The sequence below is a fragment of the Pelophylax lessonae genome (genome assembly GCF_965119305.1).
Source record: "Pelophylax lessonae genome assembly, chromosome: 4".
Lineage (NCBI taxonomy): Eukaryota > Metazoa > Chordata > Amphibia > Anura > Ranidae > Pelophylax > Pelophylax lessonae.
This window is the reverse complement of record NC_138771.1, coordinates 650,790,026-650,862,114: the sequence shown is the minus strand read 5'-3', so window position 1 is coordinate 650,862,114 and position 72,089 is coordinate 650,790,026. Positions and strand designations below refer to the sequence as shown.

The 72,089-nt window shown below is 46.1% G+C and overlaps 1 protein-coding gene across 1 annotated transcript; it reads left to right on the top strand.

The window, feature by feature from the left end:
* Positions 1-23,167: 23,167 nt before the first annotated feature.
* Positions 23,168-68,946, top strand: LOC309553902 (procollagen C-endopeptidase enhancer 2-like). Its single transcript, XM_082255395.1, has 9 exons — positions 23,168-23,320; positions 55,331-55,439; positions 58,565-58,823; positions 58,954-59,078; positions 59,553-59,689; positions 61,749-62,110; positions 63,419-63,493; positions 66,839-67,012; positions 68,285-68,946. Exons 1-9 carry the CDS (start codon positions 23,232-23,234, stop codon positions 68,416-68,418), a joined length of 1,464 nt encoding a protein of 487 aa, XP_082111521.1. The 5' UTR covers positions 23,168-23,231; the 3' UTR covers positions 68,419-68,946.
* The last annotated feature ends 3,143 nt before the right edge of the window (positions 68,947-72,089 follow it).

Sequence of the window (72,089 nt, the reverse complement as noted above, 5' to 3'; positions counted from 1 at the left end):
GATTTCCTGAATGGAAACAAGATGGATCCATTATCTTAAATCTTACTTCCCATTTGGACTGAATGTCCAGTGGGATGTAAATTGTTTTATCAATAATAATATACACCAAGATCTGGCACAGATTTGCAATCAATCTGGCTGAGCAAGACCTGGCTCCAACACCCCCCCCCCCCCCCCATCAGCAGTATTGGATTTTCTTCAGTCTGGCTTAGACATGGGCCTTAGACATGGGCCTTGCACCATACAGAATGGTCCTTGCATCCCAAGGTCTTCTCTCAGTTAGTCCACAGGGGGTCTACCTCAAATTGACCTCTTTACATCCCATGCCAACCGTAAGCTTCAGGAGGTTCCTGTCCTGGTTTCCACATCCCCAGGCAGAGGAGACAGATGCGCTAGTTGCACCCTGGAATTGCAGCCTAGCTTACGCTTTTCCCCAAACGTCTCTAATAATGAGATTTCCCCCTGAGACTGTTGAAAGAGCAAGTCAGTCAAAGCCATTCTCCTATTCTGATCATGAAGACCTTGGTTCCCCTTGGCGATCCAACTCAGAAAACAACATCCAATCCCCCTACCAGTGTTTCCGCACCCCTTTGTGCAGGGCAAATTCCTGCATCCGAATATTCGCAGGCTGGAGCTGTAAGCTTGGCTATTGAAAGGGGGTAGCTGGAGAACTTAGGCTGCCCCTCTAAAGTGATTTCCACCTTGCTGAGAGCCAGAAAACACTCTACTAATAAAATTTACACCAAGATCTGGCACAGATTTGCAATCATGCTGGCTGAGCAAGACCTGGATCCTACGGCCCCCTCCCTATCAGCAGTATTGAATTTTCTTCAGTCTGGCTTAGACATGGGTGTTAGCCTCATGACATAAAAGGTGCAAATATCTGCACTCTAAGCAATAACAAAAGTCAGGTAGGCTGAGGATAAACTGGTCAGGCAATTCTTAAAAGCAGTCAACAAGACTCGCTCACCGAACAGCAGAGTCTTTCCCCAATGGGATCTGACAGTATTACTGATTTTACATTTTGTTTTTAATCACGTTTTTTTGTCTTATATAAGATCACTCTGGATGGTCTGTAATTGTTTCTTTTTCTCGTATGCATGGATTCAACTTTTTTATTATTTTTCTAATTAGTTCTCCCCTTTTATTTCCTAATACTAATTTGCCACTAGATGGCACCAGGATACCATCTTATGGATCGTGTCCATTTTTTGTATAGTCAAGACTTTTTTTTCGCTTTTTGTCTCTGTGATTTTAGTTTTGACCAATTGGTTATTTACATCAGGGCGTCACACACCTGTGTACATTTTTGAAGAGGGAACCACTAGTGTTACCACCCACTTGCTGTGTCTGTATGTACTGTAGCAGAACAGCCGCTTTTTGTGATGCCTCTTGGATCTTGGTGGGGGAAAAATTATCTGGAGGAGGTGCGTTGAGGAACTCCCAGGAATGGCCCTGGATGACTGTGGTTTTTACCCAAGAGTCTGTACAATTTTTTTGCCCAGATGTCCACAAAGTGTGCCAACCTGGCTCCTACTGGGAGCATCTGGGACTGTGCACCGTCAAAAAGACTTGTTGGGTTCCTGGGGAACATTCTATATTTTCTGCTTGTGTGCTCTGAGGAAGGTTGCCTGTGTCCCCCTCCAACCGCTGCCTGAGGCTCTGATGTGAGTGAATCTAGAATCTCTGTACCTGGAGGAATGGAACCTGAATGAAAAAGGCTTTGACCTCCTTTGTTTCTTGTCCCGCGGGAGCATTCCAGATTTGCCGTGTGGCGCCACTGCTTAGCCAGCATTTCCCACCAGCAGCACACACAGCAGTACCAGCCAGAGCCAGCAGTACCAGCCAGAACCAGCCGTACCAGCCAGAGCCAGCAGCACACACAGCAGTACCAGCCAGAGCCAGCCATACCAGCCAGAGCCAGCAGTACTCACAGCAGTACCAGCCAGAGCCAGCAGTACTCACAGCAGTACCAGCCAGAGCCAGCAGTATTCAACCGTACCAGCCAGAACCAACATTACCAGCCAGAGCCAGCAGTACTCACAGCAGTACCAGCCAGAGCCAGCAGTACTCACAGCAGTACCAGCCAGAGCCAGCAGTACTCACAGCAGTACCAGCCAGAGCCAGCAGTACTCAACCGTACCAGCCAGAACCAACAATACCAGCCAGAGCCAGCAGTACTCACACCAGTACCAGCCAGAGCCAGCAGTACCAGCCAGAGCCAGCAGTACCAGCCAGAGTCATCAGTACCCACAACAGTACCAGCCAGCAGTACCTATAGCACAGTACCAGCCAGCAGTACCAGCCTAAGCCAGCCAGCAGTACCGGCCTGAGCCAGCAGTATCCACAGCAGTACCAGCCAGCAGTACTAGCCAGTAGTACCAGCCTGAGCCAGCAGTATCAGCCAACAGTACCAGCCTGAGCCAGCAGTGCCCACAGCAGTACCAGCCTGAGCCAGCAGTACCAGCCAGCTATACCCACCAGCAGTTATTTTCAAAACTTACCACCACAAAGAGTCGACTGCGCTCCAGACTGACCGACGCAAACCTGGAAAACCAGTTGTGAGTAGCAACATCATCAATACCAGCTAACATCACATACCTCACCAAAGAGAAGCAGTTGCAGCCATCACATTAGGGGTGAGTTAATTAAATGTTTGACCAAATATAACAGGCACATTTTAAGTTGATAATTTTGTACGGCCCCCAAATGATTTTCTAAATACCCAAATGGCCCTTGGCAGAAAAAAGGTTCCCCACCCCTGCTCTAGCTGAACACTTGACCGTGTGTACTGCTGCCTCCCTACTAAAATCTGACGACACTTTTAGCTCATCTAGGACACGAAAAATGTCCGCCTTTGGCACCCCTTCCTTAACCGCTGTAAGATCCAGATCTATTCTTCTGTCCATGATATCCTTAAAAGAGGCTCCCCCACAGGGAGTGTCACGTTCTTTGCTAGGCGTACCACCGCTGCATCAACCGTTGGTGGCGAGTCAAGCAAGGCATGCAGTTGAAAGAGAACCTCTTCTCAGTTTTCTGCCATTCCTGTTTTATGAGGTCCTTGATCTCGTCCGTCAATGGAAAACAGGCCTGTCGTTTCTGAAGAAATGGGGAAATAGGATTTGCTGATGTCCCTGGCTGATCCTCCGGCGGGGCCTCTTGGGTGACACAAGCAGGTGACTGAGCTGCAGGGATAATAGAGGTGAATTTGGATATGGAATCTCGTACCACCTTCTTTACCAACAAGTCCTGAGCAGTCTCTTGTTCTCTGTCTGCTGCAAATTCCTCCAGACAGTTTTTGCACACCAATTTGTTGGTAAAAGGCACTGTGCCATAAGCCCAGCAGAATTACTTACTGGGACGTCTGTATTGCTCTGGAAAAGAGGAGGGGTGACGTCTTTTTTTGGACTTCTTCCTGGAGCGGGAGTGCCGCCTGGAGCTACGCTTCCTTGAAGACCGCCTGTCCTTTCTGGCTCTTGAACTCTGAGAGCGTGAGAGTGCGGGGTTAAAATACATCAAAGAAAATTGCATAAGAAAGCACTCTTTTAGGTCTCCTGAGAACTTACCATTTTGGTGGTCCCCTACCTTAGGAATTGAGGGTCTTGCATAAGTGGTGACTGACTCATGGTGTTAGAGAAAAGGGACAGCCAGCAGAAAGCCAGAATAACTGGAAGAAAGAAAAAGGATTACAAAGAGTGATCTCTAGGGGTAACAAAGACACCCCCCCCCCATCCCTTTTATCTTTTTACTCCCCACCTTTTTTTTTTTTTTTTAAACTAAGTAAAAGGTAAAAGGAGACTTTTTTTTTTTTTTTTTTTACCTAAATACTTACTAAGTACCTGCAGAGGGTGCCACGGAAAGCCTGCTGAATATAGGTCAGCCAGGAGCCACCCTCAAGGAGGCTGTGTATAGCCCAAGTGGTGACGGTAGGCTGCCCCATTTAAATGTTCTCAGGGAAGGAAGGAACCTCCCCCAGAACCCTATTTTCCATCCGTCTGGCGGATCGGATGAGAACGGATTCTCATCTGATTCCCCCATAGAGGACAGCGGGGATCTGACAGCTCCGTCTCCGCACACAGAGCGTAAACGGAGCTGTCATCCGCCTGCTCATCGGGGATCGGCAGATCCATCCCCCGCTGAGCAGAACGGAGTCCATCAGCGGAACGGACAGGTGTGAAAGGACCCTTAGGGAAACTGGCAATGAAGCCTTTCAGCTTCACAGACAGTTCCCTACTGCGCATTCTCATAGGCCCGGCGGCGGGGGAAGGAGAAAGGGGACGGAACTTCCGGTGGACGGGGCCGTGGCTCTGTCTCCCGGAAGTGGGGAAGGGTACCTGTCAAAAACAGGTACCCGTTCCCCCTTCCCCCCTGAAAGGTGCCAAATGTGGCACTAGAGGGGGGGGAGGAAGCAAATGAGCAGAAGTTCAACTTTTGGGTGGAACTCCGCTTTAAGTGGTTAAAAAGGGTTGAGAAGCGCTGGTCTACTTGTCCAGTATAGATACTCTTTAACCACATAACGACCGCTCACATTGCTGCTACTGCAGCAATGTGGCTCGTTATCGTCCAACGACGTAGACCTACGTCGCTGGACTCCTCCCCTTGTGGGCGGCGTTCGCGCGCTGCCGGAGGCTCGCTCCCACTGTATTCAGTCACAGCGGGAGTCAGGCCAGGGGAGGAGCAGCGGCCTTCGCCGCCGCTCTTCCCCGATCGTCGGGGAATCGAGTTTGGAGATCCGCCCGCTTGTGTAAACAAAGTGGGCGGATCTCCTAAGTGACAGACAGTGGCAGATTGCAGGGTTCAGCATAGCTGAACCTGCGATCTGTCCCTGTGTCACTCAGTCACCTCCCCCCACACACGTCAGTAAGCACCAGGCATACATTAACCCCTCCCTCTCCAATAAAAATTAACCCCTTCCCTGCCAGTGTCTTTATTACAGTAACAGTGCATATTTATAGCACTGATTACTGTAGTAATGTCACTGGTACCCCCAAAAGTGTCAAAAATGTCAGTCAAGGGTCCGATCTGTCCGCCGCAATGTCGAAGTCCCGCAAAAAAATTTGCAGATCGCTGACATTACTCGTTAAAAAAAAAAAAACACCAAAAATGACAGAAATCTTTCCCTTAGTTAGTAAACGCAATAACTTTTGCGCAAACCAATCAAAATACGGTTATTGTGATTTTTTTTACCAAAAATATGTAGCAGAAAACAAATTGGCCAAAAATGATAAAAAATTTTGATTTTTACATCTTTTGGGGGGAATTTCATATAAAAAAATTTGAAAAATATTGTTATTTTTTCAAAATTTTCGCTCTTTTTTTGTTTATAGCGCAAAAAGTAAAAATCGCACAGGTGATCAAATACCACCAAAAGTAAGCTCTCGTTTGGGTACGGCGTTGCATGACCGTGCAATTGTCAGTTAAAGTCGCACCGTGACGAATCGCAAAAAGTGGCCTGGACATAAGACAGCAAAATCCTCCGGTGGTAAAGTGGTTAATATATACATTGTAGTACTACTTGTTTACCACTAGATGGCAGCAACACACAAATAAAATAATAAAAGCACATCAAGTTTCTTTGCTGGGGATTTAGGATGGCAAAGATCACCTACAACAACCAGTACAAGTAAAACCAGACGTCAGCATTATAGCATTATAATGGCGGTAAATTCTATAGAAGTGTTTATTCACCGTACCTACAGATAAAACGTATAAAATAATAAAAATGAAAATAGAGCTTTACAACTACTTTAAGAGCACCTGTATACCTGCGTCCTGCACCGAATGACTATCAGTTGTCAGTAGACATCATCGATGTGATGAGCGGAGGTCAATACACGCTTGCGTCACAGGTCTGCACGTTTGTGGGCAACACATTTAAAGTGCCATATGAGTTTCCAGGATTGTTACATTGTTTCCTAATGGAGGAAGTAATTAAAGTGTACATCCAGCCAAAACAGTTTCATTTTATTTTAGGCAGAGTGACCAAAGATTAGCACCCTTGTTGGGTTTTTACCACTATCTGGGTCTCCTTTAGATAGATTTGCCCTCACCTAGGAAGGCTGGAACCCCTCTCAGATTTATACTGCTGTCTATGACCATCTTAACCACTTAAGCCCCGGAAGACTTTACCCCCTTCCTGGCCAGGCCCTATTTTGCGATTCGGCACTGCAGGAATTTAACAGACAATTGCGCGGTCATGCAACGCCGTACCCAAATGAAATTGACGTCCTTTTTTTCCCACAAACAGGGCTTTCTTTTGGCGGTATTTGATCACCTGTGCGATTTTTACTTTTTGCGCTATAAACAAAAAAAAAGCGTAGATTTTGAAAAAATAACAATATTTTTCATTTTTTTATATGAAATTCCCCAAAATAAATTGTAAAAATCAAAATTTTTTAACATTTTTGGCCAATTTGTTTTCTGTTACATATGTTTCGCAATAAGCGTATTTTGATTGGTCTGCACAAAATTTATTTCGTTTACTAACAAAGGGAAAGATTTTTGTCATTTTTGTTGTTTTTTTTTTAACGAGTAATGGCGGCGATCTGCGATTTTTTTTGCGGGACTGCGACATTGGGGTGGACAGATCGGACCCTTGACTGACATTTTTGACACTTTTGGGGTTACCAGTGACATTTCTACAGTAATCAGTGCTATACATATGCACTGTTACTGTTTGTAAAAATTACACTAGCGGGGAAGGGGTTAACTTTATTGGTGATGCAGGGGTTAAGTGTGTCCCTAGGGGCGTGCTTCTAACTGTAAAGGGGTGCGGCTAGTGATGTAACCACAGAGACATACGATGCTACATAGCAGGATTGTATGATTTCTGCAGTTACACCAGGGAGAATGACAGGCGGCTGTGTTTACATCAGCCGCCTGCCTTTCTACCTCTCCAAGGGGAGATTGCGAGTGACCGGCGGACATCGGAGCCGCTGGTCACATGCGCGGACTTCTTAGGGAACAAGCGGGGGCGGGAGTGCGCCTCCGGCGGCGCGCGCGCGCCCCCTACAGGCTCACAGGCTAGCGACGTAGCCCTACGTCACTTAGCCTGTACGGGGCTGACCGCCGCCGTAAATAGTCGTGCGGCGGTTGGCAAGCGGTTAAAGATTTTCTCTCACTTCCTATCTGATGAAAGTGTAGTCACCAGGACAGGAAGTGAGGGGAAATGTCTATAATGGAGCACCGGAAAACCCAGCAGAGCTTCTATTTATTCCCCGCTTATGCCAAAAGCAGAAAAAAAGAATGTTTTGTCAGGACGTACACTTTGGTCAACCAATGACGTTGGATCGTTGGAATGTCGGTGAATGACGCATAATGTCCCGGGATGCTGTAATGGGTGAATCATTCATCCCGGGGGCAGAGATAGTAAATATCTGTGTATTCAGATAGCTTGTAGATCTATAATAAAGAGCACATTTCTGTGCTGTGTTATAAGTAATAATAAAGGCAGCTAAAACAGAAGGCAGTATAAAACCTCAAAAACATATCACTCAAAAAAGTGTAGTGCCCAGATTGTTATGCAAACCACGACAGCAATATTTTTATTATTATTATTATTATTATTATTATACAGGATTTATATAGCACCAACAGTTTGTGCAGCACTTTACAATGTGAGGGAAGACAATACAGTTACAATACAATTCAATACAGGAGGAATTAGAGGGCCCTGCTCGTTAGAGCTTACAATCTAGAATGGAGGGTCAAGTGAAACAGAAGACAATAACCGTGGGGGATGGGCTGATGGAGAAAATGGAGGTAGAGTTGTTAGGTGTGGGTAGGATAGGCTTCTCTGAAGGGGAGTGTTTTCAGAGATCGCCTAAAAGCTAATAGAGTAGGAGATAATCGGACAGATTGGGGTAAGGAGTTCCATAGGATGGGAGAGGCTCTGGAAAAGTCCTGGAGGCGAGCATGGGAGGAGGTGACGAGGGAGCTAGAGAGCAGGAGGTTTTGAGAGGAACGAAGAGAGCCATTAGGTTGGTATTTTGAGGCTAGTTAAGTAATGTAGCTGGGGGCTAAGTTGTGGATGGCTTTGTAAGTTGGTATTAGTACTTTGAATTTAATTTGTTGGGTGAGCGGAAGCCAGTGGAGGGATTGACAGAGAGGGGTAGCTGACATGGAGCGATTGGTAAGGTGGATGAATCTGGCAGCAGCATTCATAATGGATTGAAGGGGGGAGGAGCCTATGTAGAGGTAAGCCAATGAGAAGGGAATTGCCGTAGTCGAGGCGCGAGATGACCAGGGAGTGAACTAGGAGCTTTGTTGCGTCATTGGTTAGAAAGGGACGTAGCTGGAGATGTTGCGGAGGTTGAGGCGGCAAGATTTGGATAAAGCTTGGATGTGGGACTTGAAGGAGAGTTCAGAGTCCAGGACTACACCTAGGACCTTGGCATGCGGGGATGGGCTGATAGTTGTCTATGTATGTATGTATATATGTATAAATATAAATCTGCTGAAGATAAATGTATATAACAAGGAATTAACACAATCAGTGCATTAGCTATATAAAATAGTCTCAATATAGGTACAGATAGTACCATAGCATAGTCTGGGTGAGTAAGTAGGTGGGGAATATGTATGTATAGCCACCACTCCAGTGAAGAAAGGGGGTCAAACACTGTCCACGTGATAGAGCCTCCACCATCAACTGAATGCCTACTCACCTGAGCGAATGGCTGCAGAAAGTACGCCTCAATGCATTGATGAACATCCCTCTAGTGATAGCACAGCCTGCAACTCCCACTAACAGCTCTCGCTGGAGTTCAACTAAGAACAGAAAGCTCACCAGGAGCCCGGATGGATATTCATGGTGTAGTAATTTATTGTTCCTTCTGTAAAATAACATAAAACAAAAGGTAAAAACCACTTCACTTCGAGAAACCTCTGGTGATCCGGAATTGCACAGCGGTAAGATGTCAGTGCCCAAAGTAGCCTATCCAACGCGTTTCATCCAATAGGACATTGTCAAGGGGTTTTATATATATGAATATAAATATATACACAGTGTCTCACAAAAGTGAGTACACCCCCTCACATTTTTGTAAGTATTTTATTCTATCTTTTCATGTGACAACACTGAAGAAATGACACTTTGCTACAATGTAAAGTAGTGAGTGTACAGCTTGTATAACAGTGTACATTTGCTGTCCCCTCAAAATAACTCAACATACAGCCATTAATGTCTAAACCGCTGGTAACAAAAGTGAGTACACCCCAAAAGAGAAAATGTCCAAATTGGACCCAACTAGCCATTTTCCCTCCTCGGTGTCATGTGACTCTTTAGTGTTACAAGGGCTCAGGTGTGAATGGGGAGCAGGTGTGTTAAATTTGGTGTTATCGCTCTCACTGACATACTGGTCACTGGAAGTTCAACATGGCACCTCATGGCAAAGAACTCTCTGAGGATCTGAAAAAAAGAAATGTTGCTCTATATAAAGATGGCCTAGGCTATAAGAAGATTGCCAAGACCCTGTAACTGAGCTGCAGCACGGTGGTTAAGACCATACAGCGGTTTAACAGGACAGGTTCCACTCAGAACAGGCCTCGCCTTGGTCGACCAAAGAAGTTGAGTGCACATGCTCAGCGTCATATCCAGAGGTTGTCTTTGGGAAATAGACGTATGAGTGCTGCCAGCATTGCTGCAGAGGTTGAAGGGGTGGGGGGTCAGCCTGTCAGTGCTCAGACCATACGCTGCACACTGCATCAAATTGGTCTGCATGGCTGTCGTCCCAGAAGGAAGCCTCTTCTAAAGATGATGCACAAGAAAGCCTGCAAACCGTTTGCTGAAGACAAGCAGATTAAGGACATGGATTACTGGAACCATCTCCTGTGGTCTGATGAGACCAAGATAAACTTATTTGGTTCAGATGGTGTCAAGTGTGTGTGGCGGCAACCAGGTGAGGACTACAAAGACAAGTGTGTCTTGCCTACAGTCAAGCATGGTGGTGGGAGTGTCATGGTCTGGGGCTGCATGAGTGCTGCCGGCACTGGGGAGCTACAGTTCATTGAGGGGACCATGAATGCCAACATGTACTGTGACATACTGAAGCAGAGCATGATCCCCTCCCTTCGGAAACTGTGCCACAGGCCAGTATTCCAACATGATAATGACCCCAAACACACCTCCAAGATGACCACTGCCTTGCTAAAGAAGCTGAGGGTAAAGGTGATGGACTGACCAAACATGTCTCCAGACCTAAACCTTACTTTACTAATATTTATAGGTTAAATTCGTCCTCTGTAACGATCCTCCCATCATTGTTAATTATGTGTGCAACATGCTCTGACCTCGTTTTGTTGCTGTTGATATATTGAAAGAATTTCTTAGGGTTCTTTTTACTGTCCTCTGCAATTTGTCTCTCGAAGTTGATTTTAGCGATTTTGATTTCGTATTTACATTTCTTATTTGATTCTTTCACTAATACGTTTTTTTACATCACGGTTTAGCCAGCCAGGTTTGGCTTTGGCTCTTATAAATTTATTTCCCATAGGAATGCACTGTGAGATACTTTTGTTTAATATGTTCCTAAAGTATTCCCATTTTTCCTCTGTGGTCAGTGTTCATAGGGTTTGGTCCCAGTTTATTTTCTCTATCATTGAGCATGGTTTGGGAAAGTCTGTCCTTCTGAAGTTTAGGGTTCTTATGTTCCCCTCTTGCCTTGCTATATTGTTATTTACGCTAAATGTGATCATCCTGTGATTGCTAGAGCCCAAGTTGTCCTGGAATCCTACATCTGAGATTAGGTCTGGGTCATTAGTAATTAATAGATCCAGCACTGCATTCATTCTAGTAGGAGAATCCACCAACTGAGACATGTAGTTGTCCTGTAAGGTTTCCATGAAGAGATGGGCTTCTGTGAGTGTGTAGTCCCCTCTTCCCAGTCAATGTCGGGATAGTTGAAGTCCCCTAATATAATGACTGATCCCAGCTTTGCCGCATTACCCAACAGTGATATAAATTCCAGCTCTACCTCCTCCCTTTGGTTAGGTGGCCTATAACAAACCCCCACAATTACTTTTCCCTTTACTTTTCCCTATGGAGTTCTACCCATATGGATTCTAACTCCATACTCACCCCTTCCATAATATCACTCCTCTCTATTACCTTTACACTATTCTTGACTTAGAGACATACCCCTCCCCCTCTTTTTCCTTCCCTGTCCTTCCGATACACTGAATACCCTTCGATATTGGCCAGTCAGTCGTGTGAGGGGTCAAATCAAGTTTCTGTTATTCCCACAAGGTCTATGTCCTCCTCATGTACTAACAGTTCCAGCTCATCCATTTTATTAGCTAGGCTCCTGGCATTTGCACACCCCTCTTAGTTTTGTGGAAGTTGACAGTGAATAGTGCTTAATTTTATTCCTGTTTGGTCTGAGTTTTTTTCCGCACAGACCCCCCAATGGTTGAGGTTATGGATCTACTGTTGCTGCTGACCTCAATAATACCTTCTGTCCTTTGCTCCCTCCTGACTGACCGTACCTCTGAGCCCTCCCCCCATCTCCTAGTTTAAAAGCCCCTCCAACTTTGTGGCCATCTTTCTCCCCAATAGAGCTGTGCCGTCCCCATTAAGGTGCAGCCCGCCCTTACTAAAGAGCCGGTAGCCGACTGAGAAGTCAGCCCAGTTCTCCAGGAACCCAAACCCCTCCTTCCTACACCAATTCCTCAGCCACTTGTTCAGTTCCCTAATCTCTTTCTGCCTCTCCTGTGTGGCTCGAGGTACAGGCAGTATTTCAGAGAAAACCACCTTGGAGGTCCTATTCCTCAATCTATTCCCTAAGTCCCTGAAATCATTCTTTAGGATCCTCTACCTTTCTCTTACTTGGTCATTGGTGCCCACATGCACCATGACCGCTGGGTCCTCCCCAGCCCCACCCAATAATCTGTCTACCCGATCCGCGATGTGCCAAACTCGAGCGCCCGGTAAACAATTTACTGTTCGGCTACCACAATCGTTTTGACAGATTGCCTTCTCTGTCCTCTTGATAATTGAGTCACCCACTACTACAGCCTGTCTAACCTTTCCTAAGTGTCGCCCCCCGTCCCTCCGTCCTGGAGCTGCCACTCCCCTGGCAGCTGGGGGAGGGCACCTGCTCCAGCACTGCCACCCCTGAGCTGATATCCCCATCATCATGCAACTTGGCATATTAGTTGGGGTGTTCCAACTCAGGACTGGCCTCCCTAGCATTCTTCTTTCTTCCCCTCCTTCTAACTGTCACCCAACTGCCTATCTCTGTTGCCTGCGTCTCGACTTCTCCTCCCTCCTCTATGCCGGCCCCTGCCAGCACCTGCTGGGTAATGTCCAAGCTCCTTTCCAGGTTGTTGATGCTCCGCAGTGTTACCACTTTGTTTTCTAGATCCAGGATCTGAGCTTCCAGAGAAACAAGTCCCTCACATGTTGCACAGCAGTATTCGCCCTCGATTGGTTCATCAAGGAACACTTACCATATCTACCATACCATACCATATTTTACCATACCATATCTTACCATACCATACCGTATTTTACCATACCATATCTTACCGTACCATACCATACCATGCCATACCATACAATACCATACCATATCTTACCATACCATATCTTACTATACCAAACCACACCTTATCATATCATATCTGACCATACCTTACTATACCATACCATACCTTACCATATCATACTTTACCATAGTATATGATACTATACCATATTATACCTTACCATATCTTACTATACCATACCTTACCATACTATACCATACCATACTATTCCATACCATACCTTACTAAAGTTTAATACCCACATAAATATCAAAGTGAGGTATGGTATCACCTACTCTACCTCTCTTCTCTGTCTCCCTTCCCCCATCTTCCCTCCATCTCTTTACCTCCCATCCCTCTTTTAGTTTAGTCAATTTGATGAGACCAGAGAAAGACAGGGGCAATTGTTTGGTTTCCAGTGTCACTGCCATTGCCATCATGGGCTGCTGTAGATTGTGAACCAATGATGATAACTAATAACTGACTCCTCCTCAGTTCATCCAGCTTGATTGGTTGGTAGCTGTGTCTCTGCTCTGGATTGGCTTCCTTTAAAAACTCACAGCACCGCCACAAACCTCCGAATCCTGTTCTGTGAAACACCAATGAATAATGTTTTCTGACCTCCTTCGACCGCATGGCACCTCTACAGAGGAGGAGGCAGCAGCCCCCTCCCTCCGGGACTCCGCTCTCCAACGAAAGACCCCGAGCACATGTGTTCCTGGCTTTTATACAGCATCCCAGCATGCTTAGAGGCGACCTACCCTCTGCCAATCATCAGGACTGTATCAAAAGCCTATGCACCCATTTGTCAGGTTTCCTCCCACTGTTCAACATGCCTCCCTATTGGACCAGCGTGAAACACTCTGTAGACTGAATGAATCGCATACCAAGCACAATGAGCAGACCTCACTAACAGATCCTGCTCTCTGGTAGGCAGAGAACAATATAGATTCACCTGCAGCCCCTCTCGTAAGCAGACTGAGCTCAAAACTATACTCTCTCACTAGCACCTACCTAGGAGGGTGCTACACTCACCCCCTGCCAAAATGAGCCGTGTCCGCCATGTCCTCACTGGCTCTGGGCAGCCGCCCCTACAAAAATTCTTTGTACAAAAATTTTACGGAGTATCCCACAAACTTGGAAAAGGGAGAAAATGGAAATAACATATGTACCTGGCTATGGGGCATACCCCATTTGTGGCCAGTGAATACAATAAGTTACATGGAAAAAATATATGACTCTGCTCTACAAATATCCACACATTTATGTACACATACATATACCAAGTGCATTTAAACCAATGCTCCCCCCCGCCAAACAAAAATCTGCTTGACAGGTAAAGGCATTACCCTATCTAACTAGACACAACACCAACATTGTATAGAAATTTACATTGAACAGTGGAGGGCCTATCCAGACCTGGAAGTCCCAAGCAAGCCTGCAAAGGAAACAACAGTTAAGCACAAGATGTACATTGTTACCTATTCACGGTGAGACTGCCCTCTCTTTAGAGGTGACCTTCTCACCAACATTATCTCTAACTGTGACATTCCCGTAGATCCTCATCACTCCAGGCCACCTAAGGGCACGCTTGACTCGACCGTTCTGTTGTGTACCTGTAATAGACAACAAACAGATCCTGCTAAGCTGACTATCTAACACTTCACCATTGATTCCTACTGAGAATCATATTTTTGAGTAAATAATAGGCACAGTCCCTCTCAGACACCAAGGCACTGTCTCTCTGTCCTATTATAGTCAGATCCACAAGTTCAGAATGAAGAAATGCGAAGTCCACCCGACTGGTGTTCACAGTCTCCTCTCCTTCTGTAACACCGAGGCAACACATCTTCTTCTAGTGACAAGCTATTTTACTGTAGTCTGAGCAAGCTTGTCTAACTTGTGAGTCTCTGCAAATGATCTTCACAAAGTGTCCTTTGGCAAAGTATCTTTGCAAAGTGTCCTCTTCTGTACTTCAACTCTCCTGGCCCACTGGCCCAAAGCTCTTCGCAAAGTGTCTCTAACAACATTTAGTGATCCTAGCCCATTGGCCCAAGGGATCTTGGTAAGGTGTCCCATGGACATAGCTTCTTTTAGCAAGCTGTAGCACAGAGCTAAAGTACTAGCCAAAGTTCTTTAAACAGGAAGTCTTTGTAGATTAGAGGTTTGGCCCTCTACCGCATGAAAAACTGTACAATAGTAGTTGTTTTGCTGGATCCCAATTCCTCTTGCAAGGATATAAGGTAAAGGGAATTTGGAAATAGGGCTTCCGGCCCCAACAACAACTTTAAACTGAGTAAAAGCTCTTCAGGCTCTCTAGCCCCTTTTACTGTAATATCACATCTCGAGCAACACTCAGGCTAACTAGCCTCTTAACTAATCAGCTCTCCTGATAATAACATCCTCAACAATAGTAATCAGGATGAGGAATCCAGACAGTTTTTCCCACAGAATCCTGAATTCGAACAGCCCAAGCCTGGCCTATTCCTTTTGGGCGGTGAACTTCCACGTGGTCTATGTGGATGGTTCCACTTAGCCTTCACAGATATGAAGGTCTCCCACAATTCAGGCCTCTTCCGATTGCGATATGGTTTGGGGATGTAAAGGAAATCCCAAACTGCTTCATCACACCATCCCTCCCTCTTGGTCTCTATCTTCTCCATAATCTCCAGAGGAGCGTAGGGGTAGTCATACCCGCATTCCAGGGCCACCTTCTTCTGGATTAGGCGCTGGCATCAAGAGAACCTGAGAAGTCCCTGTCTTTCTCCTCTCCCAGGAGGGTGTATAGGATTTCCCCCTCTTGATGAGACTGGCATAGGCTTCATTCTGATCCCGGGCCCAGGTGTAGGTGTGAGGTGGGGATAAATCTGGGACCCTTGCGGCATAGACCTCACAGAACCCCAAGTTCCTGGCACACTGCATACGAACGACAGCCTCCTCGGTCTCATCACTGAGTGAACTAGGACTTGCAGAGCTGCCCCTCTTCTCTGTTCCCCAGTCCCATTCAGTCTCCTCTTCTGATTTCCACACATCAATGCCCTCTTCCAGGGACCCAAACCGACATTGGAAGCGAGTGACCCTATGTCACTGGCTCCAGCCTCTTCCTCACTGGATACACTAGAGCCCTTCCTCTCAGGAGCCCATTGATTTCCCTCTGCCTACCTAGGAGGGTGCCACATTAACTATTGAGAAAAAAAACAAATACAGATACATAAGAATAAGCTATGCTGTAGATGGGGACAGGGGAGGACTGGGAAGGGGGGCAGGGTGGAAATTGCCCCTCGGGCCACTCTGATGCCAGGTAAAAAAGGCTGCACTCAGGGCTGGATTAATGTAGGGGCCAGACACTGTATACAGCTGCTGGTCGCCGCTACACAATGTTATATTTGCAGAGCTGCAGCGGAGCGGTATGGGTACGCTACTGCACCCAGCCAGCACAATACTAACACAGTCACTTCCCTGTCATGCAGATTGATCTCCGCCCAACAGGAGCTTCCTAGGCCCTGCCTGGCATGATGTCATGTACTTGTGTTAAACCTCCTTTGTTGCTATTAACATTAAATTATGTTACCACATTGCATCATGTTTGTCTTGCTTCATAACATTAATATCTATTATAAAACCAGTTGGGCATGGATGGTGAGCTGATCCAATGGTTCATTGGGCCACTTGACTGGAATTGCCCCCCAGGCCTAAGGCTCCCAGCCCTCCCCTGGATGGGGATAAGTAATTCTCACCAATGATCCTGCGTTTAGGGGGTGCAAGTTTTAGTCCAACACATGCTCTGATGCCCAGGATGCACCTGTTTCTCTTCCTTAGACTGAAGAATGATGGGGGTTTTTGTTAAAGCTCAACAGTTTTTAGTTTCTGTAAAAACAGCAAATTCACCACCCGCTCAGTCTTGTGGTCAAATGTGATATTGCAGGCAAACAGCTTAAATAATATCCTGCTTAGGGTAGAACAGGCTGCACCAAAAACAATGCAAAGGTGGGCATAACTTTTTCAACTTACCTAGGTTGTTAAAAGTTTACATGTTGGTAGAGTAACTCTTCTTCTACAGCAACTCTTCTTCTTCTGTTTCATTACAGGTTAATAATGGATTCCAAGCAGAAGCAACATGCCGTAAATAAGTTCTTGTTGAAGAAGGGGGTGCAGGCTGTCCACTGAAGACATCTACAGAAGGCTACAGAGTGTTTACTGAGATGACATTATGGACAAGAGCAACGTCCACATATGAATAAAGAAGTTTAAAGGGGAAACCAGCACTGAAGACAAACCACAAAGCCGGGGACCATTAACTGTGACCACTGACAAGAATGGTCAGCAAGTGACTGCTTTTTGGGATGACAAGGGCATCTTTCTTCTTGATTTTCTGGAACATGATCTTACCATGACCAGCAAGTGTAAATTGGGGTTGATTTGATCAAGGTAAATAGTCTGTGCACTGCAAGTGCAGTTGCTCTAGATCTGAGGGGAACAAGGAAAATAAAAAACTGCCTTTTTGCTTGCACATGATTGGATGATAGAAATCAGAAGAGCTTCCCTTAAAGAGGAAGTAAACCCTCCTCTGTAACTTGTACCTATAGGTAAGTCTATGATAAGGCTTACCTATAGGTACTGTAAATATCTCCTAAACATGTACCGTTTAGGAGATATTTACCTTACATGCAGCCAGTGACGTCACTGGAGCATACGCTCGGAAGGAACGGCGCTGGTGCCGTTCCTTCAGAGTTCCATGCCGTGACCATCGGCTCCCGCGCGCATGCGCGGGAGTGACGTCACCTCGGCTCCGGCCAATCAGATGGCCGGATGCCACGACCCCGGAAGACGGGCGACTGGACATGTCGCCCGTCATACAGGTAAGCGGACGGCACGGCGGGGGCTCGTTCTTAGGTAAGTATTTCATAATGAGCTAGTATGAGATGCATACTAGCTCATTATGTGTTTCTCTTGCAGGTTGCAAAAAGAAAAAAACATTTTTTTTTGGTTTACAACCTCTTTAATTTCGGAGCTTCCCCTCAGATCTGGAGCAACTGCACCTGCAGTGCACGTCTAGTGCACAGTATATTTGCCTTTAGTAAATCAACCTCCCTGAGATATTTAAGCCTAGAGAATCCTTTAGGAGTGTAGAGCTACCCCTGTAGGAAAATAGCTACCCCGTTGGTAATAACTGGTTCTTCTCTAAAAGTACAGAGGCTGCCCATCACCACAAGCACCAGTCCATTCACATCAACTCCAATACACAGGCTAGAGGTTGTCTTTTTAAGATTTATTACTTGTAGAAACTTTAACAGGCAGGAGTTAGGTAATTGGATACTCCAAAACTATAAGTACTTTATAATTGCAGTACAGTCTTCTCCTTAAGCATTTGTTGGTTTTGGGCAGTTTATTGCCTCACAGCTGGAGACCATTACATGGGTCTCTGAGCAGTCTAAGCCCTCACAGCTGGAGACCATGAGGCAAGTTTCTTTGGCATCTGGTTACCTTGGGCCAATGCACAACTTCTGGTGCCCAGTGCAACCTCCAGAACACTACACAGTCACAAGGATCAATTTAGGGTCTTTCCTCGCAAGTCCCTAGGGCAGTTGTTCCTTCCAGCATCCTCCAGATATGGTTCAGTGAGTGAGACAGTCCTTCCCCAGACTAGATCCCTTGTGGTGAGGTCCTGCAAATCAGCATGTAGGAAGGAACAGTCTACTTTCTGCACTGCAGGTGGCGCTCATCTGCAGGAAATGCAGTTCCTCTATGGTTTCCTGAGTCACTGGGAGAAGCAATTTGGTTGTTGGCTGCCACCCATGTGACTCTGGCAGCCATCTTGGATTAGGCAGAGTCAATTTAAGGCCCTGGCTCCCAGGCTTGGTGCTAATTTTGTGAGTTAGTAGAGTAGGAACAGGTACCCCGCCTGTAGGGACACTACTAGCAGTAGGGAAAGGTTTCTGATGAGGAATAAAGTATAAGATTCCGCCATTTTCGCAATTCCTTTGGACATCATCCCAATTGGGTACGAGATGGCTAGTCCGCAGCATGCTCTCTTTACAGATGCTGTCAATCCGAATGATACTTATTCTCTTCACATTATTGAAAACCGTAAGTGCACCCGGTTGGGCAGCCTTCCCATTGTGTTTGTTGTGAACTGTTGCTATACAATTTTTAAGTTTTCTATTGCACCTGACTGTGTGAATTCTTGCCGCTGCACCCCACCTACAAGCTTTTATCAAGGTCTATCCAGACTGACAGCCCTGACTATACTGAGGCCTCTAAAAATCTCCATAGTCCATGGGCTGCCTGAATGCAGCAGCCCTCAGGCTCTGAAACCCTCCTGTGAGAGAACCACGCCCTTCAGTGCTTCAGACTATTTATCACCATTCCAGCCCCCTTCTAGACAGTCCTCTCCAGGAATTGGCTAGAGCATGATAAATATTCAGGCTGGTTATTTATATCTCCCTCACTAAGCTCCAGAAGCTTCTTCCAGAGGTAGGGGGAAGCAATCAAACTCCCAGCCTGTGAAACCCTAAACAAGACCAGGACAAACGATTACTGCTACCTTGATTAGAGAAGAAACCAAAAACTAAATCTACCTAGAATCCTTTACTAAGACGGTGCTACAGGAGGAAGAGAATGAACAAGAATCAGAGAACATTCCACATTCAACGTAACTAAACATGACTGTACACATCTATGGCAACAAATCAGGAGGTTTTCAAATTCGTCTGGTTAGTGGTCTCCCAGTCACCATACAGCCCAAATTTAGCACCCTCTGACTTCCACTTGTTCGGTCCATTGAAGGATAGTGTTTGAGAACAATGATTTGATGACACTGGCACTGTGAAAGTGGCTCTGAAGAAGTTGGGACACAAATTTTTTCAAAGTGGATTCAAAAGTTGGGTTCAATGATGGCACAAATACAGCACTTGTGGTGGAGACTATGTTGAGTTGAACCTTTGTATAGAAAAGTGGTCTCCAAACTGCGGCCGATGTGGCCCTTTGCTTACATTAATCCAGCCCGTGGGGCACTATTCCTCCCATGGATATGAGGCATTAATACTTCCACTATCACCAAGAATGAGGGCCTATTCCTCCCATTGGCACTTACATTGGGGCATTAATTCTTCCATGTAAACCAATGAGTGGGCACTATTCCTTCCACTGACACCATAGACGAGTCATAATTCCTCCCACTAATACCAATGATGGGGCAGTATTCCTACTCCTACTGACCAAAGGTGCTACAGTATGTAATTTTTACTCCCACTGACCATCAAACCTGACATATGGTCTTCTCCAAAAAACAATAAGGTGTAACCACCCTTCTCCTGCGCTTGGTATCCAGGCCCCTCGACCACACTCCTCACGGGACTGACAACTGGCTTCTCAGATGGCTAAGGTCTTGCTGCCCCTGTCGGACTGGGGTAGTCCACCGGTACTAAAAAGAAAAAAGAACAAAAAAAGGGCGCACCGACCTAGCGCATTATCCTCAATAAAAGGCTTTATTTAAGTGACATTAAAAATGGCTACTCACAGACGTAGATAAAAGTAAAACGTATCAAGCTGGATTGCTCAAATGTCTGTGTTTAGTCCATATAATCGTCCATGACCGATGAGATGACTGATGCGTTTCGAGGCCTAGCCTCTTCCTCAGAGCCACCAGCCTTTTATTGAGGATAATGCGCTAGGTCGGTGCGCCCTTTTTTTGTTCTTTTTTCTTTTTAATATGGTCTTCTCCCACTGATGCTGGGGCATTTTCTGCTTTTACTGGTGTGACAGGAAGTCAGGTAAATCTGTGGGTGTTGTCACAGACGGGAGATACATTTCTGCCTTGTTTAGACAATTCACCAATTACTATCAGGTGTCGGCTGCAGAGGTAGCCAAAAAGGTTTAAGGATGTTGGAAAGCTTCAGCTATTCAGAATGAGGCAATTAAGGCCTCTATAAGTTATCCAGAGGATGACTACTGATTGCTGCCTCCTGAGGCTTTTTGCGATAAGGAGAGCAGTGAGCTGAGAAAGACTTCTGAAGGTGAGGTGGTGTTGACTTTTTCTGTGTGAAAGGAAAACAAATGGACTATTGGTTTTCTGCTGTATAACCAGCAGTGTCTGCCCAGCAGTAGGTTGGGACAGACACCATAGGTAGGTTCCTGTGTTGTGAAGGTAGACGCCCCAAGTAGCCAGGGTTTATTTTATGTTTGTTTGATTTATGCTGTTTGGATGCTTGCACTTGTTTCCAGCAAATTGGAAGAATAAACCATAGACCGTTGTTTTCAACCACTCCTCGGCTGTCTCTCTGTGTAGCGAACCCACCCAAGGGGTCACCCACACCCGCTACCGAGCCAACCCCGTACACTGGCTACAGTCCAACAGTCAAGTCTGAAGGAAAGTAAATTGGCACTTTTGTTTAGAAAGTTTGGAGACCCCTGGTATAAAGGATGAGTTACTCTACCTATTAAACAACATAAACTTTAGCTTTTTCACCCATCTGTGCACATTGCTCTTGTCAATGGTGTAAACATTCTGTAGCCTTCTATGAATGACTGCAGTGGACAGCCTGCACCCCTCCTTTACTAAGGTGAAGAAATGTCATCAGTCACCACACCAAGGATTCCTCGAAAGGGTCCAAAGCTTTTTTACGTGGTCACATGATAAATATACAGCAACGTTTCAGAGCCATGCAGGGCCCCTTTGTCACTTTCCTGATGGAGGGGCCCTGCTTGGCTCCGAAACTTTGCTGTATATTTATTATGTGACCACATAAAAGTGCTTTGGACCCTTTTAAGGAATCCTTGGTGTGCTGATGACATTTCCTCACTTTGGTTATCCATGGTTTATTATAGTCATTACAGCATATAGCTTACTCAATTCTAAACTTTGTTTGGAATTGACCTCTTTTATCAAGAACTCAGTGGCGGCATGTTGCTTCTGCTTGGAATCCATTTTAACATGCAATGAAACAAAAGAGGAATCACTATAGAAGAAGAGTTATTGCTACCACTACGCTTGTTTTTTTTTTCTTGACTACCACACCACCTTTTTCAGCTTTTGCTTGCGGCAATGGAAGGGATGCAAGGATGTAGGATTTACAGTGGGGCTCTGAGATGATGGAAAAGTCTGGGGAGCTACTGAGGACGAAATGGTTGGCTGTAAAACTGATCTGTAGTTAAGCCCCTGGCTATAGATACACTTTAAATGTGACCCCAGGACTCTCCGCATTTCTGGACCATGGGAGTCGTCACATACTGTAGGAGTCTTTGCATCGCCAGGATTGTGATGGACCAGCTATTCTACGTGGCTTTTCCAACTAAACGTGACAAAGCATCTGGACGGGGTGTAGGTGGGAAAAGGCCATGCCAGGACACTTGGCCCCCAGGTGTGCCATGACTTTAAAGGGGTCGGTGTGCTGACATCTTCTGACAAAGCAAAAGAAGGGGGGGGGGCTGGGGTCTGCGTGTGTGCTGAGTGTGCAACATCTGGATTCTATTTCATAGATTCCTCCTCCCCCCCTCTGACTACCAGTCCTGACTCTTCTCCAAAGCACTCACTGACATCTGTGTCCCTCATCTGTACTCACTGGAGGCTCAGACGCCGATAGACCATTCCAGCAACCTCAGTCACATCTGCAATCCTCAACGACGGATAAAGAGAACCGGGAGCCGGCCGCCCAACTGGATCCTAACTTGGACAAAGAAACCAAACATTGATCGCCTTCCTTGGAAGGGGATGCTTTGTTTCTTAACCTGGACACAAAGAATAAATACTCCACCCCCCCATAGCAGAAGGCACTTTGGCCCCTAACTTTGACGTAGAGACCAAAAATTGACCATCTCCCTTAGGACCGGGCATTGCAGCCCTTAGCCTGGAATCAGAGACCACAAACTGACCACTTACCCTAGTACCAGGCACTATAGCCCTTAGCCGGGACACAAAGACTCCATACTGACCACCTCCCTTAGGACCGGGCATTGTGTCCCTTAGCCTGGACACAGAGACCACATACTTACCACCTACCCTAGGACCAGGCATTGTAGCCCTTAGCCTGGACACAAAGACCCCATACTGACCACCTCCCCTAGGACAAGGCGTTGTGGCTCCTTGCCTAGGCACAGATACTAAATACTGACTGCCTTCCCTAGGACCGGGAACTGTGGTCCCTAACCTGGATGCTAAAACCACATACTATCCACCTCCTCTAGGACCTGGTGCTAAAGCCCCTAGCTTGGACACAAAAATCACATACTGACTACCTCCCCTAGGACTGGGTTCTGTGGCCCCTAGCCTGGACATAAAGACTGCATACTGACCGCCTTCTTCAGAAGCAAGCACTGTGTCCCCTAGACTGAACACAGAGACTAAATACTGACCGCCTACCCTAGGACCAGGTGCTGCAGTCCCTAACCTGGACGCAGAGGCTAAATACTGACCACCACCCTTAGTAATAGTCACTGTGGCCCCTAGCCTGGGCACAGAGACTAAATACTGACCACCTCTCTGGACGAGACACCGTGACCCCTAGCCTGGACACAGATATCAAACACTGACCACCTCCCCCAGTCACAGACTTTGGACACTGACCCCCCCTTGCCCTCTGCACAGGGACTGGACGCCATCCCCTTGTTCCCCCACACAGACTTTGCTCTCCTCCTCTATTAAAGTCCAGCCATTGACCCCCCCTCCTCCCTGTACACTTCCCGCACTCTAATCCCACTCACACAGCAGGATGCTCCTCACTCTTCTCCTCGTTCTCTCTCTCTGTCTGGGGGTCTCCCAGGGTCAAGAACCGAATTCCACAACCCCCACTTATACCAGGTAAGGACAGCACCTAGCTTTTCACTATTAATGCTTCGTATAGCGCCATCATATACTGTGGCGCTGTAAAAGTGCACAATAAGGACCCAGCGGGCATCACTCACTTTGTGCAATGCTTTTCATTATTAATACTTCATATAGCGCCGTCATATACCATAGCGTTGTACAATGCATGATAAAGCTTCAGCAGGCATTTCTCAATGCTTTTCGTTTTTAATGCCTCATATAGCGCCATCACATACCGTGGCGCTGTTAAGGTGCACAATAAGGCGCCAGGAGATGTTACTATGCATGCAATGCTCTTCATTATTAGGGCTTTACATAGCGCCATCATGTGCCATGGCGCTGTAAGAGTGCACAAAAAGGACCCAGCAGGTCATTATTAATGCTCCATATAGCGCCGTCATATACCATAGCGTTGTACAATGCATGATAAAGTGGCAGCAGGTATTACTCTGCATGCAATGCTTTTTATTTTGAATGCTTCATTTAGCGCCATCATATACCGTGGCGCTGTTAGGGTGCACAATAAGGCGCCAGGAGATGTTACTATGCATGCAATGCTTTTTATTAATATTGCTTCATATAGCGCCATCATATGCCATGGCGCTGTAACGGTGCACAAAAAGGACCCAGCAGGCATTGCCCAGTGTGCAATGCTTTTCACTATTAATGCTTCATATAGCGCTGTCATATACCGTGGCACTGTAAAATGCATGATAAAGTGCCAGCACTTATTACTGTCTGTGCAATGCTTTTCATTACTAATGCTTCATATGGCGCCCTCATATACTGTGGTGCCGTAAAATGCATGATAAAGTGCCAGCAGCTATTACTGTCTGTGCAATGCTTTTCATTATTAATGCTTCATATAGCGCCGTCATATACCCTGGCGTTGTACAATGCATGAAAAAGCTCCAGCAGGCATTACCCAGTGTGCAATGCTTTTCCTTATTAGTGCCTCATATAGCGCCATCATATGTCATGGCGCTGTTAAGGTGCACAATAAGGCGCCAGGAGATGTTACTATGCATGCAATGCTTTTCATTATTAGGGCTTTACATAGCGCCATCATGTACCATGGCGCTGTAAGAGTGCACAAAAAAGGACCCAGTGGGTCATTATCAGGGCTTCATATAGCGCCGTCATATACCCTGGTGTTGTACAATGCATTATAAAGCTCCAGCAGGCATTACTCAGTGTGCAATGCTTTTCATTATTAATGCTTCATTTAGCGCCATCATATACTGTGGCGCTGTTAAGGTGCACAATAAGGCGCCAGGAGATGTTACTATGCATGCAATGCTTTTCATTATTAGGGCTTTACATAGCGCCATCATGTACCATGGCGCTGTAAGAGTGCACAAAAAAGACCCAGTGGGTCATTATTAATGCTTCATATAGCGCGGTCATATGCCATGGCGCTGTAACGGTGCACAAAAAGGACCCAGCAGGCATTGCTCAGTGTGCAATGCTTTTCACTATTAATGCTCCATATAGCGCCGTCATATACCCTGGTGTTGTACAATGCATGATAAAGAGGCAGCTATTATTATTTTGCGTGCAATGCATTTTTAGTTTTTAATGCTTCATTTAGCGCCATCATATACCGTGGCGCTGTTAAGGTGCACAATAAGGCGCCAGGAGATGTTACCATGCATACAATGTTCTTCATTATTAGAGCTTTAGATAGCGCCATCATATACCGTGGCGCTGTTAAGGTGCACAATATGGCACCAGGAGATTTTACCATGCATACAATGTTCTTCATTATTAGAGCTTTAGATAGCGCCATCATGTGCCGCGGCACTGTTAAAGTACATGATAATGTGCCATCAGGTATTACTCTGCATGCAATGCTTTTTAACTATTAATGCTTCCTATAGCGCCCTCATATACTGTGGTGCTGTTAAAGGAATTACCTGCTGGTGCCTTATCGTACACTTTAACAGCGCCGCGCCGTTGAAGTCCCCTCCCTCTGATCTACGTCTCCCTATTACTGAGATCGCTGGCATCATGGCCCAGCCTTTCACAAACCCTCCATGATGAGTTGTTGGCCGGTCATATATGGCTGGGAATCCCTGAATGTGCGCTCTCTGACGCAGGGGGCCGTAAGCATACCCCGCCCACTATCCGGAGAATTAAATACCGCCGCCAGGTATTGGCGATCACGTGACCACGACTAAAAGTGAAAATAAAATGCAACATTTGCAATCAGAATTTGTGCATGAAAATGTTGCTTTGCAGTACAGGACTGAACGCTACAATATGTTACTTATAATGTTTACTGGCATCTACTCCAATGCTTTAAATAGCACCGCCATATGCCGTGGCGCTGTAAAAATGCACGATAAAGTGCTATCTGCTAATATTTGATTGTGTTTGATCCATCTCTGAGTTCCTTCCTATACTGCTGGTTGTCTGCCAAAGAAGCATGCGGCCAGTGATGGCAGAGAGAACTTTTGATTTGCATGCCTAAGGAAGCATGAGAGACAGGAGCGGGGGAGGTTGGATGACTGGAGCAAGTACAGAGCAACAGTTCGTCCGATCATGTGCATGTGACTTTTTTTTTATTCTGGGGTGTCATAAAGAAAGGCTGAATGATCTTTTATCATATTGTCCAATCATATTGTAATAGACTGTGTGGCCAGCATCACCAATAATTAATGAAGACCACTCACTGCTTCTCTCTCCTTGTGTATGGTGACTGGTCTCGTCTCCGCCCACTCCTGCAGTTTTCTGCAGGCAGCCTGTTGTGGGTGGAGACTGCTCGGTCCTCTCCCCCAGCTCTGCTCTGCCATGCTCAGGCTCTTGTCTCCACCCACTCCTTTCATTTTCTGCTGGCAGCCTGTAGTGAGTAGAGACTGCTGGGTCCCCTCCTATAGCTCTGCTCAGCCTCTTGTCTCCGCCCACTCCTGCAGTTTTCTGCAGGCAGCCTGTAGTGGGTGGAGCCTGCTGGGTCCCCTCCCACAGCTCTGCACAGGCTCTTGTCTCCGCCCCCTCCTGAAGATTTCTGCAGTCAGCCTGTAGTGGGTGGAGCCTGCTGGATCCCCTCCCACAGCTCTGCTCTGCACAGGCTCTTGTCTCCGCCCACTCCTTTAACTTTCTACTGGCAGCCTGTAGTGGGTGGAGCCTGCTGGGTCCCCTCCCACAGCTCTGCTCATGCTCTTGTCTCCGCCCCTCCTGAAGTTTTCTGCAGACAGCCTGTAATGGGTGGGGACTGCTGGGTCCCCTCCCACATCTCTGCACAGACTCTTGTCTCCGCCCCTCCTGAAGTTTTCTGCAAGCAGCCTGTAGTGGGTGGGGCCTGCTGGGTCCCCTTCCCCCAGCTCTGCTCAGGCTCTTGTCTCCGCCCCTCCTGAAGTTTTCTGCAGGCAGCCTGTAGTGGGTGGGGCCTGCTGGGTCCCCTCCCACAGCTCTGCTCTGCACAGGCTATATAGACCACAGCGATGATATCATTGCTCCTTTTGCAGGGTAATATCTGGGTTTGCAAAGGCATTTGGTGTGCATAGAGTAGACTCTACTAAAGACTAAATTTTTGTGCCCAGGGTTCAACCTTTAAGCCCAACTCCAGGTTTGATTGTACTCACCTCCTCTCCGGTGTGATCCCCCCACACTGAGGACATCCTGTGAGTACAGGGAGTCATGGACCCGCCCTTGCATGAGTGCATTCTTGCAGGTTTGCCGGGGTCCAGTGGTGAGTTACAATGACCCCCACCTTCTGGAAGAAATGTATTTATTTTTTTTAACTTTATTGTTCACAGGCTTTTTAAAAGCAATAAATATAGCTGTCGTTAAGGGCCAATTTACAATTTCTGTTGTTACCACGCCCAGCGCGTGACACAGTGCCATTCATTCTGCATTCATAGTGCAGTATGGCCACAGGATGGCGCTGGATATCATATGAAATAAGTCTACTCCTCGGCACCTTCTAGTGGCCATAATGCAGGTTCTTGTTGAGCTGGCTGAATTTTGAGCTATGTGTGGCCACCTTTAGTATACAATCTGATTGTGCAATCTCTTTATTCTGGTCCCATTGCATCATGGCGCTAAACTCAGTGCGGCGCTGGCTCTGTTGTGACACAGTCCTAGACCCAGTGCAGCGCTGGCCACATTGGGTACTGTGTGCAGTCCTAGACCCAATATGGTGCAAGCCACGTTGCCGCACAGCGCTGGCCCCATTGTGGCACAGCGCAAAATCCTGTGCAGAACTGGCCACGCTGTGGCATGGTAATTGTCCTGTTGGGGCACGGTGCTAGACCCAGTGTGGCGCTGGCCCTGTTGCGGCACAGTCCTAGACCTAGTGTGGCGCTGGCTCTGTTGCGGCACAGTCCTAGACCCAGTGCAGCGCTGGCCACATTGGGTACTGTGTGCAGTCCTAGACCCAATATGGTGCAGGCCACATTGCCACACAGCGCTGGTCCCTTTGCGGCACAGTGCAAAACCCAGTGCAGAACTGGCCACGCTGTGGCATGGCGCTGGTCCTGTTGCGGCACGGTGCTAGACCCAGTGTGGCGCTGGCCCTGTTGCGGCACAGTTCTAGACCCAGTGTGACGCTGGCCCTGTTGCGGCACAGTCCTAGACCCAGTGCGGAGCTGGCCACATTGGGTACTGTGCACAGTCCTAGACCCAGTGTGGTGTAGGCCACATTGCCACACAGTGCTGGTCCAGTTGCAGCACAGCACTATGCCCAGTGCGTAAGTGCTGTGGACTTGCTGTGGCACGGCACTTGTCCTGTTGCAGCACGGTGCTAGAACCAGTATGGCACTGGCCATGCTGCGGCACAGTCCTAGACCCAGTGCAGGGCTGGCCCTGTTGCGGCACAGTCCTAGATCCAGTGTGGTGCAGCCCACATTGCTGCACAGCGATGGTCCCGTTGCGGCACAGCGCTATGCCCAGTGTAGAACTGGCCACGCTGTGGCACGGCACTGGTCCTGTTGCATCACAGTCCTAGACCCAGTGTAAGGCTGGCCCTGTTGCAGCACCTAGTTGTCGGACAGCATTGGTACCATCGCGGTACAGCACTAGACCCAGTGCGGCATGGTGCTGGTCCCGTTGTGGCATGGTGCTAGACCCAGTGCAGCACAGTCCTAGACCTAGTGCGGGGCTGGCCACGTTGATGCACGGTGCTGGGCCCAATGCAACACAGCACCAGGCCCAGGGCGGCCAATTGGTCCCGTTGCCGCATAGTGCTAGACCCAGTGCGACGCTGGCCATGTTGCCATACGGTGTTGGTCCCAATGCAGCACAGCGCCAGGCCCAGTGCGGCCAGTTGGTCCCGTTGCTGCATGGTGCTAGACCCAGTGCAGCGTTGGCCCTGTTTTGACACAGGCTTAGACCCAATGCGGCGCTGGCCCCATTGTAGCATGGAACTAGACCCAGCATGGCCCTGTTGGCTCACAGTGCTAGACCTAGTGCAACACTGCACCCGAGGCACATCTCTGCTCTCAAAGTTTTTATTCATGGGGGTCCAATCCTCCTTCTCCATGAAGATGGCACCCATTGTAGAAAGTGAAGCCAGATCCCCTGCACTGCAAGGGTACCAGCCAGCATTCCGTACGTGTTTTCTTTATTGCATAATCCTTCACATTGTCTGCGTGCTCCTGGCAGGGGAGATGTAAAAAGATTTTCCATAAGCTGTAACCGTTTGATGACTTCTAAGTGGTCTGGCATGTGCAGTGCTGAGGTTTCGGGAGATAATATAGAGTAAACAGATCATCACAGATGTGGCTGTGCCGCGTATACTGCTGTAGGGGGGAAGTGGGATATAGAGCACAAAAACAGTCATTATGTACTGTATTACCTACTAAGCTGCAGTGCTGCCCATTCACATAAATATAATATAGGGTTCTGTGACAAAAACATAAAAGCAAACTGTCTCGGGACAGTCCCGCATCTTGGACTTCAGTCCTGATGATGTTGTGTCCAGGGCTATGTCCCGGAATCCCAGTGCCTACTTTTTTTGAATTTTTGACAGTGACTTCATAAGGCATTTATTACGGTGATTAGGGGCATAAGTGGGCGGTCCTTGCATAATGACAAGGCTAAATCCTGGTGTAGCACCCTCCTAGGTAGGTGCTAGGCAAATGCATAGAGTGGCATAGAGTGGAGAGCCTGATCTGTCAGTTTGGCCTGTCACATGTTCTCAGGTGTAATTCATTGGGTCTTAGGGAGTCTCCCCACTGTATCCAATATGGGAGCTTGTTGGACAGTGGAGGAAACTTAACCAATAGCACACCAGGGTTTATGACTGTCCCAGTGGGCAGGCATTGCTGCAGTGCATCCTGGGATTTGGAATAAATCCGGAGGGGGGATGTGACAGGGTGCCTTTTGGCGGGAGCCAAGTCCCAGGAGGAAGGGGACGGCTGTCTCTCCTCCTGCAGAGTGAGGAAGGTGGTCCAGGAGGCCTAGGGACCAGGAGTGGAGCTGGGCTGCAGAGGATCCAATGTGCTGACCAGTGGAGCTGTTGGGCAGAGGACTTTAGGAAAAACAGTATTGTGAGTACTGAGGGGTCTGCCTAAGAGAGGGGACCACTCCAGAGAAGTCAGGGGATCAAGGAGCCAGCTTACCCAGAGTGTTACAGTAAAGGGGGTGCCATGTAGTTAAACCCTGAAGATAGGGATAAAGAGGGCGCCAGGAAGGGCCCTGAAGTTGTTCAGCAGTACAGTCTACCTTGGGAAAATGCCAGAATGTTCTGTCGTTGCTAATGGTAACCCAGGGGGACCCATAACCAGCAGCTCCCTTGGGAGTAGTGCTACACTGAGATCACAGCACCACCCTTGTTTGAGTTAATGAGCATGCACAGTAACTCAATAAAGGCATCCATTATGGTAATTAGGGGCTACGAGTGGGCGGTCCCTGCATAATGATGATGTTGTGTCCCGGGCTATGTCCCGGAATCAAAGTGCCAAATCCTATATGAATTATTGAGCATGCACAGTAACTCAGTAAGATGTCAGATATGGTGATCAGGGGCTGTGAGTGGGTTTTCCCCCTATAATGATGATGTTTTTTCTAGGTCTATGCCCCAAGATCACAGCGCCAACCTTATTTGAATTATTGCGCACACACAGTAACTCTATAAGCCATTTATTGCAGTGATTAGGGGCCATGAGTGGGCTGTCCTTGTATAATGATGATGTTGTGTTCCCGGAGCTATGTCCCAATATCACAATGCCTATCTTATATGAATTATTGCGCACACACAGTAACTCCATAAGGCATTTATTGCGGTGATCAGAGGCCATGAGTGGGCTGTCCTTATATAATGATGAGGTTGTGTCCGGAGCTATGTCTCGGGATCACAATGCCAATCTTATATGAATTATTGAGCACACACAGTAACTCCATAAGGCATTTATTGTGATGATCAGGGGCCATGAGTGGGCGGTCCTTATATAATGATGATGTTTTGTCCTGGGCTATGTCCCGGGATCATAATGCAAATCTTATATGAATTATTGCACACACACAGTAACTCTATAAGGCATTTATTGCAGTGATTAGGGGCCATGAGTGGGCGGTCCTTGTATAATGATGATGTCGTGTCCGGAGCTATGTCCCAATATCACAATGCCTATCTTATATGAATTATTGCGCACACACAGTAACTCCATAGGGCATTTATTGCGGTGATCAGAGGCCATGAGTGGGCTGTCCTTATATAATGATGATGTTTTGTCCCGGGCTATGTCCCGGGATCACAGTGCCAATCTTATATGAATTGTTGCGCACACACAGTAACTCCATAAGGCATTTATTACAGTGATCAGGGGCCATGAATGGTGTCGGTCCTTATATAATGATGATGTTTTGTCCCGGGCTATGTCCCAGGATCACAATGCCAATCTTATATGAATTATTGAGCACACACAGTAACTCCATAAGGCATTTATTACGGTGATCAGGAGCCATGAGTGGGCTGTCCTTATATAATGATGAGGTTATGTCCCGGGCTATGTCCTGGGATCACAGTGCCACTCTTGTTTGAGTTACTGAGCATGTGCAGTAACTCAATAAGGCATCCATTATGGTGAATAGGTGCTGCGAGTGGACAGTCTCCGCATAACCATGATGTTGTGTCCCGGATTATGTACCAAGATCACAGTGCCAATCATATAAAATGTATTGAGCATACACAGTAATCCAGTAAGGTGAAGATTATGGTGATCAGGGGGTGTAAGTGGGCGGTCCCTGCATAATGAGGAAGTTGTGTCCCGGCCTATAGAGGCTGGCCACTCCAGTAAATGGGTGGGGTCTGAGTGGTACCACTTGGGCACTAGGCAGGCTTAAGGTGTACTGTGGGTGGTGCTAATTGTTCCCCAGGGGCCAGGACTAACATGATGGTAAGTATATAGGAATCAAGTGTAGCCCACTCACACCTCAGGGGTTTGCCCAGGACTCTCAACCAATCGCCAGGCATCAGTGCAGTCACGTGGTGAAGGGGGGGGGCCTAAATATGTAACCTCCTTGAAGCTTACACAGGGCCTTTTCACTGGTTACTGGATGACCAATAGGGTGGCAGAGACAAGTATTAGGAAGAGGCTTTTATGGCTGAACCAGTATCAGATTTATTTTTAAGTGTTCTGAATAATATAAGTGTAACCCTTCCAGGTACGTACTCCCTCCCACACAGATCACAGGACTCCCCTGACAATCCCTTTATCTGAGTTTTCCCCAGAAGAATGACGCCATCTTTGTTCAGGCATCATCCATGGTCACCATCTACTTCTGGGACTGATATGTCAGCTCATGGATGTGCAGGTCTTGGTGAAGTTTACAAACAGTTGACACAAATCAGTCCCTGTTGCAGCCTCTCACCTTGTGACTTGGTTACTCCTGCCTGCAGCAGACTAAAGACATCATCACAGCCTAGACTGGAGTTCAAGGATGGCTTTGTAAAGAAGAATTAGGGGCGGTTCACACTGGTTCGAAATGCGCTCCAACTTCGAGAGCACAAGTCGCATGACATGTCAAGATCAATGGTTCTTTATGAGAGCCGTCTTAATTGACTTTTGCGTCAATCTGACTTTAAAAAAGGTTCCTGCACTACTTTGGTCCGATTTGGGCACAATTTCAGCCCATTGATTTGAACGTAAGTTAAGATCATCTTCTTAACTGATCCGACTTGTGCTCTGGGGATCTTGAAGGGGAACCCCATGCCAAAAAAAATTAAAAACAAATAGTGGGGTCCCCCCCAAAATCCATAGCAGACCCTTATCTGGGCATGCAGGTCAGGAAAGGTGGGGAGGACGAGCGAATGCACCCCCAGACCATACCAGGCCACATACCCTCCACAAAGGGGGGGGGTGCTTTGGGGCAGGGGGGCTTTGTGCCTCCCACTCTAAAGCACCTTGTCCCCATGTTGATGGGGACAAGGGCCTCTTCCCAACAACCCTGAGTAGTAGTTGTGGGGGCTTGCGGGCAGGGCTCTTATCAGGATCTGGAAGCCCCCTTATTGGGCTTACTAACTTGTGACGTCACAAGGGGACGTGGTCTCTGGGTGACATAAATGGATGGCCAAGCCCAAAGCTATAAAAGAACTGGCAGACATGGGAGCTGACACAACGACGGGAGCCAGCGGAGTAGGAGAACCATTTTTTTTTTTTTTAGCGGGGCGGCGGCGGCAGAAGACATCACCTGAGGGAAAAGACATAGGCGGAGGGAGAAGACAGGAGAAAAAAGACATGAAAGGAGGGAGAAGACATCAGCGAAGAGAGAAGACATCAGCAGAGGGAGAAGACTGGAGGCAGAAGACATCAGCTGAGGGAGAAGTCTGGAGGAAGAAGACAGCGGAGTGAAAAGAATGGAGGAAGAAGTCATCAGGGGGGAGAAGACTGGAGGAAGAAGACATCAGGGGAGGGAGATGTCCGTAGGAAGAAGACAGCAGAGGGAAAAGACCGGAGGAGGAAGACATCAGGGGAGGGAGAAGACTAGAGGAAGAAGAAATCAGAGGAGGGAGAAGACTAGAGGAAGAAGACATCAGGGGAGGGAGAAGACTAGAGGAAGAAGACATCAGGGGAGGGAGAAGACTAGAGGAAGAAGACATCAGGGGAGGGAGAAGACCAGAGGAAGAAGACATCAGGGGAGGGAGAAGACTAGAGGAAGAAGACATCAGGGGAGGGAGAAGACTAGAGGAAGAAGACATCAGGGGAGGGAGAAGACTAGAGGAAGAAGACATCAGGGGATGGATAAGACTGGAGGAAGAAGACATCAGGGGAGGGAGAAGACTAGAGGAAGAAGACATCAGGGGATGGATAAGACTGGAGGAAGAAGACATCAGGGGAGGGAGAAGACTAGAGGAAGAAGACATCAGGGGATGGATAAGACTGGAGGAAGAAGACATCAGGGGAGGGAGAAGACTAGAGGAAGAAGACATCAGGGGATGGATAAGACTGGAGGAAGAAGACATCAGGGGAGGGAGAAGACTAGAGGAAGAAGACATCAGCGGAGGAAGAAGACATTGGTGGCAGAACCCAAAAAAGAAGAAATGGAGCTACGACGGGGGGACATTCTTCATTTTTAATAAAGGACTTGTCAAGAAATGTGTCTTGTTTTTTGTAACACTACACCTCTTTTTTTTGGTGAATGGGGGCTTCCAGATTCCAATAAGCCCTCTGCCAACAGACACCCACAACCACCGCCCAGGGCTGTCGGGAAGAGGCCCTTGTCCCCATCAACATGGGGACAAGGTGCTTTGGGATGGGGGCACAAAAGCCTCCCTGCCCCAAAGCACCCACCCCCCCATGTTGAGGGCATGTGGCCTGGTATGATCCAGAAGGGGGGGCACTTGCTCCCCCCCCCTTTCCTGACCTGCCGGGCTGCATGCTCCAATAAGGGTCTGGTATGGTCTGGGGGCGGACCTCCACACCATTTTTTTCTTTTTTTTTTTTATAAATTTTGTGTGGGGTTTTCTCCATACCAAAAGCAAAGAAATTGTTTTGATTGGCCATAGGACAAGTCACAATCGTCTTGAAGTCAGATCAAAATCAGATCCCATTCATTGAAGTCACATGGAAGTCCAACATGAAGTTGCAGGGCAAAGTCGGATCGGAAGTGGTGCAACCTCAGTGTCAGATCAGTGAAAACATAGCCTAAAAGGTATGGCAATTTTTACATGCAGTAGTTCAATCTTGTACCAATGTAACTATATATAAGCCATACCTAGGCTGATGCCCCTGGAAGCTGGAAATCACTATAGTAGACACCACTACTGCACTGCTGTACTGCTACTATACCACTACTACACTGCTTCTACACCACTACTACATGGCTACTACACTGCAACTACACCACTACTTCACTGTTACTACCTCGCTTCTAAACTGCTACTACACTGTAATTACACCGCTACTACACTGATACTACTACACTAGTCACTAATCACTACTACATGGCTTCTACACTGCTACTACACCACCACTACTACATGGCTACTACAATGCTACTTCACCACCACTACTACACTGTTACTACCTCGCTACTAAACTGCTAAACTGCTACTACACTGTAATTACAGCGCTACTACACTGATACTACTACACTAGTCACTAATCCCACTAATCACTACTACATGGCTTCTACACTGCTACTACACCACTACTACATGGCTACCACAATGCTACTTCACCACCACTACACCACTACTACACTGTTACTACACCACTACTACACTGCTACTACATGGATACTAAACCACTACTACATGGCTACTCCACTGCTACTACACCACTACACCATGGCTACTACACTGCTACTACACCACCACTACTACTACATGGCCACTACAATGCTACTTCACCACCACTACACCACTACTACACTGTTACTACATCGCTACTACACGGCTACTACACTGATACTACAGTACATGGCTGCTTCACTGCTACTAAACCACTACTACATGGCTACTACACTGCAATTACATAATTACTTCAACTCTACTACACGGCTACTACACTGCTACTACACCATTAATAAATGGCTACTACACTGCAGCTACACCACTAGTACACGACAACTACATAGCTACTACACAGATACTACACCACTGCTACATGGCTAATACACTGCTGCTACACCACCACTTCACCACTACTACATGGCTAATACACTGCTACTACACCACTGCTACACTGCTACTATACTGCTAATACATGGCTACTACAATGCAACCACACCACTACTACTGCCTTGCTGCATTATGAACACAGGAGGCGGGCGCTCACCACGGGGGGCCATTCACACAATAATTTGCATTTTCTCAATTAATGCAAAGCGCTCTCTGATTGGACAAGGTAGAGGGTATGACGTCACTCCCCCACCTCTCCACCTCATCCAATCAGAGAATTCTTTGCATTCCCTGAAATGCAATTGTACCAATGCACGCCTTTATGCTCGCCCCCGCTGTACCAATGCAGAATTCTGTGCTCGCTGTACCTGAATACCCTTTCTTAATCCGCCCATTCAATGGATGGCCACTCTCTCTCTCTCTATATATATATATATATATATACTGTACTGTATATACTGTATGATGATAGAAGTGTGTGTGTAACATACAGGATCTCAGTGCGGTTTCCCTCCGGACGCAGTTACAGTAACGCCAGCCTTCCCTCCAAACACCCAATGAAAGGTCTTTGAAGGGACAGGGTTGGGGGGGTGGGCAGTGAATGCGCCCGGTGTTCTAATATAAAAGCCCTCTGTGTGCGTCCACACTAATTTCTGTGTATACAAACCTCTCCCTGTATACAGCGCAGGAGAGCAAACACAGGGAGAGACGCATGGCGATGTGTTTATATAGGAACCTTCATAAACTCTCATTCACCCACTGCGGACGTCACACCGCGCTGTGCTCCAGCCCCTGGCAGAGATAACACTCTACCGTGCCTGCAAAATCACAGACAGCTCCACGTTAACCCCCCCCCCCCAGATCTCCTCGGCATGGAACTGTTGTGTGATTTAGGCTATTTTTTACATTGATGCTCAATTCACAAAGCTAAAACCCAGAGGGGCGTATTTATAACAAATGTGCTTTTACAGCTGCATGTACATTCATTCTGTGCCAATGGGGGCAAATCAAATGTAATGAGGCTATGTTCCTTCTAGGTTGAACGTTATTCATTTCGACAAAATAGAGTGAATCAGAAAAATACCACATTAGAGCCACTAAATACCTTTTTACTATGATTGCTAACTCCAACTAGTGGAAATAATTAAGCATTTTCACGAACCGCTCTATTGCTAATGAATGAATAACATTCGACCAAAGCTGGCCATGCACATATAGATTTTTGGACGAGAATATTCGTATTCTTTGTAGATTCGTTGAATGGACAAATGTCATTCGAAAATTTCAATTGCTTTTAACGTTCAATTTTAAAATGAATGTAATTTCTGAACGAAAACCACATACTCTGTCCGAAAATTTGGCATATTGACAGAGAGCTCTGATGAACTCATAAATACTACCCTGTACTCAGGTCACATGCCAGACCCTGCTACCGTGCATATGGTAGAGAGTGACCCTGACTCGCCCTCTAAAATAACTAGATGGGACACTAAGATCTTACTGGCCTGTCAGCAAAATGATTTAACTTTGTCTGATTTATATAAATTGTTGCTGACGGACCCTTCTGTTATGAAGTTTTTTGCAAATATGTGTTTAAGTTGAAGAGTTTAATGACAGTTAAATGTTAGATTTTGTTCACTGACTACTGAGTGTTTACCACGTCCAGGAACTGTTTTATTTTTGGGGACCAAAGATTTCTAGTGGGGGGTGTAGCCAGGTTCCGGTTACTGCAGGCTGAATACATAAGACATACTTCTCGGGACCACAGACCAACTTGTTCCCCTCTAGTTTCACTTAGACCCTTGCCTCACTTCCTGACTGTAAGATTATATGTACATTCAATGAATGGACAAATTTCATTCAAAATTTCACCTTTGACTTAAATTCAATTTTAAAAAGAATGTAATTCCTGAACGAAAACCACATACACTGTCCAAAAAAACTGACACACTGGGAGAAAGCTCTTATGAACCCATACATACTACCCAGTACTCAAGTCACATGCCAGACCCTGCTACCGTACATTTGGTAGAGGGTGACCCTGACTCGCCCTCTAAAAATACTAGATGGGACACTAAGATCTTACTGGCCTGTCAGCAAAATGATTTAACTTTGTCTGATTTATATAAATTGTTGCTGACGGACCCTTCTGTTATGAAGTTTTTTTGCAAATATGTGTTTAAGTTGAAGAGTTTAATGACAGTTAAATGTTAGATTTTGTTCACTGACTACTGAGTGTTTACCACGTCCAGGAACTCTGTTTTATTTTTGGGGACCAAAGATTTCTAGTGGGGGGGTGTAGCCAGGTTCCGGTTACTGCAGGCTGAATACATAAGACATACTTCTCGGGACCACAGACCAACTTGTTCCCCTCTAGTTTCACTTAGACCCTTGCCTGACTGTAAGAATCTATGTACATGCGATGAATTTCAAAATTTCACCTTTAACTTAAATTTAATTTTAAAAAGAATGTAATTTCTGAACGAAAATCACATACACTGTCCATAAAAACTGACACACTGGGAGAAAGCTCTGATGAACTCACACATACAGTATCTCCCAAAAGTGAGTACACCCCTCACATTTTTGTAAATATTTTATTATATATTTTCATGTGACAACACTGAAGAAATGACACTTTGCTACAATGTAAAGTAGTGAGTGTACAGCTTGTATAACAGTGTAAATTTGCTGTCCCCTCAAAATAACTCAACACACAGCCATTAATGTCTAAACCGCTGGCAACAAAAGCGAGTACACCCTTAAGTGACAATGTCCAAATTGGGCCCAAAGTGTCAATATTTTGTGTGGCCACCATTATTTTCCAGCACTGCCTTAACCCTCTTGGGCATGGAGTTCACCAGAGCTTCACAGGTTTTCACTGGAGTCCTCTTCCACTCCTCCATTATGACATCACGGAGCTGGTGGATGTTAGAGATCTTGTGCTTCTCCACCTTCCATTTGAGGACGCCCCACAGATGCTCAATGGGGTTTAGGTCTGGAGACATGCTTGGCCAGTCCATCACCTTTACCCTCAGCTTCTGTAGCAAGGCAGAGGTCACTTTGCAGGTGTGTTTGAGGTCCGTATGTTGGAATACTGCCCTGCTGCCCAGTCTCCGAAGGGAGGGGATCATGCTCTGCTTCAGTATGTCACAGTACATGTTGGCATTCATGGTTCCCTCAATGAACTGCAGGTCCCCAGTGCCAGCAGCACTCATGCAGCCCCAGACCATGACACTCCCACCACCATGCTTGACTGTAGGCAAGACACACTTGTCTTTGTAGTCCTCACCTGGTTGCTGCCACAAACGCTTGACACCATCTGAACCAAATAAGTTTATCTTGGTCTCATCAGACCACAGGACATGGTTCCAGTAATCCATGTCCTTAGTCTGCTTGTCTTCATCAAACTGTTTGCAGGTTTTCTTGTGCATCATCTTTAGAAGAGGCTTCCTTCTGGGACGGCAACCATGCAGACCAATTTGATGCAGTGTGCGGCGCATGGTCTGAGCACTGACAGGCTGAACCTTCTTCTGCTACCTAAATTTTCCCATCACTGTGGTGGAAAAGGAACATCAATTTGAACAATTGCTCTTTTTTTTTTTGCATGCTAGTCACATATCGAAAATGAATCGGTTACTAAGCTTACGAAAATTCTCACAAGAAAGAATACAACTTCCCGCGATTATGTAATTGTATTGTAATGTGTTCTTTCGTTTCCCAGCATGCACGGCCTTGGCCATTTGATTTTTTATGGACGAATACTGTACTGATTAACCACTGCTGGACCGGAAGGTTTTACCCTTTAATGACCAGGCCATTTTATGTGATTCGGCACTGCAGTACTTTAACTGACAATTGCGCGGTCGTGCGATGCTGTACCAAAAAAAAAATGTATGTCCTTTTTTTCCCCCACAAATCGAGCTTTCTTTTTTTTTTTTTTTTGTGCTATAAACAAAAAAAGAGCGACAATTCTGAAAAAAAAAAAAAAATTCACTTTCTGCTATATTACCAATAAAAAAAATTGAAAATCAATTTTTTTCATCCTTTTAGGCCAATTTGTTTTCTGTTACATATTTTTTGTAAAAAAAATCCCAATAAGTGTATATTGATTGGTTGGCACAAAAGTTATCACGTCTACAAACTACGGGAAAGATTTGTCATTTTTATTTATTTATTTTTTACTAGTAATGCCGGCAATCAGCGATTTTGAGGAGGACATTGCGGTGGATAGATACCCCTAACTGACATTTTTGACACTTTTGGGGGGACCAGTGACATTACTACAGTAATCAGTGCTAAAAATATGTACTGTTACTGTAATAATGACACTGGCAGGGAAGGGGTTAACACTGTGGGTGATCAAGGGGTTAAATGTGAGCCTAGGGGAGTGATTCTAACTGTATGGGGGATAGACTTGTGAAATGACTATAGAGACCTGTGATCCTATATAGAAGGATCACATGAGCTCTATGATCATCCCAGGGAGAAGAACGGTCAGTTGTGTTTACAACAGCCGACCGTTCTTCTCTCTCAGTGGGGAGCAATCGCGGGTGCCCGGCGGCAATCGGAGCCATTGGCCCTGTGCATCGGAGTCCCCACTGATGAGTGGGGGTCCCCTAGCTGCAGGAGCGTGACAGACGTAGAACTACGTCGGTTTGCACAGGAGGGCCAGCCTGCTGCGGTTGGTCGTTAAGTGGTTAAGGCTTGGGTTCCCACTACCATAAAGGGGTTAATGTATCCTTTTAATTTTTTGCTGTTCCATATTTTGCGGATTGTATTTCACATACAGTTCGGGAAAATAGTATTTGACCCCCTGCTGATTTTGTACGTTTGCCCACTGACAAATAAATGATCATTCTATAATTTTATTGGTCGGTTTATTTTACCAGTGAGAAAAAGAAAACCAATAAAAATATCCAGAAAAACGCATTTCAAAAAAGATCTCAATTGATTTGCATTTTAATGAGTGAAATAAGTATTTGACCCCTTTGCAAAACATGACTTAGTACTTGGTGGAGAAACTCTTGTTGGCAATCACAGAGGTAAGACGTTTCTTGTAGTCGGCCACCAGGTTTGTACACATCTCAGAAGGGGTTTTGTCTCACTCCTCTCCAAGTCATTAAGGTTTTGAGGCTGACATCTGGTAACTCAAACCTTCATCTACCTCCACATATTTTCTATGGGATTAAGGTCTGGAGATTGGCTAGGCCACCTTAGGAACCTGAATGTGCTGCTTCATGAGCCACTCCTTTGTTGCCTTGGCCGTGTGTTTTGGGTCATTGCCATGCTGGAATACCCACCCATGACCCATTTTCAATGCCCTGGCTGAGGGAAGGAGGTTCTCACCCTATCTCACCTTGTTACCTCTATAGAAGAGACACCTGTCCACAGAAGCAATCAATCAGATTCCAACCTCTCCACCATGGCCAAGACCAAAGAGCTGTCCAAGGAGGTCAGGGAGAAGATTGTAGACCTACACAAGGCTGGAATGGGCTACAAGACCATCGCCAAGCAGCTTGGTGAGAAGGTGACAACAGTTGGTGCAATTTTTCGCAAATGGAAGAAACACAAAATAATGGTAAGTGCCGGTTCACACTGTGGCGACTTGTCAGGCGACCTGGTCGCCTGCCATAGATTAGAACAGGACCCGTTCTAATAGGAGCGACACAAGTCGCTCCAACTTAGAAAAAGGGTCCTGTACTACTTTGGGGCGACCTGGAGCGACCTGCATTGACTTCAATGATATGAAGTCCGTGCATGTCTCTCCGAGGTCGCGGTGCGCGCTGTGCACCGCGACTTCACAGGTCGCCCCGGGAAGTCGGGTCGCCCCTATGTGAACCGGCTCTCAGTGTCCCTCGGTCTTGGGCTCCATGCAAGATCTCACCTCGTGGAGTTTCAATGATCAGGGGAAGGGTGAGGAAACAGCCCAGAACTACACGGGAGAATCTTGTCAATGATCTCAAGGCAGCTGGGACCATAGTCACCAAGAAAACAATTGGTAACACACTACGCCGTGAAGGACTGAAATCCTGCAGCACCCGCAAGGTCCCCCTGGTCAGGAAATCACATGTACAGGCCAGTCTGAGGTTTGCTATTGAACACCGTAAGGATTCAGAGGAGAACTGGGTGAAAGTGTTGTGGCCAGATGAGACCAAAATCGAGCTCTTTGGCATCAACTCAACTCGTCGTGTTTGGAGGAGGAGGAATGCTGCCTATATAGAATGCCAAAAACTTCCGCTCATTTGCCTCCTTCCCCCCTCCAGTGCCACATTTGGCACCTTTCAGGGGGGAGGGGGGAACAGGTACCCTTCCCCACTTCCGGGAGACAGTGCTGCGGCACCGTCCCTTGGAAGATCCATCCAGTTTCTCTTCCCCCCGCCGCCGAGCCAATTGGGATGCACAGCGCGCTTCGCGCATGCACAGCTGGCTGTGAAGCTGAAAGGCTTCATTGCCGGTTTCCCTTACAAAGAATGGCGGCGGCAGCAGTCGATCCGAAAATCGGCTGGGGAGCTGACATTGGAGGCTCCCTGGACAGGTAAGTGTCTGTATAATAAAAGTCAGCAGGTACAGGAGTTGTAGCTGTTGACTTTTAATTTTTTTTTCCACAGCTGGAACTCCTCTTTAAGTACGAACACCTAATACGATCGACCAGCCAGTTTTGTTTGAATTAGGCTAGGTTCACACCTCGTGATTGTGTGCTTTCCTGAAACGAGTTGCCCTTTGGCATCCCCGGGCATCTACTAATGCACACAGCAAACCACATGGTGCCGCAGCACCACGTGGTTTGGTGTGGCGCAGCCAGGGACTTCTTTTGCACATTTATTGAGCACAAGATAGCTCATTGAAAGGAATGCGTTGCCCTACACACGATGCGTGGGAACGAGCACGCATTCCGTCACACTTCAGCCTATCACATTGACCGATGGGTCAATGACAACATTTCAGCGTTTTTTTAGCCCCAAGATTGGAAGGGTCAGTAGCTGTAGATACAGAGGGGGGGGCGGTGGATTGGCGTCATCGCCCTCGCCATACTCAGATTGGAAGGTTCAGTAGCTGCAGATACAGAGGGGGGGCGGTGGATTGGTGTCATCGCCCTCGCCATACTCAGATTGGAAGGGTCAGTAGCTGCAGATACAGAAGGGGGGGCGGTGGATTGGCGTCATTGCCCTCGCCATACTTGGCTCCTGCACCGATCACCGAAGGGTTACTGGAAGGATTACAATCAGTCTCTCAGCCGCCGCCGACCTCCTAACCTCCAGCGAGTGGCAGGCGTCCAAGTCAGCTGACCGCGCACAGCGCCAGATCTTCCCCCCGCCAGCGCTCGCTGTGCTACTGGCAGGAACAATAGATTTCCAGAAACTGCGAGTGGAAATTTTTTTCCTTTCATTTATTTTTTTTTTTCCCCTTTTCATTTATTTTAGGTTTTATTTTTCCACTTTCATTTATTTTAGTTTTTTTTTCCCTTTCATTTATTTTATTTTTTCCCCCCTTTCATTTATTTTAGTTTTTTTCCCCTTTCATTTATTTTAGTTTTTTTCCCCTTTCATTTATTTTAGTTTTTTTCCCATCTTTCATTGATTTTAGTTTTTTTTTTTCCTTTCATTTATTTTAGTTTTTTTTTCCCCTTTCATTTATATTAGGTTTTTTTTTCCCCCTTTCATATATTTTAGTTTTTTTTTTTTCCTTTCATATATTTTAGTTTTTTTTTCCCCCTTTCATTTATTTTATTTTTTTTCCCCCTTTCATTTATTTAATTTTTTTTTTCCCCTTTCATTTATTTTAGTTCCCCCCCCCCTTTTATTTATTTTTTTTTTCCCCCCCTTTCATTTATTTCAGGTTTTTTTTTTTAAGTGATTCGTCTGAAATGAGTTGACCCTGTAGAACAGGGGTGTCAAACTACATTTTATTGCGGGCCACATCAGCATTATGGTTGCCGGTTGTATCTGTAAGGCCAGATGTCCGGAGCCCCCCCAATCCCCCCTTACATCAGATATTAACCGATTTCTGACTGCTGTGGCAGGCTGGCTCTCCTGCACGAACCAATGTAGCTCTGGTCACATGCAGGGGGCCCCCACTAGGCAGTGGGGATGCCGATCCACGGGGCCGGCGGCCACGATTGCCGCTGGGCGTCCGCGATCGCTCCCCGCTGAGAGAGAAGGACAGTCTCCTGTTGTAAACACAGCTGACCGTTCTTCTCTCTGGAATGATCACAGAGCGCCTGTGATCCTTCTATATAGGAACACATGTCTCTATGGTCATTTCACAAGCCACGCCCCCATACAGTTAGAAACCACTCCCCTAGGCTCATATTTAACCCCTTGATCACCCACAGGGTTAACCCCTTCCCTGCCAGTGTCATTATTACAGTAACAGTGTATATTTTTAGCACTGATTACTGCAGTAATGTCACTGGTCCCCCCAAAAGTGTCAAAAATGTCAGTCAGGGGTCCGATCTGTCCGATCTGTCCGATCTGTCCACCGCAATGTCGCAGTCCCGCAAAAAATCGAAGATCGCCGCCATTACTAGTAAAAAAATAAATAAATAAATAAAAATGACATAAATCTTTCCTGTAGTTTGTAGATGCGATAACTTTTGCGCAAACCAATCAAAATACGCTTATTGCGATTTATTTTTTTTTACCAAAAATATGTAGCAGAAAACAAATTGGCCTAAAATGTTAAAAAATTTTGATTTTTACATTTTTTTGGGGGGGAATTTCATATAAAAAAATGTGAAAAACATTGTTATTTTTGCAAAATTGACGCTCTTTTTTTGTTGATAGCGCATGATCAAAAAATCGCACAGGTGATCAAATACCACCAAAAGAAAGCTCTGTTTGTGGGAAAAAAAACCTGTCAAATTCGTTTAGCTACATTGTCACACGACCGCGCAATTGTCAGTTAAATTCACGCAGTGCCGAATCGCAAAATAGGCCCCTGGTCAGGAAGGGGGTAAAATCTTCCAGGGCTTAAAAGTGCCAGATTTTTTTAAAAAAATGACAGCATTCAAAATAAACTGCGTTTTGAAGGAAGAATTTACAGTCCTATAGACCCCCCCCCCCCCCATTCCTCCTAAGATCCGCTTCTGGTGCAGACCCCCGATCCCTCCATAAAGAGTACCTGTCACTGCCTATTACTGTCACAAGGGATGTTTACATTGCTTGTGACAGCAATAAAAGTGATCAAATAAAAAAGGTACAGTGTAAAAATAATAAAATAAAAATAAAATAAATAAGAAAATAAAAATGTAAAGCGCCCCATCCCTGCGAGCTCGCACACAGAAGCGAACGCATACATAAGTCGCGCCCGCAAATGTAAACGGTGTTTAAACCACACATGTGAGTGCAGGAGCAGCGATCGAGCTCCGCTTAGCTTGAAGGGGCCATCCAGGAGAGGAGAAGGGGAATATCCATTGTACATGCCCATACCATCGAAGATTATGTGGGGGCATCTACTGTATTATACAAGTTTTATTTTATGTCAACAATAAAAGATATATTATGCTAGGGAAGCCGTGCGCTTGTTTTCCTTTTGACTTTTTGCACGTATTAATCTGGCAGAAGCATTCATGATAGACTGAAGGGGGATAGCCTGTGTAAAGGTAAGCCAGTGAGGAGGGAGTTGCAGTAATCAAGGTGGGAAATAACCAAGGAGTTGTTTTGTGGTGTCGTTAGTTAGGAAGGGGCAAATTCTGGAGATGTTACGGGGGGTGAAGAGGTGGCAAAATTTAGCCAGTGATTGGATGTGGGGGCTGAAGGAGAAGTCAGAGTCTAAGATTACACCCAGCATGTGTGGAAGGACCAATAGTTGTGCCATTGATCTCAATGGTAAGTCGCGTGCAGGGAACCAGGGAGGAGGAAATATTACGAGCTCAGTCTTAGAAAGGTTGATTTTGAGGAAGTGATGTGACATCCATACTGATATGTCACTCAGTAAGTTTGGGATGCGTGAGGAGATTGGGGTGGTGAGTTGAGCAGTGGAGACATAGATCTTGGTGTCGTCAGCATAAAGGAGGTCATAGGCGTGCGCACAGGGTGTGCCGGGTGTGCCTGGGCACACCCTAATCACCTAGGGCACATTAGCATTATCGCTCTGTTTGCCAGTGAGGAGCTGCTCTGCCATAAGAGAAGTGCCACACACTTCTATTTCACTTTGCCAGCAGGGAGAGTAATGTACCGGGGCCATATACATGTAGGCAAACACATGCATGTGTATTTCAACTTTGGGGTGCACACCCTAATGCAATAGGCTGCGCACACCTATGAAGGTGGTAACAGAAGCAGTGCGAGGGTATTAACTGGCCCAGGGAAGAGGTATAGAGAGAGAATAGGAGGGGTCCTAGGACAGAGCCTTGGGGTACCCCAACAGAAAGAGGAAAAGAAGTGGAGGAGATGTTGTTGTATGTGACTCTGAAAGTGCGCGGAGATAGGAAGAGCAGAGTCGCAGAGGCCAAGGGAGTGGAGTTTATTTAACCACTTAAGCCCCGGAGGATTTGGCTGCTAAAAGACCAGGGGGTATTTTGCGATTCGGCACTGCGTGACTTTAACGGACAATTGCGCGGTCGTGCGACGCTGTACCTAAACGAATTTGACGTCCTTTTGTTCCCACAAACAGAGCTTTCTTTTGGTGGTATTTGATCACCTGTGCGATTTTTTGATCATGCGCTATAAACAAAAAAAGAGCGTCAATTTTGCAAAAATAACAATATTTTTCACATTTTTTTATATGAAATTCTCCAAAAAAAATGTAAAAATCAAAATTTTTTAACATTTTCGGCCAATTTGTTTTATGCTACATATGTTTGGTGAAAAAAAAAATCGCAAAAAGCGTATTTTGATTGGTTTGCGCAAAAGTTATCGCGTTTACTAACAAAGGGAAAGATTTTTGTCATTTTTGTTGTTTTTTTTTTTTAACGCATAATGGCGGCGATCTGCGATTTTTTTTGCGGTACTGCGACATTGCGGCGGACAGATCGGACCCTTGACTGACATTTTTGACACTTTTGGGGTTACCAGTGACATCACTGCAGTAATCAGTGCTATACATATGCACTGTTACTGTAAAAATTACACTGGCAGGGAAGGGGTTAACTTTATTTGAGAGGGAGGGGCTGTGTGTGTCCCTAGGGGCGTGATTCTAACTGTGATTGGCTGTGGCTTGAGCTGCAGAAACAGTGATCAACGGTCCTACATAGTAGAACTGTGTGATCACAGTTTCTACACAGGGGAGAATGACAGGAGGCTTGTTTACACTAGCCGCCTGACTTTCTCCCCCGACGATCGCTGAGTGACCGGCGAGCATCGGGTCCGCCGGTCACACGCGCGGGGGGGTCCGTGACCACGCGGGAGCGTGCCGCCGGCGGCGCGCGCTCGCTCCCCAGAGCCTCACAGGCTAGTGACGTACCCCTACGTCACTCTGCCTGTGAGGGGCTGACCGCCGCAGTATATCTACTTGCGGCGGTCGGCAAGTGGTTAAGAGGAGTGGGTGGTCAACTGTGTCGAAGGCTGCAGAAAGGTCTAAGGGTATGAGTATGGGGTACTGCTATTGGTTTTAGCAGTAAGTAGGTCGTTGGTGAGTTTTAGTAGGGCAGTTTCAGTGGAATGTTGTGGGTGGAAGCCGGACTGTAGAGGATCAAGAAGGTTGTTGTCAGTGAGGTAGTAACTCATACAGTTGTGGACAAAGCTTTCAAGAAGCTTGGAGGCAAACGGGAGCAGGGAAATTGGTCTTCCAAGTTTTTCAAGCAGGTGGGATCCAGTGAGGGTTTTTTAAGTATGGGGGTAACCAGTGCATGTTTGAGCGGCGAGGGAAAATAAACCCTTTAGGGAAGTAGTTATAGAAATTGCATAGCTGTTCGTCCATTGAAACTTCATGCATATTTATTCTGTGCTAATAGGGCAATATCAAATGTTCTCACGCTATATTCTCTGCAGTTTAAATGGTATTCATTGCGAAAAAACAGTGTGAATGGGGAAAATACCACATTATGCCACTAGGAGGCACTGAGTATCATCAGGAATAAGTATGGTCCATAGAGCCATCTAGTTGCCATAATGGGGTATTTTCTTTATTTACACTTTTTTTTAATGGAATAACATTCGATCTGCAGAGAATAAAGTCTGAGAACATTAAATTTTGACCCCCAAATCCCAATATGGAAAAAGTTCAGATATGACTGGTGGGGAATTGTGGGTCAAGGGGGGCAAGTGGAGGAGGAGTTTTAGTGCAGGTAAAGAGGGATAAAGGCAGGGGTACAGAGTGAGGTGTAATGGGGGTACAGAAAAAAACAGATGGGGTATATAGATGGTTTACTAGGGGATGCAGGGAGTGCACAGTGAGATGTAATGAGGTATGCAGGGGGTGCAGAGTGAAGTGTAGTAGGATAATGCATGTGAGGAATGCAGGGGGTGCAATGTGTTGGAGTTTTGAGGGTGCATTTTGTTAGAGCACTGGGGTAGTGAGGGATGCAGAGGGCGCCAAGTGTTGGAGTATTGGGTTGCAGGGGTGCAGGGTAGTTGGGGTAGTAAGGGATGCAGAGGGTGTAGAGCAGTGTTGGGGTAGTTATTCAAAAATGTAACTAGTTACTAGTTTCTGTAAATTGTAATGAGATTACTTTACTAGTTACTGCATTTGAAAAGTAACTTCACTACTTATTACTTTACTTTTGAAAAAAAATATGAACAAATTCCAATGCGCATATTTATTTGTAGTGCACAAAAAAAAATACAATATTTATTGTTTTATTTATATATATATGACCACAGCGTGCCCCCAGATTGACCACAGCATGCCCCCTGAGTGACCACAGTGTGCCCCCTGAGTGACCACAGTGTGCCCCCTGAGTGACCACAGCGTGCCCCCAGATTGACCACAGCGTGCCCCCAGAGTGACCACAGCGTGCCCCCAGATTGACCACAGTGTGCCCCCAGATTGACCACAGCGTGCCCCCAGATTGACCACAGCGTGCCCCCAGAGTGACCACAGCGTGCCCCCAGATTGACCACAGTGTGCCCCCAGATTGACCACAGCGTGCCCCCAGAGTGACCACAGCGTGCCCCCAGATTGACCACAGTGTGCCCCCAGATTGACCACAGCGTGCCCCCAGATTGACCACAGCGTGCCCCCAGATTGACCACAGCGTGCCCCCTTTCAATGCCAGAGTGACCATGCCAGAGAGACCAGTGCACTTATTGCAGGCTACAGTGGCGGGCATCTTCTCCTCAGTCCTCCCGCTCTCCTCGGCCACACGATCCCCCGCGTCTCCTCATCCTCCCGCCTCCTCCTCGGCCCGCGTCTCCTCGTCCTCCCGCCTCCTCCTCCCCGTGTCTCCTCGTCCTCCCTCAACGGCTTGGGTAACGCAGGAAAGCGTGTTACTCAAGCCGAGTAAAGGAATTTAGTTACAGATGTTGCGAATGTAACGCGTTACGTTACTAAAAAAAGTAACGTAGTTAACGTAAAGCGTTACATTGTAACTCGTTACCCCAACACTGGTGTAGAGTGTTTGAGTATTGGGGTTGCAGGGGTACAGAGTGTTGGGGATGCAGGGGGCACAGAGTGCTGGGAATGCAGGGGGCGTAGAGTGTTGGGGATGCAGGGGGTACAGAGTGCTGGGGATGCAGGGGATGCAGAGTGTTGGAGATTGAGGGAGTGCAGAGTATTGGGGATGCAGGGTGTGCAGAGTGTTGGGGATGCAGGGGATGCAGATTATTGGCAATGCAGGAGGTGCAGAGTATTGGGGATTCAGGGGGTTCGGAGTGTTGGGGGTGCAGAGTGTTGGGGATGCAGGGGGTGCAGATTGTTGGGGATGCAGGAGGTGCAGAGTGTGTGGGATGCAGGGGGTGCAGAGCACTGGGGATGCAGGAGGTGCAGAGTGTTGGGGATGCAGGGGGTGCAGAGTATTGGGGATGCAGGGGGTGCATACTGCTGGGGAAGAAGGGGTGTGTCGAGTGTTGGGGATGCAGGGGGTGCAGAGGGTAGGGGATGCAGGGGGTGTAGAGGAGTGACACGGGGAGGAGGGGACATTAGAGTGTAAGCTCCTCTGGTACAGAGACTGATGTGACTGGCTCAGTGATCTCTGTACAGCACTGCGGTATATGTCAGAGCTATATAAATGTATAATAATAGTGTGTGACTGTGGGAGAGGGGACATTAGAGTGTAAGCTCCTCTGGTACAGAGACTGATGTGACTGTGGGGGGACATTAGAGTGTAAGCTCCTCTGGTACAGAGACTGATGTGACTGTGGGGGGACATTAGAGTGTAAGCTCCTCTGGTACAGAGACTGATGTGACTGTGGGAGAGGGAACATTAGAGTGTAAGCTCCTCTGGTACAGAGACTGATGTGACTGTGGGAAAGGGAACATTAGAGTGTAAGCTCCTCTGGTACAGAGACTGATGGGACTGTGGGGGGACATTAGAGTGTAAGCTCCTCTGGTACAGAGACTGATGTGACTGTGGGGGGACATTAGAGTGTAAGCTCCTCTGGTACAGAGACTGATGTGACTGTGGGGGGGACATTAGAGTGTAAGCTCCTATGGTACAGAGACTGATGTGACTGTGAGGGGACATTAGAGTGTAAGCTCCTCTGGTACAGAGACTGATGTGACTGTAAGGGGACATTAGAGTGTAAGCTCCTCTGGTACAGAGACTGATGTGACTGTGGGGGGACATTAGAGTGTAAGCTCCTCTGGTACAGAGACTGATGTGACTGTGGGGGGACATTGGAGTGTAAGCTCCTCTGGTACAGAGACTGATGTGACTGTGGGGGGGACATTAGAGTGTAAGCTCCTCTGGTACAGAGACTGATGTGACTGTAAGGGGACATTAGAGTGTAAGCTCCTCTGGTACAGAGACTGATGTGACTGTGGGGGGACATTAGAGTGTAAGCTCCTCTGGTACAGAGACTGATGTGACTGTGGGGGGGACATTAGAGTGTAAGCTCCTATGGTACAGAGACTGATGTGACTGTGAGGGGACATTAGAGTGTAAGCTCCTCTGGTACAGAGACTGATGTGACTGTAAGGGGACATTAGAGTGTAAGCTCCTCTGGTACAGAGACTGATGTGACTGTGGGGGGACATTAGAGTGTAAGCTCCTCTGGTACAGAGACTGATGTGACTGTGGGGGGACATTAGAGTGTAAGCTCCTCTGGTACAGAGACTGATGTGACTGTGGGGGGACATTAGAGTGTAAGCTCCTCTGGTACAGAGACTGATGTGACTGTGGGGGGACATTAGAGTGTAAGCTCCTCTGGTACAGAGACTGATGTGACTGTAAGGGGACATTAGAGTGTAAGCTCCTCTGGTACAGAGACTGATGTGACTGTGGGGGGACATTAGAGTGTAAGCTCCTCTGGTACAGAGACTGATGTGACTGTGGGGGGGACATTAGAGTGTAAGCTCCTATGGTACAGAGACTGATGTGACTGTGAGGGGACATTAGAGTGTAAGCTCCTCTGGTACAGAGACTGATGTGACTGTAAGGGGACATTAGAGTGTAAGCTCCTCTGGTACAGAGACTGATGTGACTGTGGGGGGACATTAGAGTGTAAGCTCCTCTGGTACAGGAATGATGTGATTAGCTCAGTGATCTCTTTACAGCATTGCGGTAAATGTCAGAGTTATATAAACCAGTTCTATAATCTATAAGGGCACCCCGCCTCTATTTCACAATGCGATATATAAATTTAGATAGAAGAATCTGGAAATGACAGGTTGAAGTAAAACCAGCAATGTTTGGAATTCCCATCATGAAGTGTTACCAGATGTCAGCTCTGCTCATCTCTCCATTTTCCCTCCACAGAAATCCGGGGAGCAGCGACCACAGATCAGCCTTTATTTCTCTTATGTATTCCTTCCAAAGTCACAGATTGCTACATTCATTTCATTTCACACACTAGCTGACTGATAAAATCAGGCTTGCGGTGGGCGTGTCTTCTCTGTAAACCATGTAGCAAGATGGGGAAGGTACAGTAGGTGAAAAGGGGGAGGGGAGGGAGTTGGGTGGGTGTGGCCAGTTTAGTCATGTGCTCTAGTTATTCAAAGAGCTGGAAGGAGGCGGGGCAGTGGCACAATTGCAGCATCTGAAAGATGTTGCCCCCTTGTTAATTCTTTACAGTCCTATAACTCTGAGAGGCCGGGGATCCCACGTGTATCTTTTAGTAGACAGATCCTGTATATGAGACTCACATGTGTAATTAGCTTATTGGCTGGTCTTTAAAGTGGTAGTAAAGGCGTAACTAGAACCTTTCGGGCCCCGGTGCAAGAAGCCATGATGGGCCCCCCTGACCCCCCCCCTCCCCCTTTCCATCTGAGCCCAGGGCTTCCAATTTTGGGAGAGCATCCATGGTCATCCTCCCAGAACCCTGCCTCCAGTGTGCCCCCTGGGGCGTGCATCCAGCGCACTCTGTGACTTCTGTGACGTTGGATGATCACAGATCTCGGTAAAGGGTCAATCACAGCAGCCCTTTACCATGTGATCAGCCGATCATGTGTAAACAGACTTGCTGTTTATTAGCAGCCCTTTCCTTCCACGCTGTGTCTGTCTGAGGAAGGGTGAGCCATTAAACGGCAGGAATGTCAGTGCATTGTTTACATTAATAATCAGTGCCCATCAGTGCAGCCTATCAGTGCTCATCAATGCCGCCTATTGGTGCTTATAAATGCCGCCTGTCAGTGCTCATCAAGGCGACCTATCAGTGCTCATCAATGCTGCCTATCAGTGTCCATCAGTGCTCAATGCCCATGAATGCCACCTATCAATACTCATCAAATGTCTTCTATCAGGGCTTAATGCCCATCAGTGCCACCTATCAGTGCTCATCAATGTCTTCTATCAGGGCTTATTGCCCATGAGTGCCACCTATCAGTGCTCATCAATTTCTTCTATTAGGGCTTATTGCCCATGAGTGCCACCTATCAGTGCTCATCAAATTTCTTCTATCAGGGCTTAATGCCCATGAGTGCCACCTATCAGTGCTCATCAAATTTCTTCTATCAGGGCTTAATGCCCATGAGTGCCACCTATCAGTGCTCATCAATGTCTTCTATCAGGGCGTAATGCCTATTAGTGCCACCTATCAGTGCTCATCAATGTCTTCTATCAGGGTTTAATGCCCATGAGTGCCACCTATCGGAGCTCATCAATGTCTTCTATCAGGGCTTAATGCCCATGAGTGCCACCTATCAGTGCTCATCAATGTCTTCTATCAGGGCGTAATGCCCATTAGTGCCACCTATCAGTGCTCATCAATGTCTTCTATCAGGGCTTAATGCCCATGAGTGCCACCTATCGGAGCTCATCAATGTCTTCTATCAGGGCTTAATGCCCATGAGTGCCACCTATCAGTGCTCATCAATGTCTTCTATCAGGGCTTATTGCCCATGAGTGCCACCTATCAGTGCTCATCAAATTTCTTCTATCAGGGCTTAATGCCCATGAGTGCCACCTATCAGTGCTCATCAATGTCTTCTATCAGTGCTTATTGCCCATTAGTGCCACCTATCAGTGCTCATCAATGTCTTCTATCAGGGCTTAATGCCCATGAGTGCCACCTATCAGTGCTCATCAATGTCTTCTATCAGGGCTTAATGCCCATTAGTGCCACCTATCAGTGCTCATCAATGTCTTCTATCAGGGCTTAATGCCCATGAGTGCTATTTATCAGTGCTCATCAATGTCTTCTATCATGGCTTAATGCCCATGAGTGCCACCTATCAGTGCTCATCAAATTTCTTCTATCAGGGCTTAATGCCCATGAGTGCCACCTATCAGTGCTCATCAATTTCTTCTATCAGGGCTTAATGCCCATGAGTGCCACTTATCAGTGCTCATCAATGTCTTCTATCAGGGCTTAATGCCCATTAGTGCCACCTATCAGTGCTCATCAATGTCTTCTATCATGGCTTAATGCCCATGAGTGCCACCTATCAGTGCTCATCAAATTTCTTCTATCAGGGCTTAATGCCCATGAGTGCCACTTATCAGTGCTCATCAATGTCTTCTATCAGGGCTTCATGCCCATGAGTGCCACCTATCGGAGCTCATCAATGTCTTCTATCAGTGCTTAATGCCCATTAGAAGAAAGAAAGAAAGAAAGAAAGAAAGAAAGAAAGAAAGAAAGAAAGAAAGAAAGAAAGAAAGAAAGAAAGAAAGAAATTGTCTGTGTATTTAGCCCCCTCTGGTGTGCAGAGGTGGAGTTGCAGTGAAAGGTTTTCCAGCCTCCACTTACTGTTGGACCCCTGGCACACTACATTTCATTACAGGGGAGGGTTAAGAAAATAAATATGAGTTTTCACATAACTATAACACTAATACTAATCCTAACTCAAGCAGTAACTCTAATGCTAATTTTAACTCTCTCCCTTGAGCTAACAATAACTGTAACCATCATGATAACCCTAACCCTTACCCTTGCACCACCCCAAACAAAGCCAACCTTAACATTACCTGTAACCAGAATGCTAGCCCTAACACTAACTCTTACCCTAACCCTAACACTACCCCTAGAGCTAACCCTACCTCTAACATTTCTCTTTAATGCTAACCCCAACACTAACCTTAACACTAATGCTAACCTTAGCACTACATCTCCTACCCCCCCCCAATCCCTAACACCACCCCTAAGGCTAACCCAATTTTTCTCATACTTACCCTAATGCTTATTCCACCCCTAAGGCTAACCCTAACACTAACCCCAATGCTAACACTAACAATAACTCGCTAACACTAAACGTAGCGCTTCTTCTAATGGTAATCCTAACACTATCCCGATTGGTAACCCTAACACGATCCCTAATATTAACCCTTATATTAACTCTAATGGTAACCCTAACACTATCCTTAATATTAACCCTATCAATAACTCTAATGGTAACCCTAACACTATCCCAAATATTAACCCTAACACTATCCCAAATATTAACCCTAACACTATCCCTATTGGTAACCCTAAAACTATACCTAATATTAACTAAAACACTAACTCTAATAGTAACCCTAACACTATCCCTAATATTTACCATAATACTAACTCTGATGCTAAACCTAACTCTAACACTAATCCTAACACTAACACTTTCACCTAATGCCCACCCTTATGCTAACACTAAGCCATCTCTAACACTTGTCCTATTGCCAGCCCTAACACTAATGCTAACACTATCCCCTACCCCTAACACTATCCCCTACCCCTAACACTATCCCCTACCCCTAACACTATCCCTTACCCCTAACACTACCCCCTACCCCTAACACTATCCCCTACCCCTAACACTATCCCCTACCCCTAACACTATCCCCTACCCCTAACACTATCCCTTACCCCTAACACTATCCCTTACCCCTAACACTATCCCCTACCCCTAACACTATCCCCTACCCCTAACACTATCCCTTACCCCTAACACTATCCCCTACCCCTAACACTATCCCCTACCCCTAACACTATCCCCTACCCCTAACACTATCCCCTACCCCTAACACTATCCCCTACCCCTAACACTATCCCTTACCCCTAACACTATCCCCTACCCCTAACACTATCCCCTACCCCTAACACTATCCCTTACCCCTAACACTACCCCCTACCCCTAACACTATCCCCTACCCCTAACACTATCCCCTACCCCTAACACTATCCCCTACCCCTAACACTATCCTTTTTGCTACCACTAGCCTTACTGCTAACCCTAACACTAACCCTCAGGACCCAATCACATCACAGAGCTGCACTGTACTGCCATGCACACATTTTCATTAATTGAGGCATTCTGCAGTAGTCAGTCTGTTCACTACCTCAATGTCCCCGCCCCCACTGACTCTGATCTCCCAACCATAACAATCAGATTTCTTCAAAATGTCGTCATTTTCCCCAAAAAAAAATAAATCTCACTTTTACTGATCAGGATTTCATAACCTTTCCCTTCCCTCCTTCCACCTCCAGGCCGGTGTTCCTGTGCGGAGGAGAACTCACAGGGGATTCTGGGTATGTGGCCAGCGAAGGGTTCCCGAATTACTACCCACACAGGAAGAAGTGTACCTGGAAGATCACGGTAAGGATGTCGCATGTGCCCCACTTCACCTAGATCCGGTTTTATCTGCCTGTCCATCCAGTCCTGAGATTTAAACAGCTCTGCCACACAACAAAGCCCTGTCTGGTAAGGCAGGTCCTGCCGCCCCCCCAGCCTGTAATTGGACAGAAAAAGGAGAAGCAGCAGACTGATGAGCTAATCTTTCTGTCACTCTGCTGTATCCTCCTATCGGCATTCTCCTTGCTAGCACATGAACACTGCAGCACAACTGATTGGCTCCCTGTGCTGCTCCTCCTTCTCCCAGTCGTAGCTCTGCTGTACAGGAACTGTAAAAGGTTGACACCATTTTTTTTTTTAAATATATGATATATCATCATATACAGACCAGTGTGTTTTCAAAGGTACGCTGCTTGCATTTAAAAAAATATATATATATTTCATGGGGTCTAAGTATGAAATATTCGTTGTGCGAATGTGACAAACATTTACACAAGCAGGACGAAAATTGCTATGTTTCCTCTATTATGTGTGGTTCCTATATCATCACCGCCATCTAGTGGCCACAACTTGTTTTTTTTTTTCTGATTGAGGTATTTCTGGAAAAAAAAAAAAAGCATTATGGCCACTAGATGGCACTGATAATATAGGAACTACACATGGGAGAGATAATACAGCAATTTTTTTTATCCTGATTGTGCAGATTTCTGTCATATTCGCAGAGTGAATGTTTTATGCATATATTATTGATAATTAATTATTACAAAGCCAATAATTGTATTTTATATCTGCCTGAAGTTCAGCCTCAAATTCAGCCCATGATCCATCTAAGCTCCACCCATAATATGACACTGTTTGGGGGAGTCCCAAAAATCTGAATGCCCCTGCCGGTGACTGTTGTGTAGTGTGACAGAGAAGGTGAAAGCAGGAAAAACAGAAAATTGTATCATACCGTAATTTTCTTTTCCTGTTGCCTATCCATGGCACCATAAACGTGATAGTAGCCCCGCCTACTTCCACCCACAGGACCAGTGTATAGCTATAAAGAGTTAACACCCACACAACAGCCCATTACCAGTACATCGCTAGGAATGAACTGGGTGGGTTCAGTATGCTGCCATGGAGGCACCAGAAAAACAAAAAAATTCAAATACGGAATTTTCTTTCCTTGTGCCTATCCATAGCAGCATACTGAATCCCCCAGGTTTGTTCCTAGCGATGTACAGGGAATGGGCTGTTGAGTGGGCGTTACCTTTTTATAGCTATGCACTGGTCCTATGGGCGAAAGTAAGCGGGGCTACTACCACATGTATGCTGCCATGGAGGCACCAGAAAAAAGGGTTCCCTACTCTGAGCTTTAATGTCAAACTACATGATGATGGGTCTATCTATAAAAAATTAGCTGATTGTCACCGCCATCTAGTGGCCATAATCTAATATTTCAGGTAAATACTGCCTTATGGCCACTAGATGGAGCTGACAATTCTCAGAAGAAAACATACACTATATTAGTAAGAGTATTGGAACGCCTGCCTTTACAGGCACATGAACGGTAATGGCATCCCAGTCTTAGTCTGTAGGGTTCAATATTGAGTTGAGGTCAGGCACTGATGTTGGATAGAAGGCCTGGCTCCCCGTCTCCGCTCTTATTTATTCCAAAAGGCCCGTCAAGTTCCTCCACCCCAAACTCGCTCATCCAAGTCTTTATGGACCTCGCTTTGTGCACTGGTCCAAATAATTTGGTGGAGGGGGGATTATGAACTTTAGTGGTATCCCAGTCTTAGTCCGTAGGGTTCAATATTGAGTTGGCCCACCCTTTGCAGCTATAACAGCTTCAACTCTTCTGGGAAGGCTGTCCACAAGGTTTAGGAGTGTCTATGGGAATGTTTGACCATTCTTCCAGAAGCGCATTTGTGAGGTCAGGCACTGATATTAGACAGGAAGGCCTGGCTCGCAGTCTCTGCTCCAATTCATCCCAAAGGTGTTCTATCGGGTTGAAGTCAGGTCAGTCAAGTTCCTCCACCCCAAACTCACTCATCCATGTCTATATGGACCTTGCTTTGTGCACTGGTCCAAATCATTTGGTGGAGGGGGGATTATGGTGTGAGGGTTGTTTTTCAGGGGTTGGGCTTGGCCCTTTAGTTCCAGTGAAGGGAACTCTTAAGGCATCAGCATACCAAGACATTTTGGACAATTTCATGCACCCAACATTGTGGGAACAGTTTGGGGATGGCCCCATCCTGCTCCAACATGACTGCGCACCAGTGCACAAAGCAAGGTCCATAAAGACATGGATGAGCGAGTTTGGGGTGGAGGAACTTGACTGGCCTGCACAGAGTCCTGACCTCAACCCGATAGAACACCTTTGGGATGAATTAGAGCGGAGACCATGAGCCAGGCCTTCTAGGCCAACATCAGTGCCTGACCTCACAACTGTGCTTCTGGAAGAACGGTCAAACATTCCCATAGACACTCCTAAACCTTGTGGACAGCCTTCCCAGAAGAGTTGAAGCTGTTATAGCTGCAAAGGGTGGGCAACTCAATATTGAACCCTACGGACTAAGACTGGGATGCCAATAAAGTTCATAATCCCCCCTCCACCAAATTATTTGGACCAGTGCACAAAGCAAGGTCCATAAAGACTTGGATGAGCGAGTTTGGGGTGGAGGAACTTGACGGGCCTTTTGGAATAAATAAGAGCGGAGACGGGGAGCCAGGCCTTCTATCCAACATCAGTGCCTGACCTTATTAATGCGCTTCTGGAAGAATGGTCAAACACTCCCATAGACACTCCTAAACCTTGTGGACAGCCTTTCCAGAAGAGTTGAAGCTGTTATAGATGCAAAGGATGGGCCAACTCAATATTGAACCCTACGGACTAAGACTGGGATGCCATTAAAGTTCATGTATGTGTAAAGGCAGGCGTCCCAATACTTTTGGTAATATAGTGTATATGACACTAAATGGGGATTATTCATGATGGATGTGGGAATATGAGACATTTGCATAGCAAATGTTTTATAAATAGACTCCCTTAGTAAAGAGGATGGATGCAGACGCATAGCTGGACACAGGACTAGCACATTAGCTGTTGTTAGTTTTTAATCAGAGAGGAGTCACCCTTTAAGCGCCTCCTTTGGTCTTCCCAGGTTCCCGATGGTCACATTGTAAACCTGTCATTCCGACTTCTGGATATGGAGGCGGACCCCAGCTGTAGGTACGACTACCTCAACATCTACAACGGGCACAGCGAAAATTCCCAAAGGCTAGCACGAGTCTGTGGGACCTTCCGACCCGGCACCATTATATCTACCGGACCTCAGATGATGCTGGAGATGGGAACGGACGAGGAGACCGGAGGACGAGGCTTTATAGCCTGGTATTCAGCAGCAACACCAGCGCTTAACGGTGAGACGGTGACACCAGAGTAGCAATTCCTCACCTCTTCCTGCTGGGTGACACGCACATTTTTTAATTTACTGTAACATTAATTACTCTAATTTGTATAAAATGGTAATAACTCTCTTTGTCGGGTTAGAGAACCTCTTCTGTGGAGGGAAGATGGAGAAGCCTCAGGGAAGTATAACAAGCCCAAACTGGCCCAAATCTAATTACCCCAGTGGTGTCAGCTGCTCCTGGCATATCGTTGCCCCAAAAGACCAGGTAAGTGATTGTCTGTGACCCCATACTTGTATTATCTGTACTGTGACACAAAGGAGTGTATTTAAAAAAAAAAAAAACTTGCATAGAAATTCACCCAATGATATTAAATGGACATGAAATGTCTGCGTCAAAGGGGAAAAAAAAACCTGCTAGTTCCTATTTCATTGATTTAAAATTGAAAATGTCACATTTGGCCACCAGATGGTACTAAATATTATCTGAAATCTCAATACTTAGCTCCATCTAGTGGTCAAATGTGGTATTTTCAGTTTTAATTACCACATTTGGCCACTAGTTGACACCGAGTATACTATGAAATGTCTATGATACTTAACTCCCTCTAGTGGCCAAATGCATTATTTTCCTTTTTAACTAATTGAAAAGCATTAAACTAGCACAGAACAAAGTTACACTTTCACTGAACAAATTGCTATGCAATTTTTTTTTTTAATACATAGATCTTCTATTTGTCAGGTGATTGAGCTGGTATTTGGAAAGTTTGACGTAGAAGCAGACAGTTACTGCCGCTACGATTACCTGGCCGTGTTCAATGGAGGAACGACGGACAACAACCATCAAATCGGAAAATACTGTGGAGACACCCCACCAAAGTGAGAGCAGTGATTAAATATTGAGGAACTTATACTTTAATGTCCCCATCACAGCTATATCACTCTGACATATACCGCAGTACTGTATAGAGAACACTGACACATCAGTTTCCGCACGAGAGGAGCTTACACTCTAATCCCCCCCCCCCCCCACAGTTACACACTATTATTATTATACATTTATATAGCTCTGACATTTACCGCAGTGCTGTAGAGAGAGCACTGAAACAGTTACCAGAGGAGCTTACACTCTGTTGTCCCACCACAGACAAACACTATTACAGTGCCTTGCGAAAGTATTCGGCCCCCTTGAACTTTTCAACCTTTTGCCACATTTCAGGCTTCAAACATAAAGATATAAAACTGTAATTTTTTGTGAAGAATCAACAACAAGTGGGACACAATCATGAAGTCGAATGAAATTTATTGGATATTTCAAACTTTGTTAACAAATAAAAAACGGAAAAATTGGGCGTGCAAAATTATTCAGTCCCTTTACTTTCAGTGCAGCAAACTCTCTCCAGAAGTTCAGTGAGGATCTCTGAATGATCCAATGTTGACCTAAATGACTAATGATGATAAATAGAATCCACCTGTGTGTAATCAAGTCTCTGTATAAATGCACCTCTACTGTGATAGTCTCAGAGGTCCGTTTAAAGCGCAGAGAGCATCATGAAGAACAAGGAACACACCAAGCAGGTCCGAGATACTGTTGTGGAGAAGTTTAAAGCCGGATTTGGATACAAAAAGATTTCCAAAGCTTTAAACATCCCAAGGAGCACTGTGCAAGCGATAATATTGAAATGGAAGGAGTATCAGACCACTGCAAATCTACGAAGACCTGGCCGTCCCTCTAAACTTTCAGCTCATACAAGGAGAAGACTGATCAGAGATGCAGCCAAGAGGCCCATGATCACTCTGGATGAACTGCAGAGATCTACAGCTGAGGTGGGAGACTCTGTCCATAGGACAACAATCAGTCGTATACTGCACAAATCTGGCCTTTATGGAAGAGTGGCAAGAAGAAAGCCATTTCTTAAAGATATCCATAAAAAGTGTCGTTTAAAGTTTGTCACAAGCCACCTGGGAGACACCAAACATGTGGAAGAAGGTGCTCTGCTCAGATGAAACCAAAATCAAACTTTTTGGCATCAATGCAAAACGTTATGTTTGGCGTAAAAGCAACACAGCTCATCACCCTGAACACACCATCCCCACTGTCAAACATGGTGGTGGCAGCATCATGGTTTGGGCCTGCTTTTCTTCAGCAGGGACAGGGAAGATGGTTAAAATTGATGGGAAGATGGATGGAGCCAAATACAGGACCATTCTGGAAGAAAACCTGATGGAGTCTGCAAAAGACCTGAGACTGGGACGGAGATTTGTCTTCCAACAAGTCAATGATCCAAAACATAAAGCAAAATCTACAATGGAATGGTTCACAAATAAACATATCCAGGTGTTAGAATGGCCAAGTCAAAGTCCAGACCTGAATCCAATCGAGAATCTGTGGAAAGAACTGAAAACTGCTGTTCACAAACGCTCTCCATCCAACCTCACTGAGCTCGAGCTGTTTTGCAAGGAGGAATGGCCAAAAATTTCAGTCTCCCGATGTGCAAAACTGATAGAGACATACCCCAAGCAACTTACAGCTGTAATCGCAGCAAAAGGTGGCACTACAAAGTATTAACTTAAGGGGGCTGAATAATTTTGCACGCCCAATTTTTCAGTTTTTTATTTGTTAAAAAAGTTTGAAATATACAATAAATTTCGTTCCACTTCATGATTGTGTCCCACTCGTTGATTCTTAACAAAAAATTACAGTATTATATCTTTATGTTTGAAGCCTAAAATATGGCAAAAGGTCGAAAAGTTCAAGGGGGCCGAATACTTTCGCAAGGCACTGTATTGCTATATATTTATGCATAGGTGTCCACACTGTTGTCGTCAGGTGATCCTAGATTCCAGTTGGTGAGCCTATTCTCCAGCGAGAAGTGAAGTATCAGTTTTTGGTGGACTGGCCCTTTCAATGGTTCCATGCTATTTTTGTTTCTTTCAGTACGGTCTACTCCGAAGGCAATGAGATGCTGGTGCAGTTCGTATCTGACCTCAGTGTGACGACGGGGGGATTTGATGTCACCTACAGAATGAAGGACGCCTCCGAAGTCCTGAAGGTGGCCCCGGAATCAAAAACCAAAGCAACCAGTGTGGTCACAGTGGGCCGACCAGATGGACCTAAACCACCAGCTAAACCTAAACCGACCCCCAAAGCTGCACTCAAGCCCACCCCAAAACCAACCACACCCAAGCCCAGCTCAATGCCGGCCACGACTAAGCCCACTCCAAAACTCAAACCCACCAAGGCTGCCAAACTGGCCACCACTGCGAAACCTAAACGTGACAATCTGCCAGCTCCTGCAGGTGACTGAAGAGCATTCAGAACATTTTTGGGCTGAACTTTAAGATTAATGGTTCGATCCACCCAAGCCAATAATTCATTTGTAGGTGACGGCTGGTAAAATAGTTATCTCATTTGATCTTTTTGGGGACTTCTACAGTAAGATTTCCACATTCATGTTTAATGGCTATGCTCGTGCCCACCTTAGGGTGTCCCAGCTCCTCCAATTAGGTTTAGTTTTGGGTTTTAGCACTCACCTTGGAGCGTTCCTGAAGCACTCATTGAGTTATGGGTGTTCTGCTCGCCTTGTGGTAATTCTAGTCCTTCATCTTGGTATTGATTTGTGGGTGTTCCTGCCTATTTTGAGATATTCCCGATACCTCATCTGGGAGGTTAAGGTGTTCCTGCCTATCTTGGGTTGTTCTTGCTTTTCTACCAGGGAGCTTTGGGTGTTCTTGTCCACCCCATGGTTTTTGTGTTCCTTGGGGTGTTTCTGCTCTGACCAATGTTGGTGTTTTCACCCACCTTGGGGTATTTTCAGTACTCCAGTGATTGTGTGCTCCTGTTCACCTTGGGATGTTCTTGATCCTCCACCTGGAAGGTATTGGGTTCTCCATATACTGTATAACCTTTCGATACATTTATCAGGGATTGAAGGAACACAAATAAAGAGAACAGCAGGTGTGCAGACCTGGGAACCCAGCACAGGGATGGTGGGAACCCCTATAATGGGTACAGCAGATGTACAGAGTCCAAAACTAAGCACAGAGATGGTGGGAACCCCTCATAATGGGCACATCAGGTATACAGACCCGTGAACTCAGCACCGGGATGGTGGGAACCCCTCATAATGGGCACATCAGGTATACAGACCCGTGAACTCAGCACCGGGATGGTGGGAACCCCTCATAATGGGCACATCAGGTATACAGACCCGTGAACTCAGCACAGGGATGGTGGGAACCCCTCATAATGGGCACATCAGGTATACAGACCCGTGAACTCAGCACAGGGATGGTGGGAACCCCTCATAATGGGCATAACAGGTATACAGACTCGAGAACTAAGCACAGGGATGGTGAGAACTCCTCCTAATGGGTACAACAGGTGTTTAGGCTCAGGAACTCAGCGAGGGATTGGTGGGAGGCTGGGAGCCCCTTATAATGGGTACAGCAGGTGTACAGAGATCTTACCGACAGAGTCCCCAAGAGACTAACAGGGTTTCCAGATAATAAAATAAAAAAGTTTGGGTGGACGAACCAGGGACAAGTCTCTAATGTATAGTTAGACTTATAAATACTATTTTTTGTTACTCTTTTGGATAATTGTAGGTTCACCTGCCAAGTGCCCAGAGAAGTGCCGGAAGACGGGAACTTTGGGAGCCCACTACTGCACTAACCAGTTTGGTAAGAATTTTCAGAAGTGTGGTTTTCTGGTTTTCACCCATCTGAAAAAGTGGATTGATCCTCAAATCCCATTCAGAAAGGTTCCTTGTCCAGTGCCAAGATATACATCCTTAGCATCATCTTATTTAGGAAGTTGGTTGGGTAGGTATTTTGTCCAGGGTCAAGATGTCCATCCTCACTGCGATCTCATTCAGAAAGATGGGTGGGTAAAAGGTTCCTTGTCTAGAGCAAAGATTCTCATCCTCAGTGTGATTCCGTTTAGTAAGGTGAGTGTGTAGAAGCTTCCTTGTCCAGGCATAAGTTGTCCATCCTCAACGTAATCTAAAGATGGGTGGGTGGAAGATTCCTTGTTCAGGGACAAAATGCCCACCCCAGTGCAATCTCATTCAGGGAAATATGTGGGTGAAAGGTGCCTTGACCACAGACAAAATGTCCATTCCCAGCGCAATCTAATTTTGGAAGGTGGGTGGGTGGAGGGTTCCTTGCCCAGGACCAAGATGCCCATCCTCAGCTTAATCTCATTTATAAAGGTAAGGGGGGGGGGGGTCCTTGTCTATGGACAAAATCTCAAGCCTCAGCGCAATCTAATTCAGGAGGGTGGGTGGGTAGAAGGATCCTTTTCTAGGGCCAAGATGTCCATCCTCACCACAATCTCATTTAAGAAGGTGGATGGGTTGTCCAGGGCCAAAATATCCATCCTCACGACGATCTCATTTAAGAGGATGGATGGGTTGTCCAGGACCAAGATGTCCATCCTCACGAAGCTCTCATTTAAGAGGATGGATGGGTTGTCCAGGACCAAGATGTCCATCCTCACGACAATCTCATTTAAGAAGGTGGATATGTTGTCCAGGGCCATGATGTCCATCCTCACCATGATCTCATTTAAGAAGGTGGAAGGGTTGTCTAGGGCCAAGATGTCTATCTTCACTACCATCTCATTTAAGAGGATGGATGGGTTGTCCAGGGTCAAGATGTCTATCCTCAGCAGAATCTCATTTAAGAAGGTTGATGGGCTGTCCATGGCCAAGATGTCCATCCTCAGCACAATCTCATTTAAGAAGGTGGATAGGCTATCCAGGGCCAAGATGTCCATCCTCACCACAATCTTAATTAGTAGGATGAAAGGGTTGTCAAGGGCCAAGAAATCCCTCACCACAATCTCATTTAGGAGGATGGATGGGTTGTCTAGGGCCAAAATGTCTATCCTCACTACCATCTCATTTAAGAGGATGGATGGGTTGTCCATGGCCAAGATGTCCATCCTCAGCACAATTTCATTTAAGAAGGTGGATAGGCTGTCCAGGGCCAAGATGTCCATCCTCACCACAATCTTAATTAGTAGGATGGAAGGGTTGTCGAGGGCCAAGATATCCCTCACCACAATCTTAATTAGTAGGATGGAAGGGTTGTCGAGGGCCAAGATATCCCTCATCACAATCTCATTTAAGAGGATGGATGGGTTGTCCATGGCCAACATGTCCATCCTCAGCACAATCTCATTTATAGAGGTAAGGGGGGGGGGGTTTCCTTGTCTATGGACAAAATCTCAAGCCTCAGCGCAATCTCGTTCAGGAAGGTGGGTGGGTAGAAGGATCCTTTTCTAGGGCCAAGATATCCATCCTCACCACAATCTCATTTAAGAAGGGGGATGGGTTGTCCGGGGCCAAGATATTCATCCTCACGACAATCTCATTTAAGAGGATGGATGGGTTGTCCAGGCCCAAGATGTCCATCCTCACGAAGCTCTCATTAAAGAGGATGGAGGGGTTGTCCAGGACCAAGATATCCATCCTCACGAAGCTCTCATTTAAGAGGATGGAGGGGTTGTCCAGGACCAAGATGTCCATCCTCACAACGATCTCATTTAAGAAGGTAAGTATGTTGTCCAGGGCCATGATGTCCATCCTCACCATGATCTTATTTAAGAAGGTGGATGGGTTGTCCAGGGCCAAGATATCCATCCTCACGAAGCTCTCATTTAAGAGGATGGATGGGTTGTCCAGGGCCATGATGTCCATCCTCACCACGATCTAATTTAAGAAGGTGGATGGGTTGTCTAGGGCCAAGATGTCCATGCTCACCATGATCTTATTTAAGAAGGTGGAAGGGTTGTCTAGGGCCAAGATGTCTATCCTCACTACCATCTCATTTAAGAGGATGGATGGGTTGTCCATGGCCAAGATGTCCATCCTCACTATCATCTCATTTAAGAAGGTGGATGGGCTGTCCATGGCCAAGATGTCCATCCTCACCACGATCTTAATTAGTAGGATGGAAGGGTTGTTGAGGGCCAAGATATCCCTCACCACAATCTCATTTAGGAGGATGGATTGGTTGTCTAGGGCCAAGATGTCCATCCTCAGCACAATCTCATTTAAGAAGGTTGATGGGCTATCCAGGGCCAAGATGTCCATCCTCACTACCATCTCATTTAAGAAGGTGGATGGGCTGTCCATGGCCAAGATGTCCATCCTCACCACGACCTTAATTAGTAGGATGGAAGGGTTGTCAAGGGCCAAGATATCCATCCTCACCACAATCTCATTTAGGAGGATGGATGGGTTTGTCCAGGGCCAATATGTCCATCCTATAGGAGACAATCCAAGGGTGGTCATCTTGATGGTTCTTGTTTACTCTCCTCAAGGCTGGTCATGGCTATCAAAGAAAATGTAGTGGGAAAGAAAGTGATAAAAAGGGAGGAGGAAACAAGGAGATTGAAATGTTTAATCGATAGGATTGACCTATCTCATCTATCACTATAGAGTGATTCTCATCAGGATATCCTGTTCTTGAACACTCAAAAGACCCCCAAATGTATAGTACCCTGTGGCTACACTCAATGATGGTCAGGTAATTATAGGAGTTAGATGGTCCTGGTGTCACCGGCACAGGAGGAAAGGGGAAATCTTCCAATGGGGGCACTTCTTCTGATAACAGGAGAATTACCTCAGTTTGAAGAAATTTCCTCTCACATCCTGTTGGGTCTCTTGGACAGGAAGTAAAAGTAAATCTCACTAATAGGACACAAAACCACCTGACAGGGGTTCTATGATTTGGCTTTAGATTCAGTACAAGGTTCGCCAGTTACCTATTTATTCTGTGATGCCCCCTTTCCACCTTATCGTAAAGACGCTCTATTGGATTTATATTGGGGATTCAACAGACAGGGAGCATGTGCATGCCATACAATCATTTGACAATGATCATCAGCTCCATCTAGTGGCCATAATGGGGTATGTTCTTGAAATACCTAATTTAGGAAAATACCGCACTATGGCCAATAGAAATGCATAAATACTCCTAACCCATAAAGGTGACCATTACCTGTCCTCCATCCCCTAGTGCTGACCGGGACGGTGAAGTCTCTGACCAAAGGAGAGGTGGCGGGCACTCTACTCGCCAGCATCAACATCATGCAAACCTACAAGACGGAAGGTCTTACCATTCAAGAAGCCGGCAAAACCATGAGCGTCCAGATAGTCAACGAGTGTCCCCGATGCCCCATACTGAAGAAAGGTAATACAGGGGGACACTGAGGGACTTATCATTCAGGAACAATGGAGAGCAATGTTCTGCAGATTTCCAGAGAGGCCAACAGCAATCTTCATAATTTATCAATATGTACTGTATATGTCAAGAGGGAGATGAGACAGAGCAATGTTCTGCAGAATATATCCATATGTATATGTCAGGAGGGAGATGCGACAGAGCAATGTTTTGCAGAATATATCATTATATATACAGTATCTCAGGAGGAAGATGGGATGGAGTAATGTTCTGCAGAATATATCCATATGGATCTGTCAGGAGGGAGATGAGAGAGAGCAATGTTCTGCAGAATATACCAATATGTATATGTCAGTAGGGAGATGAGACTGAGCAATGTTCTGCAGAATATACCAATATGTATATGTCAGGAGGGAGATGAGACAGAGCAATGTTCTGCAGAATATACCAATATGTATATGTCAGTAGGGAGATGAGACTGAGCAATGTTCTGCAGAATATACCAATATGTATATGTCAGGAGGGAGATGAGACAGAGCAATGTTCTGCAGAATATATCAATATGGATCTGTCGGGGGGGGGGGGGATAGGATGGAGCAATGTTCTGCAGAATATATTAATATGAATCTGTCAGGGGGAAGATAAGACGGAGCAAAGTTCTGCAGAATATATCAATATGGATCTGTCAGAAGAGAGATGGGATGGAACAATGTTCTATAGAATATATTGATTTGGATCTGTCAGGGGGAAGATGAGACAGAGCAATGTTCTGCAGAATATATTAATATGGATCTGTCAGAAGGGGGATAGAATGGAGCAATGTTCTGCAGAATATATCAATGATGACCTGTGCAGGGTGACGGGACAGAGTAATGTTCTGCAGAATATTTCAATATGGATCTGTCAGGTGGAAGATGGGATGGAGCAATGCTCTGCAGAATATATATATATATATATATATATATATATATATATATATATATATATATATATCTGCAGGGAGACGAGACAGAACAATGTTCTGCAGAATATATTATTATGTATATCTCAGGAGGAAGATGGGATGGGGCAATGTTCTGCAGAATATATTAATATGGATCTGTCAGGGGGGACATGGGCTGGAGTAATGTTCTGCAGAATATACTGATATGGATCTGTCAGGGGGCAGATAAGACAGAGCCATGTTCTGCAGAATATATCACCATGACTGTGTAGGGGGTGATGTTCTGCAGTCTGTAGTACAATGTCCAGTAATAACGGGTGCGTTTTGTGCGTTGGCAGGTGCCAGTTATCTCTTCATGGGAATGGTGGACAGCGAAGGACGCGGCAGAATTTTGGGTGACAGTTTCGTCATCACATACAGAGCCCAGCAGCACCAGATCCTCACCAACATCTCCAAGAAGCCCTGCTCTTGAGCTGCTGCCCGTCACCATGGTAGCCACCTTTAGAAGCCTACTACTGTGTTGCCACGGCAACGTTTCTAGCGATGGCTGCCGCATTGCTATGGCAGCGATGAATGCTGAGTCAATACAATTGCAGTGGTTACCATGGTGACCTCCCTATTAATGGCTTTTATGTGATGCCCCTAGCAATAGCAGAGGGCCACCATGGAGCCTTAGCTGCTACCTTGTTGCTATAGCAACATCCCCAGTCCTGGCTACCAGGTCACTTTATTGACATTCCTATCGCCATAGTGACATGTTTTGTGATTGCTTAATGGCCGTCCTGCTTTTCCCTCATTCATCCTGCATCTCCGTCCGATAATTCTCACATTTTATTTTATATAACACTAATTCCTCCCCCTGAAAAATTATAACCGAATCCGCTATAGATATTGATTACTGCCAATATACCCCACCAACAAAATGGCACCCGAACCAAGATGGTGGCCTACGTGGGCCTTCCCTCCCAAACCCACCAACCTGTATCCTGTGATGTCAATAAACAGATATTTGTGTCCCTGACTTCTGTGTGGTTATTGGTGGAGCGGCAGTAAGAAATCGCCATCCACGCCGCCATGCTTAAAGAACGTATCAAACGCCAACCTGTGGGAGGAGTGATATAACAACACCTTTTTTAGTAAGGGAGGGTTTTAAGTCCTGCCAGGTTGTTTTTTTTTCCCATTGGTGATACTGTATCTTCCTTCACTTCCTGTGCTATAGACAAAACAGGAAGTGAGAGGAAATCCTGTCCCATAGACAAAAAACAGGAAGTGAGAGGAAATCCTGTCCCATAGACAAAAAACAGGAAGTGAGAGTAAATCCTGTCCCATAGACAAAAAACAGGAAGTGAGAGGAAATCCTGTCCCATAGACAAAAAAAAAAATTAAGTGAGAGGAAATCCTGTCCGAATGATGAAACCGGTATTGAGAGGAAATTTTGTCCCAAAGACAAAACAGGAAGTGAGGGGAAATTCTGTCCCATAGACAAAAAAGGAAGTGAGAGGAAATTCTGTCCCAAAGACAAAACAGGAAGTGAGGGGAAATTCTGTCCCAAAGACAAAACAGGAAGTGAGAGGAAATCCTGTCCCATAGACAAATCAGGAAGTGAGAGGAAATCCTGTCCCATAGACAAATCGGGAAGTAAGTGAGTGGAAATCCTGTCCCATAGCTAAAACAAGACTTTTTGGGAAATTCTGTCCCATGGATGAAGCAGGAAGTGAGAGAAAATCCATTCCCATAGATGAAACAGGAAGTGAGAGGAAATCATGTCCCATAGATGAAACAGGAAGTCGGGGTAGATCATGTCCTATAGACAAAACAGGAGGTGAGGGGAAATCCCATAGATGAAAGAGGAAGTGAAAGGAAATCCTGTCCCATAGACAAATCGGGAAGTGAGAGGAAATCCTGTCCCATAGACGAATCGGGAAGTGAGAGGAAATCATATCCCACAGGTGAAATAGGAAGTGAGAGGAAATCCTGTCCATAGCTAAAACAAGACTTTAGGGGAAATCCTGTCCCATGGATGAAGCAAGAAGCGAGAGGAAATCCTGTCCCATAGACGAAACAGTAAGTGAGAGGAAATCCTGTCCCATAGCCGAAACAGGAAGTGAAAGGAAATCCTGTCCCATAGCCGAAACAGGAAGTGAAAGGAAATCCTGTCCCATAGCCGAAACAGGAAGTGAGGGGAAATCATGGCCCATAGATGACACAGGAAGTGAGAGGAAATCATGTCCCATAGATGAAACAGGAAGTCGGGGTAAATCATGTCCCATAGACAAAACAGGAAGTGAGAGGAAATCCTGTCCCATACATTAGAACAGGTAGTGAGAGGAAAACCAGTCCCATAGATGAAACAGGAAGTGAGCGGAAATGCTGTCTCATAGACGAAACGGGAAGAGAGAGGAAATCTTGCCCATTGACGAAAAACCGTAAGTGAGGGGAAATCATGTCCCATAGATGAAACAGGAAGTGAGAGGAAATCCTGTTCCATAGACGAAACAGGAAGTGAGAGTAAATCCTGCCCCATAGACAAAAAAGGAAGTGAGGGGAAATCATGTCCCATGGATGAAACAGGAAATGAGAGGAAATCCTGTCCCACAGATGAAAACAGGAAGTGAGAGGAAATCCTGTCCCATAGACGAAACCAGAAGTGAGGGGAAATCATGTCCCATAGATGAAACATGAAATGAGAGGAAACCCCTGTCCCATAGACAAAACCAGAAGTGAGGGGAAATCATGTCCCATAGATGAAACCGGAAGTAAGAGGAAATCCTGTTCCATAGAAGAAACAGGAAGTGAGAAGAAATCCTGTCCCTTAGCCGAAACAGGAAGTGAGAAGAAATCCTGTCCCTTAGCCGAAACAGGAAGTGAGAGGAAATCCCTCCACAGTGATGGAATCCTGCTTTTGTCATCAGAACTAGTGTCCCCATTGAAAGATTTACCCTCTATTACTGTTCTGTCCTCACTCTCAGTGATGAAGGTCAACATGACAAAAAGAGAGGGTGAATCTCCTTAACGGGAGTGCAAACAGCAATAAAAACCTAAGACGGGGGGTTCTAATCCATCGCCACCCTATACAAAACTAAACAAAAAAGTTTTGTCTTTAAGTATAAATGAATGTAGGGAACTGAATCCATGAATGAAGGATTTCAAAGTGCACACAGAAATTCACCAGAATAAAATCCAACGACTCACTCGGGTCTATTTATATAAAAAAAAAAAAAACATTTGCACAGCCGTTGTGAATTATCCCCGTAATATGACCAATATCTGTATTTCCTATGATCATCAGCTCCATCTAGTGGTCAAAGCGCCGTATTTTCCTGAAATATCTCAATCTGGGAAATACCACATTATTGCCACTAGATGGAGCTGAGGATCCTAGGAAATAAACATATTAGACACATTATGGGGATGTTTGAATACACCTCTATGGGGTGGATTTACTAAAGGAAAACAGGCTGTACTTTGCTTAGAGAGCTTAGTAAATGAGGGGAAGCTCTGATGACTTTCATCATCCAATTATGTGCAAGCACAAATGCTGTATGTTTTTATTTTATTTTATTGGCACCTGGTTGGATATTCTTTACACAGTGAAGCTTTGCAAAGGTTTTCCCTTCAATGGGGGCGTGGCCAGCTGCACAGACTCATCATTCATTGGCCAGGTAAGGGAAGAGACATCCTATTCACTGTTAAAAACCCAACAGGAAGATGGAAATGAAGATTCGGATCGCATTGTTTATTGGTAAATTTTAGGGGAGGGGCTGGTTTATAAAATGGAGGAGTGGCACAGGATTTACTGACATGCTGAAAACATGGAAGTGGGTCCCATGATTTACTGACATGCTGAAAACATAGAGGACAGTCACCTGATTTACTGACATACTGAAAACATGGGGGTCACATGATTTACTGATTTGCTAAAAACATGCAGGAGGGTCCTATGATATACTGCCATGCTGAAAATGTGAGGTTCATATGGTTTACTGACATGCTGAAAATGCGGAGGAGAAACCCATGATTTACTGAAAACATGGAAGAGAGTCTCATAGTGAAAACATGGGGGTCACATGATTTACTGACATGCTAAAAAAAATGGAGGAGGGTCCCATGATATACTGCCATGCTGAAAATACGGGGTTCAGA

Coding starts and splice junctions, on each gene's coding strand:
- LOC309553902 (XM_082255395.1), top strand. CDS start 23,232: ATGCTCCTCACTCTTCTCCTCGTTCTCTCTCTCTGTCTGGGGGTCTCC. Junction 59,079..59,552: donor TCGTTGCCCCAAAAGACCAG/GTAAGTGATTGT, acceptor TCTATTTGTCAG/GTGATTGAGCTGGTATTTGG. Junction 63,494..66,838: donor CTACTGCACTAACCAGTTTG/GTAAGAATTTTC, acceptor TCCATCCCCTAG/TGCTGACCGGGACGGTGAAG.